Source organism: Cibotium barometz, chromosome 31, assembly GCF_041138505.1.
Source record: "Cibotium barometz isolate CiBa-2024 chromosome 31, ASM4113850v1, whole genome shotgun sequence".
In the NCBI taxonomy this organism is placed as follows: Eukaryota; Viridiplantae; Streptophyta; class Polypodiopsida; order Cyatheales; family Cibotiaceae; genus Cibotium; species Cibotium barometz.
The window spans coordinates 18,541,986-18,614,074 of record NC_141076.1 but is presented as its reverse complement, the minus strand read 5'-3'; the positions used below and the strand labels follow the sequence as shown (position 1 = coordinate 18,614,074).

Sequence of the window (72,089 nt, the reverse complement as noted above, 5' to 3'; positions counted from 1 at the left end):
CTTTGCGAGATGAGGACATCTCGCGTTTTTCAATTGGGAGAGGATGTAAGATTCCTCCTCAGCCTAAATAATGAATAAGCTTTTACCTTAATCCCCTGTAATCATTCCCTATTTCTGAATGCAAGAAAATATTATTTTTCCTTGTTTTGCCTAGAGAGAAGAAAAATTCTAGAGAGAAGTAATTCAATACTGAGATATTTTCGGATATAAAAAAATCTCCTAATGTCAAATCTAATTCCTTGAAGTAGAAATTCAAAATAAATTCTCTAATGTGCATTAGGAATCAATTAAAAATATGTATTAAAGACCTTAGCCTAAGGGTCCAAATTTTTAGAAATTTTTGGATTATGGTCCAATTAAGGTTCCTATGGGCCAATAGGATTAATCCAAGTGTTGGGATGAGATAAATCCAAAGAATAAAAGAAAATACCCAAAAATGATTAAATGCTCACATAAGATGAAGAGTTGACTGAGTACAAGGTTTATTAGTTAAAAATTAAGAGTTATTAGTTAAAACATGAGATATTTAGAGGTATTTTTGACACCTCGATAAGGAGATAATGCCACATCAAGGAGGCACCTTTTCTTCATGATTACTTGAGTTTTTTAATCCAAAAAATGGGATATTTCTCTCTCTCCTCTCTCCTGGACCAAACTAGATCAAAAAGGGAGCCAAACTGCTCCAAATCTTGTCCAAATTGAGTCAAACTAAAGCTGGAAAGCTCTAGAACCCAATTGGACTTGGCTAGAGGCCTCCCTCACCTATAAATATACCCTCATTCCTTTGTACTCTCATCCTTGAACTATACCATACCAATATTATATTAAAATAATCATATTTTCTATTATCCCTTAATTTTCCTCTACTTTTGGGGAGCTTGGAGCTTCTCTCCCTCAACAAATCTTGGAGTTCTCTTCTCCTCTTGCTATGATTGGTTGGGGGCTTCACTAAGAAAGAATCAAGCCAATCTTAGAGGTAAGATGGATTTTATGGTTTTTTTTTCAATTTCCTCAAATAATTTCTTCTTCTCAGTCCCTCTCAAGCTTGAGAAGCTTTCTAAATGATTGTTTTAATTCAAATCAAGCTTTCCCTAAGAGTCTTAATGTTTAATTAAGAGAAAGTCAATCTTTATGCTTATGTATAATGCTTTCTTTAAGTAAATGTCTCTCAAAAAGAATAGTCATCTCTATGGCTAATTCTTTAACAAAAGAATGTTTCTCAAAGCTAATCTCTTATTTCAAAACTAAACTCTAGGCTTGATGAGCTAGAGATTAAGAAAATGATATTTTCATGATTTTGTGCTATTAAAATAATGGTTAATTCTTTTAGATTGTTTATGAGTAGTTAAAAAATTACTTTAACTCATTCTAAATGAGAAACGGATTACCCTAATAAATTAGAAAAAGAGAAATGTTAAAATTAGCTTAATCTAGTGGGATAATCATAATTATGTTTATAATTATGATTTACATTCATAGTTTAAAATTAAGCTTAAAAGTAGAACTTTTATCATATTTTCATTACAAGCTTTTATTCTTTTAGGAAATTTAAAAATTATCATTAATAGCAACAGCGAAGCTATGGTAAATTTTTTAGAAAAAAATACATATCTTATTTTTATGCATAATACTAAAAGAGGGACTCCTACCATATTGTAGGTTTAGAAATTTTAAGTAAAAAGAATGATTTTGACCATATTCATGAAAGAATACTTTTTGTATTTATACAAAATTATTTAATTAAGAAAAAAGAGAAATTTATGATAAATTTATTTTATGCATAAGAATTTTTAAATGATAAAAGAGGAATTCCCATGACATTTGAAATTCAATCATTTAAATGCAAAAAGAGGAATTTTTGGCATATTGAAAAATAATGGATATTTTTATCTAATTTAAAAAGAGAAATTTTTTATAAATTTATTTTATGCATAAGAATTTTTAAATGATAAAAGAGGAATTCCCATGACATTTGAAATTCAATCATTTAAATGCAAAAAGAGTAATTTTTGGCATATTCAAAAAATGGATATTTGTATTTAATTAAAAAGAGAAATTTTCATGGTATTTTAAGTAGAAAAAGGGTTTAAATTAATTTTGATGACAAAAGAGGAATTTTCACCATAATTCCACCTAGAAAATTAAGGTATATTAATGATTAAATTGGTGGAAAGCATATTCTTAAATATTTTTATGTGGATAAATCAACAAATTGTTATATACCCAAAATTGGATTAGTGGAAGACGAGTATTTTTATAAAATCCGGATATTCTCGTATAGAACTATTTCTTAATCTATTGTGGTTAGGAAGGAATGAGATTCATAAAGTTAGAATTTTCCTTACGATTAGAAGTTTAGTAGATTTTTATCTAAAGAAAATCCTTAGGAATCAAAGTTAGAAGTAAACCGAATAATTTTGGTTAGACCACGACTGTGAGAATGGCGGCTAGTAAACTACTTGCCCATCTCTCGAATCTGAATAAAGCAAAAACCTCGAGACCAATTCCAAATCTTGACACAAAGAATAGACTACCATTGAATTAGCGTAGTTTTTCCTTAACCGAAATCACCAAGAATCAAGTTGAAAATTCAGTCAAATGATGGGTAGATTACCCGATGAGGGATCAATGATTCTCATGAAGAAAATCTGGAATATGGAAAAAAGGGTTTTGTGGAATCAAACTCAAACCGGGAATTCTACTTGCATAGAACCTCTATTTTCTTTTAAAGGACTGTTTTACGCCAGAATGCTGGAGGAAGCATTTGGTATGTGATTAACTAAGGAGAGACTCATTGTTGCAACAGCTGGCAGGGAGTCGTCGAGGGACATCACTCACGACAAAGCCTGCCAAGGTCTTAACTAGCCTCAGTATGGTTAAAATGGTGCGCTTCCGGTACGATGGGTGAGGACCGACAAAGCGGTCCTCCCTGAGTGAAGTGCTAGGACTAAGTAGGATCCTAGAGGGTTCTAACCAGGTGACGCACGGGCTCGCGGTTGCTAGGACACCCATCCGTATGTCGAGGAAGATATAGATGAATTGGAAAGAATTACTTTTGTGAACTAAATTTTGATATTGAATCTCGTTGGTTGACCAACTGGTCTTCAACGGAGAGTCCGGATGATATATTTTTGTAAAATAATGGACTCAATATTTTGAAGATTATGATCAGTAATACTATGGTTTCATTGAAATATTGTTTTAAAGACAGTCGAATCTGTTAAAATGGCAATTTCTTATTGGGTGTGTAAGTGGTATGACTACTTTAAATTTTGCTTGAAGCGCCGGCTAGGGGGCCTGGGAACTCTTTTCATCAGTACCGGGCAAAACATAACCAAATTTTTATAAAGGAATCCCCCCAATACAGTGGTTGGGCGGTTGGCTAACCCATGGGCCGGTTGGGGTTAGGCTGAATCGAGAGATTCCTGCGATACAAATAGTTTACGATTAAGTTACGTTAATTAGATTAAGTCTTAGGAAGACCTTGTTCTGTGGGAGGGAATCAGCGGTTGTGCCTCACAAAAGGGGGGGGAAGCGGTGATTCTATGAACCAAGTGCAAGTCTCTTCCTTGATCTGATCATGTGACTTTCGGGTTCAGTCAGATCAGTTTGGTTAGCTAAGACTTTGACTCATTAGATCAATTCTCCCGTTATATAAATTTTCCTGGCGGAATCGCCCGTGCCTTCCGGGCAAGGGAAGTTTTTCCAGGTTCGGTTTCGGGGGAACCACCGGGCTAGTCTCTTGTCCAGACATCCGTTGGGCGAGGCCCCGAGTGTGGATCTCTGCCCCGCGCGAGAGACTGACGCTGCTTCCACCGCCAACATCCTTGGAGGGGGCACTGTGGACAGGGTGGGGGTCTCACAACTGTTGTGCTAACCCCACTAAAAATGCTAACCCACCCCACGTACAACTTTGACCCTGAGGCACACAATGTAAGAACCCTCACACCTGGGTGCCCAAGGCTATTATGAAGGCGCTACAGCTCTGTGGATTCCCCAACAATCCACTTCCCAAACTCACACCCCGAAAAAACCAACTCCTCGTCGCGCGAATGACCCCCAATTCAACAACCACAAGCCCATAAAGTACAGGAGAACCTCCAACAAAAACCTTCCACAAGGCCAAACCATCATCAACAAAAACCTCGGCCTCAACCCACAACTACTTAGAGGTGGATCCCTAAGCCTCTCCTACAAGCTCAACATTTCTATGAAGGTAATTGAAAAATTTGGGTCCCGCGACAACCAAGGTACACCATCCCTACTCCTGTTATTCTAGAAGTTCTTCACACCTCTCTACCATATGAAGGCATTGGGGAGACCTGAATCTCCAATTCTTCTATGGGGTCAAGGTTTTCAAACTCAAACATTATCCTAAATAGTTTGGGTCCATACTTGGAGCTGGTGAGTTTTCTTTTTCCTCCAAGATGACACTAGGAATATCTAATGGTTTGTGTGCCTCCATAGACCAGAGATTATCTGGGTGTAGCGTGTTTGATATTCTTACATGTCTTGGTTTTGGATCTAACTCTTGTGTGTTGGGTCTTAACAACCAAACCTCTGAGTTCATGCACTTGCTCAACTTCTTTTATATCGGGTTAGTGTAAGATCCAAATTTTCCCTTAGTCAATGTTTCCTTTGATGATACTTTTTTTGGAATCTCTTTTTTGGGTCTCATTACACTTCAGAGGAATTTCTTGATGTTGTTTGGAATCAACTCATGTGCCAATTGAATCAGAGTCTTCATCTATTTCATTTATGTAAGTTGGTTCTTCAACTATTCCCAAGTTTTCTCGTTTAGTCGCGAGACTTATCCCCCTTCACAGATTTCTTCCTTCTATGGCCCTTCTTCTTCTTAGATTCTCCCATTGAAGTAGTTGGAGTCTATATTTTTCTTTCCAAAATTGGCTGGTTTTTAGCCATAAGTCTGGTAATGGCATTAATAGGAAGAACTACTGAGTTTTCTTTTGACTTGTCACTTACACCAATCGTACTGAGTGGTGTGAGGTTGGACCATTCTGCAGATTAGTTACCACATGTTTCATGAGGCAATCCTTAATCTTATTATCTATGCCACAATGACTACAAGTGGAAGATAGTGGTGTAAAAGATGCACCTTAAGTGGTTTATGGTTGTGATACTTAAGAGGACATTCAGAGATTCTGTTTGGTCCTTGGCAGTGACAACATTGAAGAGGCATTCTTCTAGCAGAGGAATTAATATCATGACCTCTTCCTGCAAGCAACAAGTTGGTACATAGGTTTGACTCCCCCTTTAGCAACTACATAGTACTCAAGAGAGAGTTCTGTGGAGTCTTCTGCAAAATGTGAGGTAGCATCAAAGTCCACCTCATACCCTAGTAATCCATAGGTTCCTCTAAACCTATCTAATTAAAAGTGGTGTGATCTTGGGAGGGAGTGGTTGGGTTCCTAGTATGGATGCTAGCAGCAGAGGTACATTTGCAGCATTGTAAATGCGCTTTGAGATCGGTTGCTATGTCAAGTGGTCAATGATGTGATGAGTTATTATGGCCGGAATGATAGCTTGTTACTCTCGTGGAGCTGGTAAAGCTAGATGTGCTTTGGGAGAATTAGCAATGGCTTCCAAACACGTTCGTCGACACTATGAGATGCCATGACCATAGCGATCGTAGAAACTGTAATTTCCTTGGTACTGTGCACTCAAGATTGGACACTCACTTGTTGTATGTATTTGTCAACTTATAGAACACCAATGCAACTCTCTCCTTACATATGTACATTCTCACAAGATCTTGCAGTGTTTTCATTAAGCCCGTGAAATTCATTTTTGCCAAAGTGTTACCTTTAGTAGCCAAGGGTTTAGCTGTTGGCAACAATTTTTCGTCTGATGTTCTGGCTCCCTTAATCATTAGATTATCCTCTAGTTGGATGGCATTAGTAGTGACTTCATCCCATGTGATGATACCTCTAATGACTAAGCCATTATAGATATCCTCATGTTTAATCCCATGGATGAATCTATCAAGCAGCTAGTTATTAGTAAAACGTTCATACAAAACACAATGAGAGTTTAAATGCTTGAGTCAGCTAATGAACTCCCTAATTGACTCTCCCTCTTCTCTCTCTACCTTATGCAGTTGTGAGCTACACTTCACAATGCTCCCTCATGCACAAATTGCTCCAAGAACAATCTCCTAAGCGCTTCAAAGTTTAAGTGCTCCTTAACCTTGGGAGTTCTAAACCAATCCCCTACCTTCCCATCTAGGGTTAGGCTGAAACCATTGGTTCTAGCAATCTTGTTGCATTCCCCAAGGGCCTCGCAAACTTGATCAAACACTTCCATATGTCACCTAGAATCTCCTTCTCCCTTAAACTTGTGGGTTAACTTTGCTATTTGGGTAGCCTTCCCTAAATTTCATCAACCACTATCTCTAATAACTGGTGTGATATTCTCAGCTACCACTCTTCCTAAGGCTTGAGTAAAGGCACATGAGTCTGTTGGTAGAACTAGTGCTAGAATTATTAGTGCTGGTGCAACAACAGGTCCAGGTATAACATGTGGCATGTAGGGTGCTTTATGTGAATGCAATGCTCTAAATCTTGGGGGGACTATGACTGGAGCATGCGGCGCATATCTAGATGGTATTCAAATAAGAGTTGTCAGCCCTCATAGCATGTGTTAGAGCAATGGGCCCAATAGTTCCTCTCACTCTCGACATTAGATAAGGAAAATGCGCACTGGGGTGAGATGTGACAAAAGGAGTGGGGATGTGAAGAGGATGCTCCTTCCATAGCACCCATAGTTGGAACAGTTATGCCAGTTGTGCTTGGATCAAGAAAGGTATGTGCAGTGGTAGAAGGCATGTGTTGTGGCACTGGTGGGTGAGCTGTAGTTGTTACCATACAACCGTGGACATATAGCTTTGTGGGGCAATGGTGTGTTGTCGGTCAAAGGTGTTGTGGTGGTTGCCATGCTACTAATCATTGGAGCATGGAATGTGCTATTAGCTCTTGGCACAAGGAATGCAAAGTCGTGCTGGCAGGGTCTTGTGGAATAGTAGATGCATTCGAGTCTATAGTGTAGCCGGGTGACACTACGAAAGTAGGATCAATTGGGCTCACGGGCAGTGTAACGTCGCTCATAACAGGAGCTCTTGCCTTTAATGTGCCAACCTGCATAATAGGTGCCTTAGAGGGTACCATGAACCCTTGTTGGAGGTCAATTTAGATCCTACAGATGCACCTTCAAACTTGTATAGGAGGCAAGTTTTAGAGGACAGTGGATTCATAACAAAGTGAGAAAAATACCCCCAAAAAATCCAACTCATACAAAATATAAAAAGGCAATCACTGGCAAAAAACCCCACCCCCCACCCCATTAGGGAATTCCGCTAATTTCTAACCTTTTCATTTACTAACTAGCTCTTCTTATTACTTCCAAAGGAAGAAAGACCATTAAACATCACTCAACATCCAAGCCATCGACAAAGCTTGTCAATTCTCCCCACACACAGGTCTTCAACGCGATCACGAGGACGCGATCGACATCAAGAAGGTAGGAATATTAACCCTTTCCTAGGGTTAACAAGAGCTACTACCATTATCTTATATCAAGGAGTCAATCTAGATACACTAAAAGGTCATACATTCAAGATATGAAGCAATGGTGTCCAAATCTACAACTTGGACGAGCACCTGTAATGGTCCAACGGAATATCTATAGCAATTCCCACTTCAAGAGCGTTTGGTAGTAAGTTAGGATAAAGTCCCAAGTGATGTATTTCATGAATATATTATGAGAGTAGTCATTGTAATAGCATTAGGCCTCTTATGAGCCTAAAATGCCCGGCCAGCAATAGTTTAAGTGAGTGTGAACACTTATGGCCATGTATATAAGTGAATATCTCTCATAATACAAAGAACTCTCCCATTGTGCAATAGAGTCTTGATCTTGCTAATCCTACTACTAATCTCTCTCTCTAATGCATGCTAGTGAGTGTGTGAGTGAAGTGAGGTGAGAGGAGGGACGAGTACACATAGTGCAACGTGGCGGTGTGACAACGCTCTCGCGGGAGACGTAGTGGAATTGCTTCTCAAGGAGTTGTAGAGCTTGGAGACCTCAAGGGTTATGAGCTCGACCAATGGAAAGATCCTCACAACAGTTACGGTTCACCAAGTAATCTCTTGTTGGATGTGTTTCAAGGGGGATTAGGGTGAGCCATAACAGTGCATAAATAAAAATTAACTATTCCACTATAATCCACACTTAATAGATATTAATGCTTATGTTTTTGGAGTGGATTCCACTCTTAATCTCATTAGGTAAGCTATTTTTGGATTTAATGGAATGACATATAAGCCTTTTGGGCTCCAAAATTATGCAAATAAAACCATGATTTTTCTCTTCTAAGATATGACCATAGAATGCCCTAATGAAAATAAACTTCAAAACAAAATAAAAACCACCATCTAAGGCTCCAAAACTATATGTTTTTTAGAGTGTGACCTCTTAATCAACACTAGGCAATTTAAGGTGATCATAATAGCTTGGAACGGTCGGGATGAATAGAGCTAAGCCCTAGGCCTAGTCCTCCTCGATGGCGCCAAATATGTTCAAGTCAAGAGCTTACCTTAGCCTTGCCAAATCATGTCTTGTTGGGCCTTACCTTAAAGCCACAATTGCAACTTCCTGAAGTGGGTGCCCTATCTCATCCATCATGTCCACACTCTTTTTTTATCACAACGGAATTCTCCTTTGCCAATAGGGTGAAGGAAGATGTCTATTTGCCTACATGGAGGCAAATAGAGATTATCATTCAGTGGTGGTTCCTTCTCTCACACAAAAGAAAGGGGAAGAAGAAGAAGCTAATGCATAGGCAATCCCACAAGAAAACCTATTCAAGCAAGCATCCATCTAGCATGCATGAATCCAATAGCATAGAAGCAAGAGAAGAACTCGCAAATATTTAATTATAAGAGTAAAGAGGAGAAGAGCTTGTAAGTCTTCTATTACGAGGGAGTGATGATTGTCTATTGCTTAGTTTCAAAAATGATTTATACACAAGTGACTAGTTTTCACACTAGGCTGAGTAAACTTTAAAATGATCCGACCTCTATTGTTAGGTCTTAAGTATGTACACAAAGTCAGACTTTTCCTGTTTGATAGTAAGCACAAGGTCAAGCTGCTTTATATGTTCCAACACCGTCTTACAAAAGATAAGTACATGTTCAAGTGGGTAAGATGACAAAGCATCTTATGGTAGGTTGGGGGTGACACCATGTTAACCTATGGAGTGGTGGTAATGATAGATCCTTTACTAGCCTTAAAGCCTATCCTCAAAAAAAAATTCTAGCACTTGCACACCTTCCACATGGCTTCTTCTAATCAACTCATCTCCTCTTAAGTAGGATTAGGCTATTCTCCCATCCATTAACAATTTTTTGTTGACCCTATTTTTTAGTGTTAGCAGCTTTAGCCTCGCACACCTTCTTCATGGCTTCTTCTAATCAACTCATTTCCTCTTATGTAGGATTAGGCTATTCTCCCATTCTAGTAACAATTTTTGGTTGACCCTCTTTTTGAGTATGAGTAGTTTTAGCCTAGCCACAGTCTGCTTAAGCTGCTTAAATTTTTCCACTATATGGTCTTTCTCAGAAGGAGGAGTGGAGGAGATGGTTGCAACCTCTTCATATAATCCACTTTGAACAAGGACCCTTCCATCACCTTTAACAGCATTCTTCACTCTTCTTCTCCTCAATGTTTGAGTTATCTCACCATATTGTGAGGCGTCAATCCTACTTGCTTTTCTTGCATCCTGGTAAGGGCATGCAAAGGTATGGCAAGCACTTTTTCTTTTTTGACATTAAGCACAATTACTATGGAAAGTGGTTTTATTAAACTCAAAATAGGTCCTTTCAACAAACAATATTTAAATAAATGTTTCAACACCGCACTTGTCACAAGTTGGAGGGGCTATTACTAGCTATGAAATTGCTAAATTTTTGTGAGCTTGCAGCTAGAGAATCCTAGGTTAGTGATATCAACCTCTGGGCATTAAATAAAATGGTAACATAGGTAGAAAGTGTGTAGTTTTGTGTGCTAGAGGAGTTGATAGGTTAGTACATGTTGACCTCCTTGCATTAAATAAAATGGTAACGTAGGTAGAAAGGGTGTAGTTTAAGGAGCCACACTTCCTCCTAGGGTCACAAAACTAGGTTTTCCTATTGTAGACACATTGGTTATATTGGAACATTCTCACTATTGGTCTAAGTCCCATTGTTGTTTTGGTAACATAGGGATAGAATACTAAATTATGCATTGGTTATTGTCTCTATCACTCTTGGAATCTGTCTTACTTCTATTGTGATTGTTATTCTTAGATTTAATGTTTTTGTAGCTCTCCCCACAACCGTCTTCATCACTCACCCACTCCACGGTAACATTTCATTTCTTTAATAAAATATACACTATTTTCACTATCTAACTCATACATAATTATCCAAAATGTATCAACATAGAATATTGTAGATCTCTGTAAAAAAAGCCACCAGAATATCTCCTCGATTCCACGACCATGATCCTCATACCAAGAAAGTGTAGGCTACTAATTCAAAACACTCTCGGACCATTGTGCTGACCAAAAAATCCCTATAAGTGTCACATCCAACTCTAACACTCGTGAAAAAAATCCAAAGGAGCCACTTCTAATAGCCACACCACTCCCAAAACCAAGAACACTCCATGCATCAACATCAGGATCCACATATGTCTAACATGTACATCCAAGCCACCAGACCTCCTCTGCCTGATGCACATCAAAGTTGCTTCATGTCCCTCACACTAACCTGTCAAGAGTACACCCATGTTCGACCGAGATGGGTCAAGGTCTTGGGTGACCGTCTTTGTGATGCGACCCACCACTCGGATGACATCTGAAAATGATATAGCACGTACCTATGTGGTACCTTCATAGGCTTCCACAAAAACAATATCCTAAATGAATACAATGTTAAACAATATAAGATATGATTTAGGCAATCATACATCACACATGAAACCGAGACTATATAAACCATTGTAAGTCTAACGAGACTATATAAACCATTGTAAGTCTAACGAGACATTCTCTGCTCTCCAATCGTCACTTCAATTGAAATCTTATAGCCATATGATTATGGTGAGGTGTCCACAATATCACGAGCTAATTCTCGTTCTTGGGGTTTATCCCAACTTTCTCAATCCTTCATGAGGCTTCTAACGTATAATTACTAAGATCCTCTCTAAGGGAATGTCCTTTATTATAAATCTCTCTAAGGTCATAATCAAATTAAGGATCTAAATTAGTAGCTAAAGTTAAAAGGGTATCCTATACCTCTATAAGGGTCTAAGATTTGACACATCCAAACATTTATCCTTGATTCTTACTAAAGTCATTCTAAGATCTTATATGTATTTCAATAATTGATTCTTTGACTTCTAAAAAGGGAATATTCTTAATAATTCACACTTCTTTAATTTTGATTCCTAAATCTCAAAATAAGATTTGTGCCTTCAATTCTTGAATTTCTAGAGAGAATTTCTCATCTTTCTCTCTCTAAAACTATACTCCAAAATTCATTGAATTTATTCTTTCAAGGTTTCCTAAACTTGTATCGCAGATACAACCCAACTTTTTTAAATAAGACATTCTAAACCTCTTGATTAGAGGTTAACTAGGATTTTCTCTCTCTAAAATTATATCTTCTTTGAGAGAATTTTAGGTTTAATCTAAATATAACAGAAATAATCTAAAATTAATTTCAGAGATTTAATCTATCCTTGACCTAAACTTTACTTGATTAGTAGATCATTTTCTTTTCTCTCACTAGAATTTCTCATTCTCTCTGTAGAATTCTTCTTGTTTTCTTCTTCTCTCTCTAAGAATTGCTTCCTAAAGTGATTTCTTTTACTTGGGCAATCCTACTTTTCTTGATAGCCGTGATATCTCTATTTATTTATTTCTACATGTATTTAGAATTTCTTACCACATATTCTCCTTCTAAATTAGTGCAATTTATCCATTCTCTTTCTAGAATTATACTACTTTCACTTGGGCAATCCTACTTTTTTTGATTTCTAGCGTTGATATCTCTATCTATTTATTTCTACATACGTTTAGAATCTCTTACCATATATTATCCCTCTAAATTAGTATAATTTATCTATTCTCTCTCTATAATTATAAATAATGGCTACCCTAAAATTCAAACAAGTTTAGGTATTCGTCGATGATTAAGCCTAAGAAATTCTATTTATGATTCTACTTACCGTTATATATGCAAACTACTTATTTATTAGCTCTCTCTCTCTCTCTCTCTCTCTCTCTCTCTCTCTCTCTCTCTCTCTCTCTCTCTCTCTCTCTCTCTCTCTCTCATCTAAGTTTAATCCCTATTTATGATTATACTTAATGTTATGTATGTAAACTATTTATTTATTAGCACTCTCTCTCTCTCTCTCTCTCTCTCTCTCTCTCTCTCTCTCTCTCTCTCTCTCTCTCTCTAGAATTCGGGTTTAATCCCTATTTCTCTCTTTAGGATTTTTTTCAAATATATATCTAAACCTGATTACACCTATTTCCATCATAATTTTGAAATCCTAGATTTTTCTAAGGTCAAACTATACGATAACTATTTTAATTTATGTCTAAATATATTTTCTCTCTCTAAAACTAAGGTCAAACTATACCATAACTAATTTAATTTATGTATAAATATATTTTATCTCTCTAAAATATAATTAACTAATATTCTAAACATTATTGGAACTTATCCTAGTTCAAGTATCAATCCAATTCCTTGGCAAAAAATAATAATAATCTACATCCAAATGCTCATTAAAAATCAAATTGGAAAGATAAGCTAAGGTCTATGCATGAATTAATTCACTAACGGTGAAAAAGAACCTAAGGTTAATTTTTGTTCTTAAAAATTGTGCAAAGGGAATAAATTCAAATAAAAATTTACAAAGGTTTGAAGCAATACAAATAAATTCAATTTTTAGATAAGAAATTAAAATAAATGATAAATTTAAATATTGACATGATGTACCTTTGAATGTTTCACTTGGGGGAAGTGTAGGGGGTTGGATTTAAATGTTACAGGTCTCCTCCTCTTCAAAAAAAGCTCACGCCTAGAGATGTCCTCTCCCCAAGGTGCAGAAAGCACCCTCTGTAATATGCAAGTGCAAGTCTATAGCCTAGGTATGGGACCAAGGACTCTTACACAAGGTATGTCACTAAATTTTATGTAGTTTTGGACTTACTATCTCTCAAGATGCACATGTGTAGAAAAAGAGGCCCCCTCCCTCCCTATTTATTGAAAAATGTGATGATTTCGAAGTCTATATTAAATTGGGGTTATATTGATTGGCCTCCATTGCTTTTTCCTTGATTTTGGCTTATTTTTATAATTCTTCATGCTCTCCACTCTTTTACCCATTATTTTAGCTATTCTCGTGCAACCATCCCTTTTTCTAATTTTATGGGCTAGGATGTGCACAACACCACCCTATTTTACATATTAACCATGGACAACCAAGGCACAAGGAGAGGAGAGAAAAAAGAAATCCTAGATTTCTAAAAAAATAAGAAGAAGACATCCCTTCGATTGACCCTTTGTATTTTGATTGACCCTTTGTATTCCGGCTTATATTCCTATCTTTCGCTTCTTAATGTCTTTTACATACCCGCAGCAACGCGCGGGTTGAGTACTAGTATAAATTTAATCTTCATTTGTTTTAGACCATTCAACCATCTAACGTTATAAAAATAAGTATGTATCTTATAAAAGCATAGTTAATCATTTTTTTGACTTGGGCACCATCTACATATGTTTCAATATTATTTCTCATGTTCCCTTACTATTTTTAATGCAATTTTATTATTTTTTCAAATTATTAGGCCATGTTTTAACTCTACCCCCATTAATAAAATTGTGTGCAATATGTGCATGTGCTCACTTTAAGCTCATTAGGGAACTTTTATCTTGGCAAGATTTAACCTCATCACACATGACAGAGATAGAAATGAATAGGTACTCCTGGAATCAATAAGAAGGGTAAATGGGGTACCTTGATAAGATCCTTCAACTTCTATTCCTGAACTTTTCTTGTTCTAGCCTCTAACTTTGACAACAGCATGAATTTGACCTTGTTCATCTACTTCATCCAAAAGGAGAGGAGAGGCTTCATTAGAGGAGAGGAGAGGCGTCATTAGAAAAGAATCTGATTTTCAATACAAATTTCTTGGTAGAATCGGTTGTTGATGGCAAAGCTGCCTTAGATGATTACATTTAGGGGCTTATAGAGCAAGTTCCCTTGATGACTTTAGGTTAAGGCTTTCATAGATAAAATCCATATTTTGGTGTCAACCACTTCGTATGGTTAGGTTTGGAAAACAATAGTTGATGAAATTAGGCCCTTGTCATGAATGGTTTTATATTATGAAGGTAAGGTGATTGGAAAGTGTTTTTTGAGGTTGGGGTTAAAACGAAGGATCCTCCTTGGCACAAAGTGGTACTATGATTTTCTTGCATTGGATCAGAAAGGTGGCTGCTCTTCAAACCAGCACATAGTACATTGGGTTTCTTCAATCCATTTACAACCTAGGATTACATCTTCCTGTAAATCAACCATATCATCCCAATACATACATTCTGCATTGCACACAATTAGTTCTCACATATCTAGTTTGACCAAAATAGCCAACACATGGCAGTGTAGCATCCCCCGCAAAAGAAATCTTAATGTATTGGTTTCATTTCAAGATGTCCAAATGCTTTACAAGCATCTTATTATGTATTGATTTCAATTCAAGATGTTCAAATGACTTCCAAGCATCAAATTCCATTATATTCAACTCATGATTTGGATACATGGGAATTTGTCTTTCTTACTTATGGGTTGGAAACCCTATACATATCTTTGGCGGTTGTCTTTTCAACACATGCAAGTCACAAACCTCATTCAACAGATCTTCACTAACACTTAAGATGTTGACCACAATCGTGGGATTCAAGCCTTCCTAAAATGAAATGTCACTGAAGTGATCATAAATCCCAAGCACATTGGTAGAGGAATGTAATTCAAGAGCAGGATCAAGCTCCGAGTACTTGGTTCCTACTTTGGGCATGACATCAAGCACATGCATCCAATTTTCACAAAAGTCAAGCTCAAGAAGTGACGCACACACAATGGATTTGTCAATGACCTCTTTTCTTTGATGGCACGTGATTTATCATATTGGAATCTTCTCCAAACAATCTACCACCTAAGATGATGTACTTTCAATGTTTGAATATCCTTCTAATTTATCGTATTGGAATCTTCTCCAAACAATCAACCACCCATGGGAGCATGCCACACAATCTACCACCCATGGGAGGACGTACTTTCCATGTTCTTAAGTCAGCCTTCAATGTTTGACTATCCTTCCTGAGATAAATATAGTCTGTAAACCAATCATGGAAAAATCTCCTCATTAAAGGTCTTCACAGGCTCTTTGAGGAAGTTCATCAGCACGCATGTATGTCCGAATGGGAGGGCCATATCCATTGGCCTTGTAGCCATTCAATAAAAGTTGACAATCAAGTTTGTGTGTTCTAGAGGTGGTATGCCCCATTTCTCTCAATAATGCTTAGTTACAACCATTGACAATCAGATGTGTGTGTTCTGGAGGTGGTATGCCAGATTAGTTACAATTGTAACACCGACACCGTCGTCTAAGGATCAATGTGGCTTCCCATCCTTAACACACCGCTGGTCAAGTTCCATTTGAATCATCCTACTTGTAGAGTGACAAAAAGCTAAATGAGCACATCAAGCATGAAGCATTGAGTGGAACACTTGGGGATCACCTCATATGCAAGTCTTAAAAACATTGCAATCTACCTTGCATTCTATTGTGTGTATGTGTGTGGGTGTGCGTGTGTGTTGTGTGTGTGTGTGTGTGTGTGTGTGTGTGAGAGAGAGAGAGAGAGAGAGAGAGTAGATCACGGTCACACGTGCTAGTACGAAAGTTTAGGACAGTATATACATCAAAACTTATCCCTAAACTCAATTCAAATACGTCTCCTAAGAAGGAGAGCAAAAAAAACATAGCTTTGGAAAGGGTTGAGACAGAAAGAGCTTATATCTTGTGCAGGAGGATAGTATCTACATTTGAATTTAAAGCTTTATCAATGTTACTATTTCTATTTGAACATAAATAAGTACCAACAATCAAGATGAATCAAACTTGATGTTTAAGCTAAGCACAGTAATAAAGATTAAACAAGCTTGTTTAAGATTACTTGAAATCTTATCAAAAAGGAGTTCTCGGTTAGAATTGAGTTCTCGTAGCTACACATTGCACATTGATTAGTTCTAGTTTTGAAGGCATTCATTTGATAGCTTACTGAGGAAAAAAACAATTCATTTCATGACATATTGTTGCCTTAATGGGTCAATGACTTAACGATTTCATTACATAGGGAGAATCTTGAAAGGTAACCTTATGTTGGCCCTCCCTTGAACAGAAAAAAAAAAGTACAAATTTGAAAGAGACCTTCTTAAGAAAAAGGATACTCTACTTGCAAAAATAAGCACGGGTACTGTTTTTTGCATCATTTTGAAGGACTAGTAACAATGAGGGGCTTATCATTGCTCCAAAAAAGAAAAAAAACCAAGTACAATGTGTAATTGCACTTCAAAATGATGTGTTAAACATCCTTAAAACCCAGTTATGAGCATTTCTCCTGTTTTTCCTGTTCCCACAGGCAAGCCACCAACACAGAAAATCTCAAGAGACATGATCGTAGTTGTTTCTATGCAAATGCATTGTAGAAACTGTTCAGTATTTTTTTAGCATTCGGAAATAACTATATGAACTCATTTTATCCTTGATAAATTTACTGCCAAACTCAAGATAAAGCGTGTAGGGCTATTCACATAGATAACACACGGCATCTCTACCCTCATTGGCAATCCTGGTAGGTGCACATTGTGCTTGCACCATCATGCTCAGTGTATTATTGCATGTCAGTTCTCACTTCTCAAAGGAATAGCACTACAAAAACAAGCCATTTTCTCTTGCTTCGCATAAACAAAACTAGTGGTTATCCGCACCCCGCAACACCACACAACTAACGATCAAAGCTTTCTAAGGGCTTGATTTCTCTTTAATGAATCAAACAGCACGTTGTCTCTAAAATGAACAAGATTAGGAAAATATCGCTGGACGAAATGGATAATATGATAGTTTGTGAGAACAACAGATAGGAGATATGAATGCTTTATCCAATGCAATTACTCAGTTAGCTCTGGGTATCAAAATTAAGGGTGCTCATAGCTTAACATTATTACATGGTGTGGTCAAGTATACAGATGAGTTGTGAGAAACAGAGCAGAAGACCATGTTTCAGTGGCCACATTAGAGAATGAAAAGTTGAAACGCCTCAACCACCGCAGGCGTCAAAAAAAAGGACAACCCATTGCATATTTGCTAACAGGCTTTTGGTATCTCAGCACGAAGACATTGTGGGTGATTCCCAATCAGCTAAACATGTTACAAATCCACATAGCACTCACAAAAGCGTTTGAATTCAGTCATGGGCTCATAACTTTGCAAGACACAAACATCCAAAATAAGGAGGGCTGGGATACTCTTGTGAGTAATTCATCCATAACAGACTCTGTGGCACAGGGTGAAGAATGCTATTGCATCACATACTTGTCTGACTGTTCTTGGAGTAGCTTGGCCGATGCTCTAGCATCTAAGAAAACTTCGGTGATATCCTCCAGGTCACTCTGCAATCGAACCCCAAAAGAAAAACATGATGTCAAATATTGAGGCAGCACGATTCCATGAAATAAAACCTTGCTGCAAGGTAAAATGTGAATACAAAAACCAACCTTGACAATTTCATCTCTGCCATTTGTGCGGGCTACGATGCTTGCAGGAGTAAGGAGCTGGACTGCATGCCTGCCATAACACAACAGAGCACTCAGCTTTTATCACAATTTTTTAACTGCAAAACATCATTAAGAAGATTTTCTAGAACCCTCCTAAGTCCAATGGGGGGCAATTCTTCTGAGTAAACTATGAGTCTTCCAGATTTAGTTTTATGGGAAATATACTTCTGATCTTGATACTGTCGTGTACGGGCCAGAGGTACCAACTGGAAGAGGCTGCAACTGTGGCATACAAGCCAGAGGTATCACCAGGAAGAGGCTGCTGCAGGTGTTGATGTGGTACAACCCCAAAGGATAAGTGGGTATACCAGTATGGCTTCATGCCTATCAGACAGCATTCCTTCTTGAATTTTAAATGGATAGCCTGCTCTTTTGCAACAGGCTTGCTCTTAACTGGGATTGAATGCCTCTTGAGAGTATTAGAGGTAGTTACCTCTGATGTTGGGTTTCTTTTTCTCGGGGGAAAACTTGTTTTAAATGTGAATGGTTTTTTTTTTGTAGTGGCTCTCCATCTGATTGTACATATATCCAAAATACTCTGGTGTCTAGCTGCCAACTTTCTGGGCTGGGGTCTTCAAGTAGGTTGGTTCCTAACTTCAAACTATCTTGTTGGCTCATGGGATTACAATGGTTCTGTTTAAATGTTAATGTTTGTATATTTTGTGGAAGACTTATTGGAGGAGACGGCCCTCATGCTGTGTAGGCAGGAACTGAACTAATATATAAAACCACCTTAAATAAAGGTATAGCCTTGTAAAGAGCCTTAGACACTATCATATTCTGCAGAGAAGAACTCAATATGCTGAATGGTAGGTGGCACATGAAAACTTCATGAGATGGACAGCCAATGGTTTCTCAATAAGGTGATTCGCTCACATCCTCACCATCGAGGTTTAATTAAAATGTGCACACAGATGGGCATGCGGGCGAGCACATATGTTTAAAGAGGAAAGATACAAGGCTATCGAGCATATAAGAAAGTCTACCTTAAGGATGTGCGCTCTCCGATCTCTCCAAGATAAGCAAGACTATCTTGGTCTACCACCAGACCCTCAACCTGTGCACGAATAGCTAAAATCTGCGGAAAAAGAAGGTCAATGGCATCTCATGCAAAGAAAACAGAAGCTACCCATCCTTAAGTGACATTGCCACAACTTTTTGCCTTCTTACTTGGACTATCTCTGTAAAAGTATATGGAAGAGTGCGAATGATAACGACACGATCCAAAAGATCTACAGGTATCCCATGTGGGCTAGCTATGTCTGTTCCCCTGCATAAAATCAACAAAAAACAAAAGAAATGATCCTCTCTCTCTCTCTCTCTCTCTCTCTCTCTCTGCTCATGCTAGCTTTCCTTATACAACCTGCTCACCGCCCAACCCTCCACAGGATCACAGACAAAATGGGTGGTATGATGACAACTGCAAGAATACACGCTTCAGCTCCTGCAAGAAAGAGAACATAGGTTGATCTCGGCACTTGAAATGCAGAGAATCTTATGTTGTTTGACCCACATGAAGAAGCCTGCATTCTTAGCCAAATGCAAACAGGAGTTGTACTAGCTCTTTTTGAGCAAGGACAACTCCGACGCATTGGAGGAAAAGAAAACCCCAACACACATCACCGATCCTCTCCTTTGGGAAGCCTATGTACAACAGCTTTATGATGTCACTAAGATCAGCACACAGCTCATACGTCACACATCCCATGCCCCACATCATCTATCCTCTTCAACACTGTCAATGTCAAAAGGATCTATTAAAGCTGCATAATGGCAGGGCGAAAGATCATGAAGATCTACATGTGGAGCATTTGGGGCACACCAACATCATATATCAGCCCCCATTCTTGCAAAAATATTTAATAGAGCCCCTATCAAGGCTTACCCCCCCCCCTCCAAACCCACAAACACTATCGTTCCCATCCATAAAACAGAAGACCCCAGGGATCCAAATAATTACAGGACTACCATGATTGGCCATACAATGGCCAAAACTTATGGGGAACTACTAGTGTCCGAGATCAGCTGAGGCTTGGTCACAAAGCATGGGGGCAGGCAGGCTTCACTCCACACTACTTTGTGGATTTCCACAAAGCCTTTGACTCAGTGCCTTGGTCCCCTTTGTTGGGACGATGCAAGAGCTCCAAGAACGGGGACCATGGGGGCTCTCTAGTGATATATGTAGCACTATTGGGGTCAAACAGGGCTGCCCGCACTATTTGGCTTGTACATTGATGAGATCTCAGTCTTTGTTGACAGATTTGGGAGTACTAGTGCCTGCAGATGGCATTTTTCTGATCTCAGCCTCTTGTTGGGAAAGTCAATGTAAAAGGAGTTCTGTATAAGTGTGTGTGAACTAGGCCTTAAATAAAGCAGTTCCTGTGTGTGAACCACTAAGTGTGTTAGGGTTACTTGTACATGGGAACACCCTCTTCAGGACTTATGTAAGCAATGATGTGTAAAGGTGACACCTCAGTGGACATTTGGCAACCCATCTTGACACGTGGCATATGTGGTGGCAGCCTATGGCCACACCTTGTAAGGGGGATCTCTGCTATTTAAAGGACCATCATTATAATGTAAATACATACTTGCAAAGATGTAGTCTCTTGTGCATCCCCGTTTAGCTTAGGTTTAATCATTGTTTAAGCTTTCACGTTTCCTGTACTTACCTCCCACCATAGCCCAATCCTGTACCAACACCTCTGCAGAAGGACTACAGAGAGACATTTGGATGCACTTCAGCTGTTTTGTGTCAAGAGTGACTTCACAATGAATCTCAACAAAACCAAAGTCATGGTCTTCAATATATCATATCTGGTTACATCTAGCATATCTTTCTCATGCAAGGGAGCCCAGGTGGAGATAGTTTCATCTTTTGTGCAATGTGTACCTTGGGGCTACTTTAACAAGCATGACCTTTTCCATGAGACCAGCTGCGAATGCACGTTTGACGAGAGGTTATGCATCCTTAGCCCAAAAAGAGAGGCACTGTTTCTAGGCCCATTTCCGAGAACCCCACGCCAAATGTTGGCTATCTGTTACCTTGTTGCGCCCAGAAGCGATGTATGCGGCCCCTTTGTGGTGAGTTGTGACCAGATCTCAATGAGGCAAGCTAGAAGAGCATATAGACACTCCAGGCGATGATGCTCTCACGTATGATCAGGAGTAAACCATCTGTGAACATGAGATTGTGTTATCAAAGTTCAGATCTGAGAGATCCTCTCGAGATAGTTTCATCTTTTGTGCAATGTGTACCTTGGGGCTACTTTAACAAGCATGACCTTTTCCATGAGACCAGCTGCGAATGCACGTTTGACGAGAGGTTATGCATCCTTAGCCCAAAAAGAGAGGCACTGTTTCTAGGCCCATTTCCGAGAACCCCATGCCAAATGTTGGCTATCTGTTACCTTGTTGCGCCCAGAAGCGATGTATGCGGCCCCTTGTAGTGAGTTGTGACCAGATCTCAATGAGGCAAGCTAGAAGAGCATATAGACACTCCGGGCGATGATGCTCTCACGTATGATCTGATAGAATGTGCAGCGGAAGAAGGGAAAGTGGAAACACATGAGAGAGAGTGAGAGAGAAAGATGGAGAGGAAACACAGGTGAGAACCTGCTCTCAATATCATCATCAAAAGGAATACATGTCCCGAGCAAGAGGGGAGAACCTCGTAAGTGAGGGACTGCAGCTAGACATGCTAGGCAAGCAATGCAAGCAGTAAAATATGAGGGAGGCGTGCCGGCTATATATACCTCTACAAGAAGGCAGCCGACTAGGGATAAATACCTCCACGACTGGGGAAAATCCCAAGACCATAAAATGGGGAATAAATATGGGTAAAATATGAGTGAGGGGTGACCAGCTCCTCTGACTAACATGGTCAGCCCTAGAGGCTAAAATAGGACACCAAATAGGAAGCCAGCAAGTAGGGGATGATGTCTAACACCCCCTCTCAGCACCGGATGCTCAGCAAACTCCAAGAAGCCAGAGACGTCGTCCTCGATCAAAGATGAAAGACTGCAGAAACAGGTACCAAGAAAGCTCCACAAGCAATCTCCTCAGCAACTCAGCTACAAAAGCAACAGAACAAGCTGCCAGGTACACCGTTCCTCTGGAAGAAAACAACCATATAGGTTGCGACGTGCTGCTCCAAATAATGGTTCCAAACCCAAGTGTAAGAACACTCCCCGAAGTCGAATGTCGTGTATCCAGCCTGGAGAAAGTATGAAAAACCTCATAACCAACCAAGATCAGATCCTGTATATAACCAATCTTGGGAGAAGCAAACTACTCCTCACTGGAACCCTCAAAAGAAATAGAGTCAATCTGCTCCAACTCTGTACCAAGAGTAGCCAAATGCTGTATAAAAGCATCCTCTGAAAAGGTCGGCATCGCAAGATGTAAAGACTCTGTAGAAAATATGGGGTCCATCTGCTCAAACTCCATAACATGAGTTGCCCAATGCTGTACATAAGTACACGCCATTGAGGTGGGCACCGCAAGATGAAAGGACTCCACATCTCCCTCTGAAAAATGATATTGTCGGACTGGTACAAGCCCAACCTGATTCTGATCCAAATCCAAAAAACTCTGGAAGTACCACTGTGCCCCAGGCACGGTTAGCAACCACAGATCCAAAGCATCCCACCGGGTCCAAAAAACCATCCTCCAAAACAACAAGCCACCTCAGAACTGGCAGGGGGAGGGGCATCCTCAGAAGCATCACAAAGAGAGGCAGAGGTAGACTCCTCACAATGAGGAAGGAAAGCAGGAATATAAACTGCAGTGGCAACAAAGTCCTCAAAAGCGTCACAGATAGCAGAAGACTGTTCCAGAAGTAGAACCAAATCCCAAGAATCAACAACAGATAAAAGATCCATGTGAAAGGATCACACCGCAAAAGGGAAAAACACCCTCCTTGTTCTGCAAATACTGCAAAGAACACAAGCTCGGACAAAATAAACTCTGCTCAGGATCTTTGAAAAGATCACTGCTCTCCTCCAAATAACTGTAAACTCCTGTCAAAGAAGAATGTCTCCACAGATACAACACAGCTCCCGAAACTGATCCTCAAGTGAAGTAGCTGGAGAAAGGCCCCCTCTGAGTGTAGAAAACTCCTGTGGGAAGCAAAACGCAGCCAAAACACTGCTATCCAGCAAAAAATAGCACTCCACCGCCAACAAAAGGCAAGGAACATGTAGAAACCGGGAAACTGTGTAGGCCAGGAACAAAACACAGGTATAGATGCTCCAAAATCAGCAAAACGCTGACCGAAATCTGAAATTCAAAATCCTCCTCAAGTACCAAACTGCCTCCAAAGCCACAATCCAATCAAGAAACCCCCTCTGCAAGTGATCTGTGTCCACTGGAGAAGAAAACGCAGCCAAACAAGGGCTACAAACCTGAAAATTCAGGCCAACCGGTGTCCACACCTCCTATGAGGAAAAACGCTGAAGAGAAGGTACCTTCGGGTCCAACAGATGAAGCCCAAGTGAAGGTAGAGCTACCAGCAAGATCGGTTCAGAAAAAACGCAGCAACCATGGCTGCAAATCTGAAAACGCAGAGGTATAAGGGGCTGAATATGGAAATGCTGAAGAAATAGGTACATCCAAGCCTCAGATCAGCAAATCAGCATCAGAAACCTGTAGAAGAAAAAAACGCAGCAAATATGCTGCTGTTGGCCTGTACAAAACAGGCGACCAGCACTACAGGGGGGGGGGGTATGAATGCCGAGAACTGCTGAAAACTGCTGTAGACAGCCACCTGAAGAAAAACGCAGCAACCTATGTGCTGCTGCCCTTGCTGAAAACGCAAAAACGCAGGTCTGTCCAGGGGCCAAAAAAACGCAGATATGAAGAGGTATAGGAGGGAGCATCCAACGCTGAAAATCACCGGCGCTCTGATACCATGATAGAATGTGCAGCGGAAGAAGGGAAAGTGGAAACACATGAGAGAGAGTGAGAGAGAAAGATGGAAAGGAAACACAGGTGAGAACCTGCTCTCAATATCATCATCAAAAGGAATACATGTCCCGAGCAAGAGGGGAGAACCTCGTAAGTGAGGGACTGCAGCTAGACATGCTAGGCAAGCAATGCAAGCAGTAAAATATGAGGGAGGCATGCCGGCTATATATACCTCTACAAGAAGGCAGCCGACTAGGGATAAATACCTCCACGACTGGGGAAAATCCCAAGACCATAAAATGGGGAATAAATATGGGTAAAATATGAGTGAGGGGTGACCAGCCCCTCTGACTAACATGGTCAGCCCTAGAGGCTAAAATAGGACACCAAATAGGAAGCCAGCAAGTAGGGGATGATGTCTAACATGATCAGGAGTAAACCATCTGTGAACATGAGATTGTGTTATCAAAGTTCAGATCTGAGAGATCCTCTCGAGATACACAAGTGCCCCCTTCCTTAGGCAATGGATCTCCCTACCTCTACATGTATCATTGTAGCATTGTACCACAAGCACTTATAGGGATGTTCTTTTCTTTCAGCTCTAGTTGGGTTTTTCATTATGATTTTTCCATGACTTTGTCACTTCTTCATGGACACATTGTAACCCTTTTGGCCTCATAGGACCTTTTGATAAAGTTGCACAATGCGGAAGTAAAACATGGGAGAGAGGGAGAGAGAGAGAGTGAGACATCAGACAATGAACATCTTTATTATGTAGCAAGAGGCTTTACAATGGCAATACCAGCCAGCAGATGGGTGTAGAGCATATGCTTGTGAATTGGAATGGATACAAGTGATGAGGGGAAGAGGTCCTTATATAGGAAGGAATGTAGCTAGCCGACTGCCCCCATGGAGCTAGCCGACAAGCCCACAACTTGTATAAATCCCCACGACTAGGCAAACATGAGAAAAATACTTGTGAGTCAAATAAAAGACCAGATCCCACAACCCATGTGTCACCATTTGGTCCCTTCACCAGTGTTTCACACACTAAGCGGAACCAAGGTGTGAACGGGGATTTTCCACAGAAGATAGCTAGAGCATTTTACTGGCATGGTTTAGCCTGAAAGATGGCCATACAAGATGAGCAGCATGGGATTTTATTCATCAAAGTGACTTGTAATATTTATAACTAGGTGTGTTCACATATCATTAATGATGGGCTGGACATATTATTATTTTTGGGCATGGACAGGTGGACAAAAGGAGGCGGCTAGATGAAACTTGGGCTTCAAGCAAGGAAAAGCACAAAAGTTGATATTTTTGCGCTAAAACTTGGAGTACAAGCCAAGGAAAGCATAAAGTTGATATTTTTGGGCTAAAACTTGGATTGCAAGCCAAGGAAAGCATAAAGTTGATATTTTTGGGCAAGCTCAGCTATTTGGGGCAAAAAGGGAAAAGTGCTGCAAATATAGCTACTCGACTCTATTAAAGCAAGGTAAAGGACTGTTTTTGGCAAGTCGACTTCCTTCATAGCTCCCACATGGCTGGTTGACTTCCTCCATGGCTCTTGCAGGGCTGGCCGACTTGCACCAAAGATGCTACAGGGCTGGTCGACTACCTCCATAGAAGCTGACAGGGCTGACCGAGCAGTCTTCTCTCTCTTCTCTCTTGCGCTAGCAGTAAAGCAGCTTCTGGTGCTGGTTTTTCTTGCGCTGGCCGTTCAGAGGCAGTTCTAAGCTGGTGTTTTTGCTCTCAAATCTGGCCGTACAGTGGGCTGAGATTGAGGCTTTTTCGTGGACTGTTTTGGGTGAATCTAGGACAGTTTTGAAACTCTTTGGGACTGAATTGTGGCTCACTTTTGGGGCTGATTTGGCACAGAATTCAGGGCTGTTTTGGGCTTCGTACCGGGCTGTTTTATGGACAGTTTATGGGCAGTTTATGGGCTGAATTTTGGGACTGTTTTGAGACAGTTTTTGGATATCCTTTGGTGCTGTGTTTTGTCTTGGCTTTGGATAGATATCCGGGTAAGAGATTTGTGTTGATGCTTTGTGGAAAATCCGGTGTTGTATGCACCCACACCTTGGTATCTTGTAATAAAAGCTTCTCTATCAATAAAGTTCCTATGGGGGGCCAGCCGTTCCGGCTGAGTGTGGTGTGTTTATATTGTATATTGTTCTTCCGCTGTGTCTTCGTGCTTTGTGTTTGGTACCTAAAGTGTTGGTCTATTGTTATTTTTCATACGGGGTCTCCTCCTTGTGACACTGGTATCAGAGCAAAGGCTTTCTCAGAAGCAAGAGCCTTCCTTCCAACAATGAGAAAGAGAAAGGATCTGAAGTGGGGACTACACTGACCAACAATTTTGCTATTGAGCTTACGGAAGCAGTCATGAGCATGAGCAGTAGACAGCTTGGTCTAAGGATTTATGGAGTCAGATTTTATCCTTAGAATATGGAGTTGGCTTTATGTGACCCTGTTCAGCACTTTTTCCATATGGATTATAATCATGCTTATCAGCAAGCTATATGGAGCTATATCTCAAGATATCTTATGCATATGCTGAGGAGATATTTCTTTTGGCTTCATGACGAACTTGGGGAGAAAAGCTAAGTATACTTTGAGCTTTGCAAAGTTGTTGCTTTTTGAAATTTGTTGTAAGTGTTTTTGGACACTTAACCCTTGTATGCCTGTACAAGGAGAATTGTGTGTTGTTTGTTTGCCTTGAATTGTTTCAGGTAAACAATATTTATGGTTGAAAAGCCTGGTTTATATGGTTTTTCTTTTACGGATATGTCCAAGGACTATGGACTAAGTTTTGGTTCGGATGGAGTATGTTTTTGGCTCCCTTTATTTGGGATGCAGTGGATTTCTTGAATTTATGGATATCTTATCGATTGAGGATTTATCTATGGATTTCTTTTATCGGCCAAAATGCCTGGAAAAATATCTCCCATACATGTTTATGGAGAACCAGGATATTTATGCCTGTGACTTATTCTCATCTTATCTTCTACACTTGAGTCCACCTCTCCTTCCAGGTCTGTGATCAGGATAGCACTACGGAGTGCACATGGTAGAGTGAACTTGAGCCCACCTCTCCTCTAAGGTGTGAGGTCGGAGTACCAACACGGAATGCATGTGGTAGAGTGAACTTGAGCCCAACTCTCCTCCAAAGTGTATGTTCTCGGTACCGGCATGGAGTTTATGTGTGAACTCATGGAAGGAAAGTTGTCCTGGTGAGTAAAGCCTCGTGGAAGGAAAAACCCTGGCGAGCATGTATGGTTTCATGGAAGTGTTGTTGCCGTGGTGAACCATATGGCTTGGGCATGCGTATAGATCATAGGGTGGTGCCCTTATGCAGTCCAATGGCATGGCAAGATGTTTTGTGGCTATGTATGCTCCTCCTTTATTTTTGCAGGTACTTAAAGCTACTTCTGAATTTATGGATATTTGAGACACAGTTGGCTCTTGTGACGTCTGGAATTATGGATTTTTGGGAGACAGTTGGCTCTTGTGCCTGTGTCTGCTTATTATCACAGTTGTTGACTCAAGATATGGATTAAGTTTCTTTCTTGATACGGTTGGCTTTTGTGCCCGTATCTAGTGTCGAATCGAGGATCTGAATTTATGGCTTTACTGCCGAAATTATAAAATATCATGGATTGGCAGTGCATCTGCTATACTTGAAGAATATCTCAATGGTATCAGGTTTATACAGTTGCAAACAACCACTTTATAAGACGGAGAGGATGTCACCATTTGGTCCCTTCACCAGTCTTGACCAGTGTTTCATACATTGAGCGAAACCAAGGTGTGAGCGGGGATTTTCCACAGAAGATAGCTAGAGCATTTTACTGGCATGGTTTGGCCTGAAAGATGGCCATACATCATGAGCAGCATGGGATTTTATTCATCAAAGTGACTTATAATATTTATAAGTCGATGTGTTCACATATCATTAATGATGGATTGGACATATTATTATTTTTGGGCATGAATAAGTGGACAAAAGGAGGCCTAGATGAAACTTCAAGCAAGGAAAATCACAAAACTTGATATTTTTGGGCTAAAACTTGGAGTACAAGCCAAGGAAAGCATAAAGTTGATATTTTTGAGCAAGCTCAGCTATTTTGGGCAAAAAGAAAAAAGTGCTGCAAATATAGCTACTCGACTCTATTAAAGCAAGGTAGAGGACTGTTTTTGGTAAGTCGACTTCCTTCATAGCTCCCACATGGCTGGTCGACTTCCTCCATGGCTCCTACAGGAGCTGGCCAACTTGCTCCAAAGATGCTATAGGGCTGGTTGACTACCTCCATAGAAGCTGACAGGGCTGACCGACTGCAGTCTTCTCTCTCTTCTCTCTTGCACTGGCCGTATAGCAGCTTTTGTTGCTGTTTTTTTTGCGCTGGCTATACAGAGGCAATTCTCAGCTGTTGTTTTTGCTCTCAAATCTGGCCATACAGTGGGCTGAGATTGAGGCTTTTTTGTGGACTGTTTTGGATGAATCCGGGACAGTTTTGAAGCCCTTTTGGGGCTGAATTGTGGCTCGGTTTGGGGCTGATTTGGCACGGAATTCGGGGCTGTTTTGGGCTCTGTACCAGGTTGTTTTATGGACAGTTTATGGGCTGAATTTTGGGACTGTTTTGAGGCAGTTTTGGGATGGCCTTTGGTGCTGTGTTTTGTCTTGGTTTTGGATAGATGTCCAGTCGAGATTTGTGCTGATGCTTTGTGGAAAATCCAGTGTTGTATGCACTCGCAGCTTGGTATCTTGTAAAAGATTCTCTATCAATAAAGAAGTTCCTATGGGGGGCTGGCCGTTCCGGCACAGTGTGGTGTGTTTATATTGTATATTGTTCTTCCGTTGTGTCTTCATGCTCTGTGTTTGGTACCTAAAGTGTTGGTCTATTGTTATTTTTCGTACAAGGTCTCCTCCTTGTGACAACATGAGATGCACAAATTCTAACACCCCCTCTGCAGCTCATAGTGTGCAAAAAAGTCTAAAGAAGATAAGTTGATAAAGATGCAATCATGGACACCGCAGTACTGCAAATACCAAATACACCTAGGAAAGAGCACCTGCCACCCTGACTCAAAATGCCACCCTGAACAACAAAGAAACCTGCTTGGCTCCGGGTATAGAACTATGAGTTTGCGAGAAACACCACGCCATCATCCCCCAACAGTAGACCGTGAACACATCATATCTCAAAAGACCTCGAACAATGAACTTGGAACACATCCAGTCCATAGCTCCAGCTACCAAAATGAACTTGTCTCGCCAAATATTTTACTTGCTTGGAACTCCGACACATTGTCCCATGCACCAAAAGTCAGGGCTTGTGACAACGCCCTCTCCCGCCCACAAGCCTCCTCTGGGTTGGAAGCACACAGAGGAAAACTATCTGTATAACTATAGAAGCTAACCATCTAGGTCCTCCCTAGCTTTTGTAGCCTTGGGGACACTAGAAGTATCAAAGTCATCATCCTTTATATGATCATTGCCCTCCTTTGAAAACTTGTCCTGGACTGAGCTTTGCTATTGGTCATGCAATCCTTGGCCAAATGACCCTTCTTTCCACAAGAGTAGCAGCAACACCGTCTTGTCTTTTGTACTGTAGCAATGCATGATCATGTCCACTAGGAGGGAACCTTACCGTCTCCGTAGAAACAAGGACATATTCCTCCTCCAAGAGGGAACCCATATCCACGGCAATAGGAAACCTCCAAAAGCAAGCCTTTGTGCCACTCATGATCTCAGCACTCCACCAATCTCCAAAACTTCTCAAGCAGCAGGAACCACAAGGACCAATCAACCCCCTCAAAAATCTGAGATAGAGAGTGGCTCGATAGCAGTAAAACAGTCCACAAAAAATCTCTAGAAACACCCACTAGGAGCGGAGGGAAGGAGAAGATGAATGGCAAGACCCACTTGTCGAGCTGCACCACAAGCAAGAAACGTACCTCCGGCTGCAATCCAAGCTGTAATAACAGCCCACCAATCACCAATGCAGCCCCCCTCTAGATTGCACCTTGAACTCTGTGAGGAAAACACAAGGCAGGAGACCAAAAGAGAAAACGCTGATGAAGAAGGACTGCAGAAAACGCTGATCCAGCAGTGAAGAAAATGCAGCCACTCCAGAAAAGAAGCACCACGAGGTAGAAAAACACACATATGGGCAGCCAGGTACGTAGTCAACAGATACCAGCCACAAAGAGGAAAGCACCCGGAAAAAAAAATGATGAAAGAGGAGGCCCTGCACTCACAAAAACACTGCTGTGAACACAGCAACCAGCCACCTCGCCTGTTCAAAACTCAACCAGAAAATGCAGATGCAAAAGCTGAGTGTTGGACCGCCACTGGGAGCCACTAGAGAAGGGCAATTTGCAGAAAACGCAGATGGAGGAGCGAGGACAGCAACAAAATGCAAGGAGGGCCGGATCAGCAGGAAACCTCGGCGATGATACCATGATAAAGTTGCACAATGCGGAAGCAAAACATAGGAGAGAGAGAGAGAGAGAGAGAGAGAGAGAGAGAGACATCAGACTATGAACATCACTAGGCAAACATGAGAAAAATACATGTGTCAAATAAAAGGCCAGATCCCACAACACATGAGATGCAGAAACTCTTAACACCTTTGGCCTTTTGTAGACATTAATCTCTCTCTCTCTCTCTCTCTCTCTCTCTCTCTCTCTCTCTCTCTCTCTCGCACACAAGAATATGCATGCACACATGTACGTAAATATGTATGTATGCAAGTATGCATGTACCTAAATGCATATGTATGCATGCATGTACATATGTACGTATGTGTGCAACACCTAGGCTACTTGTGTGTGCTTGTGTTTTGAGTCCCGCTGCACTCTTCTCCCTCTATCTCTACAAACCCTAGTGGGCACAAGTACTTTACGGTTGATATAAGAGTTAAGCTTGGTTAAGCTAGATTTTCGCCATAGTGGTTGTGGAGTGCACGCAGGGTATACTTTAGACGGTGAGCTCACCGCCAAGCTTCGCTCGGTAGGATATGTGGACACTCTACAGTTGTGCACCGCTGTCAAGTTTAGCTTGAGAGCTTACAACTAGCCTATGGAACCTGTAAATATAAAATTCTAGCACCTGTGTGCGTTGACTGCTAGGGTAGAGTCTAGATTCAAGAATGCACAACGTCGGGTTTGGAGAAAGTTTCCTTTAAGTTCTCTTACAGATCATTCAATACAAACATAGCAGCCTTGATTACCCACTTGGAGAGAAATCAAGTGGATGATCTAGACGCTTGCATGGAAGCAAAACAGGCGTCTTTCTATGGCAGCTGGACGCCTCCTTCCATGCGATGGGCGAAGCCATATGAACCTTCAGCAGCTCCAAATTTGGCATCTACAATAGGAGAACGATGTCTCTAAGCATGAGGTGGAGCAACCGAATAAAGATGTCAACTTCTCCCATGATGCTCATTGAGCGACCAGATGCATCCATCCGGTCCTACAGCCATCACTCAAGACATTCCTCTAGTCAGCACGGGAGACACCAATCGAGTCACCGATGATTCACCTTCATGGACTCTCCAAATAGTTCCTGCTCTCTCTCACTACCTCGGCATTGCAGGCGTATTGGTTTAGGTTCTTTCTCCATGCCTCATGAGGAATGAACTAGGCTTTTGAAGCCTCCCAAATTCAGCTTAAAAATTGACAATGAAGTTGTCACCAATAGGACCCACAAGATGGCTGCCATGTTAGCAATGCGCTGCAGGTGGTTCAGATGTTTTTCAGCTTCATCTGGTTCATATGAGCATTGACTCGTGCCACTTTCTTGTGGTAGGAAGACCACCTAAGGCACCATGCCGTCACTTGCTAAGAAGATTGCCGTAAGGCAATTTTGAAGCAGTTTCTCTCTATATACTATTAGTGGGAGTTGAAGAGACAATGGGAGCCCTTTTCCCAAAAGCAAGGTGAGCAAGTAGTCAACTACCTGGCCCGATTCTAGAATCTTTTTCTCATGCTCCGGAGGACCATCTAGCAGTCAATGCAGATTGAGCAACTTGTGGATGGTTTGAAACTGTCCTTGTGCACAGATGTTTGTGAACATCAACCCCGTGATCTCTCAGACAAGCTACGACCCTCAAAACACAAGAAAGTTCCAAGTTTGGACTCTGGAACTACAACAACAAAAGGACAAGAAAATTCCAAAAGACAATTGTTGAGGCATGGAGGATAAGAGCAATTCTAGTGGGGGAGGTGGGCATATCCTGAGGGATTGTTCAAGGACATCAAAGGAGCAGTCCACGGAGAAGGCTTCTTCAAACCCACAAGATAATTGTGGAGGAGGCGCTTGTGCAAGTATCTCTTTTCATTTCTCTAATTTGTTACATACCAAGGGTGCATAATTGCATTAGGACATCAACACCGAAGGAGGAAGTTTCCAACCAGATATATGAGGGAGAGTAGTCACAGTTGCCAGTTCCATTAGGTGGCTTCCATGATGATTTCTTTAGTTTTTGGACTCATACAAGAGGACTCTTCACAACTGCGATTGCATTTGGTGAGTGTCCTCAGTTTTTGATGTCATGGCCACACCACAGAGAAGGGCATGTTAGTGGATGTGCCTTCACTACAAAAGCAAATGCTAGTGGATGTGCCTTCACTACAAGAGGGCATGTCATTGGATGTGTCTTCGTCTTACAAGGATGTGTCAATTGGTATGTCTTCATAGGAGGTGTCTTCGTCTTACAAGGATGTGTCTTCGTCTTACAGAGGATATGTCAGTTGGTGTGTCTTAACAAGAAACATATTTCTTTAATGCTCCACACAATGACCGGATTTGTTTCTTCGGTGTATTGCAAGGTGTATTACTTGGAGTATGTCCCACCATGAGGTGTCCATTGGGAGAACCAAGCATCGGCACCCTGCAGACAAGAATATGTTCGTTTGAGCATACATGCTCCGAGTGGTTCTGGTGCATAGTAACATGAAACGTTTCGTCCATTTCGTCGTTTCCAAGGTTTCGTTTCATCTGTTTTGGACGAAACGCAAAGGTTTTGAAATGACACTTCTTATACACATACCAAATTTATAACATAGCCAACAGAAATATGAAGATGCATTTTTTGGGACTAGTGGGTATGAAATTCATGATTTTGGGAGTAGGTTTTTTGGCATTTTTGAAATTTGGGCAAGAAAAGGAGAAAAAGAGAGGAGGAAAGAAACAAGTTGGAAGAGAAGAGGGAGGTGAGAAGAAAAGGAGAGAAAGTTGGAAGACAAGAAAAGGAGAAAGAGGAGGAGGATAGAGGAGGGAAGAGGAGAGGTGGACCGTGGAGGAGAAGAGAGAAAGAGGAAAGGGAGGAGGAAGAGGAGGCGTGGAGGAAAAGAAGTGAAGGAGTGAAAAGGAGGAGTGGACGAGGAGAAGAGGCGGAACAACAGGTTGCAGCCGAGAAGAAGCGTCAAATGCGTGAAGTGGCAAATGGGCAGCAAACAAGAACGGAAACGACAACAAAAATCGCATTTGCAAAAAAAAATCCCCCGCCCGTTTTTTTGACCTCACTTTACATTTGGGCGAAACACTATTTTGATGGGCAGGTTTCGTTTTGTTTCGAAACGTTTCGTGCCAGAAACGTTTCATGCCGTTTCGAGAGGGCAAAACGGGTTTTTCTGTTACTAAGTTCTAGTGGATACAAGTTTGGTCCAATAGTTCTAAGGAGTTGTTTCTGGTTTTTAAGTTCTTCAACCAGGGTGCATTGGAATTGCAACAAGGTCTTGTCACCAATCTTAGCCAATGCATAAGTGGATAGAGTTATGGCGATGGAATACTGCCACGTAGTTCTCAGGAGTGTTCTCGACACGTGCTACAGGAGGATGCAAATTGGCGGTCAGAGTTTGATTCAGAGATAGTCGGTCATGGCAATTTTCCTTGCAAATCATTTTACTGCTAATGAGGCAAGGACGGAAAGTTAGCCTCAAAAGTGGACATGAGAAGGTTGCACACGGCTCGATTGGATGATTCTGTCTTTCGATCTTTTCCTTTAATGGGAGGACAACACGTCAAACAGAGGGCTCAACCAAGTCAAGTAGCCTAGGCAAGTCGGGCAGCTTGGGCAGGTCTGGTAGCAGGCCTAGACAGGTCGGGCAGCAGTCGGCTGGCCCACACATGTGGAACACCCCTTTTAGCAAGTCATGCAGTATGCCAAGGCAACAAGCTGACCAGCACTTAAACCCCCCACATATAAACAACAGATCAATATTCGGTCCATATTTTGCATTCTTGGGAGCACATCAGTCAAAGAGCGACTCTCTGAAGACCCTGCATTGGAAAACGATCTGCAGCTAGGGGCTGAGATCAAAAAACCACATTCAGCATTTGACTTTGTACTTGAGAAACAGTTGTAATACATTTTCTTGTACATAAATAGATAGTAGAATTCAGGGCTACTTGTGTGTGCTTGTGCTTGAGTTCCACTGCACTCTTCTTTCTCTATCTCTGCGACCCCTAGCACATAGGCACACGCAGTCTACACTATGTATGTATGGATGGATATATGTATGTATAAATGTATGTATGTACATATGGATGTATGTATCTAAGTACATACATATGTATGTGTATGCATATATGGATAAATATAAAAAAGCTTTGCCCAGTCAATATAAATGTATGTATGTACATATGGATGGATGTATGTAAGTACATACGTGAGTATGTGTATGTATATATGGATAAATATAAAAATCTTTGCCCAATCACGATCCCTACGAGAATAATAGGCTTGAAAACGCGATCTCTGCTTACCTAATATTACAAATACCACGGTTTGTCGCAAAAATAACAATTGGTGACAGCGAACTTTCGAGTGCCCGATTCAAGTATGTGAAACACTCCATGTCAAGCATATGCACCTGCATTTCAAGGATCAGCTCACTTCAGAAATTTACAAGGCCTTAAAATTCAAACACCCTGCTTGCATGTAAAGGGTCAAAGATTTAAAAAGGTTAAGGGCATACTAGAACAAAGTATAAAACCAAAGAAAGCACCACAAGAATACCTCATCAATGAATAATACACCTGGTACTAACTCTGCTACTCCTTGATTGATGTAACGGTTCACAACCTGCACAAGTAAAACACGTTTTGGAAGGAAGTTTTCAACTTGTTTCCTAGCATACTGGGCTGCACATACTCCATAGAAGGAAAGGAAGACAGCATGAGATGCAATAGGGGCTTACACAGGCACGACATGAACATACAGAGCCAAAGATTGTAGACGATGACGATGTTAGAAAAATGTCAAGAGAAAGAAGCACGAGGAATACTTCACATTTGGAATCTTGTACACACAGCAGAAATATATTGGTGTGACACAAGACTCTACTCTCTTTTCAATATACCATTATAACTATTTCTCTCACTTCTTTTAAAGCGAAGAGGAGAATCATCCCTGATAAAGGCTAGCACTGACACAATACGCAATGCACAGAATAGCCGGCACTATCAGCATTGGCAAGTGAGACAAGGGCAAAAGCGATAGCATGGCAAGTAAAGCTCGCCAAGGACACATAGGATATGCACCTGTGAGGGAATGACACTACGCATCATATATTTCTGAAGTCCTCAGTTGTTGCTACTATGCATACATCCCTTAAATCCTTAAGCAATACACTTGAAGACCAGTTGTCCAAAGGAGAGCATTATAAAGTGGCATGGAGGTTCATGCCATCACTCGCAAGCTCATGGGAGTGAACATCGCGATCATCTATGTAACTATTTGGCCCTCCAAGCTCTTTTCACATGATGGAACTCATGCCCGCACACATGGACAGGTTGATGGATACACATGAACAGGGTTCCTAAAGCTGACACTGGACAAAGCACCAAGTGTTGGTCAAAAAGCAGGAAATCAAAAAGTCAAACTATGTTGACCAAAAGCTGAGGGCACCATTGGAAAGACGACATCGAATTGGATCAAAAAGCTAAAAGCCACTTTTGCAAAACCAACTCCAAAGCCAGAAAGCAAGGCCCTGAAGCTGTAAAAGCACAAATCAAGAACTTTGGCTATTATTAATAATATTTAAAAGAAAAAAAAACAAAATCGAGAAGATAAAGCAAAAGCAAAGCATGGCAAATGCAGGGACCCAATCAAGTATATAAGAAGCTTGCACCCTCTTGGAGATTCATAAAAGAACTTGTGGAGATTTTGAAGAAGAGCCACCTTGGAGATTTATCATCATCATCTTTTCCCCTATCTCCTAGCCATGGCACCAAAGAAACGCCTTTCTTTCGAAAAGAAACGCACGGGACGTTTCTTACAATAAGAAACATTTCTTTCATAAAAAACACGAGGTAAGTTTTTTTTTTCATTGACTTTAGCCTTAGAAAAAGTTTTAACGTTTTGACATTTTCAAGCAATTTGAGGCTCCTTTTGGAGGTGACAACTACTCCGAAAAGTCAAAACTTCGCATGGTTCGTATACATTTGAACGATGACGCCTTGAATTGGTGGCTAAAAGTAGCACAAGAAGGGACCGAGCCGAAGACGTGGACCGACTTCAAGACCTTGTTCAACAAGAAGTTTCTATCCGCAAACTTTGAAGCTAATGAGTAGAAGGAATGGGATGAGGTAAAGCAAAAAGTTGGTGAGAATGTGGCATCTTACCTTAACAATTTTTCAACAGTTTCTTTTAAGTTCACTTCATATACTCCAATTCCACTACTAATTGAGATGCGAAAGTTTGTAAATAGATTGCAACCTAAGCTTATGCAAGCAATTTATATGGCTAGACCGAAAACGTTGGAAGAAGCCCAAGACAAGGCTTTACAAGCCGAGGCCTTGTACATGCCTTTGATGCACGGCAAGACAAAGCACGACAATTGGAATTCATCTCAAAGGAAGAAGTTTAAAGACCGATCCCCATCAAGAGCCAGGTCCCAAGAAAAGAAGGATGGAAGTAGGGACAAACCCCCACTCTTTCGAAGAAGATTGTCCCTCAAGCAACTTGAGGAATATGCCAAAGAAGAAAAGTGTTTCCAATGTGGAAAGAAGGGACACTTTGCTGCAAATTGTCCCAACCTGCCAGAGCAAGAAGCTAACAAGGCCAGAAGATCATCAGATTGGCATCTTGCCAAGAAGTTTGTCAAAAGCAGATTGCATTGGAGCAGTCTTGTACCATGAGGGCCATGTTGTGGCCTATGAAAGTCTTAGATGACGATTTCTAGAATTGTATTGGAAAATATTTTAGAATGAAAATTTTGTGACTTTCTTTTGTCATTAAGAAAGATTCTTTTATTAAGTAAACCCGTTTATGTGTAACAAAGGACTCAAAGACCAAAAGTGTCTACAACTCAAGCTTGGGAGAACCTATTACTATTGACCTAGCAGAAAGAAAATTAAGATTTATGTTCGAGAATGTTTTGTCAGAAGGTCAAAGTTTGATCGACAAACACCAACAAGATTATTGCACCCATTGAATGTTCTATGGGAGAGTATTGCTATGGATTTTATCTTTGGATTGCCAAAGTCACGGAATGATGGTATATGAACCTCTTCAGGATACCAAGAAGATCAACCATGTGTATGCTTTCAGTTGGAACTTTTAGATTACTAGAGGAAATATAATGCCTTCCATGACAGTTTATGGAAACCATGTACAGGGTTACACCTAGAGGAGCCTATATTATTCCCTATTGGATGCGAAATGGATGCCATAAAAGTACTACAAGGATTATCCAAAAATACTTCGAGCTTATGAGGAAGTGGTTGGTTCAGAAATATTTGAAGTACAGGTATATCAACGTCTTGCGATCAAGACAAATTCAAGAGCGAGGGATTGTGCCTCTAGCCCTCTTTATTATTATTATTATTGGACTCGAATTGATCATTATTCTTATAATGGTTATTTGGACATGCTCTAGTTTAGGTGGCAACCATGCCCGACAGCCCAAGGAGCAAGACTTGTAATGGGAGGCAACGATGCCAAATGACCCATTGGATGACAACGATGCCAGGTATCTTGGATTTCGCAGTCGGGCGGTCATTGCGACCAGATGGGCCAGCTGATTGTATTGGATTTCGCAATTGGGCCGCCATTGCGACCAGATGGCCCAGATGACTATATTGGATCTCATAGTCAGGCGGTCAATGCCACCAGATGGCCCAGATGAATATGGAGAATTATCAGGCCTCAGTGGCCAAATGGCTTAGCACCGTTTCGATGAAACCAAACAGGACAATCCATGAACAGGAGGATCATTACTTGTGCACTACATACTAATGTATGTTTGAATTTATTTGACTTTGTGTGATGTTTCTCATGTGTGGACAATGCTTGGATGGTATAGCATGTGATAGTCCACTAGGCTCCAGACTACCTGGCCAGTACCTAGAATACCCAGTAGAAGCGAATGATGCATACTTCTTTGTTGACAACTTGTGTCTAGTTTTTGCAATATTATATCTAACACATGTGACAGGTTATGAAGAACATGTTCCATAAAAAACAAGGACATCGGCCAAAGAAAAGACGTAAAGATGTTGCCAGATGAGCAGAAGGCACCACATAAACGAGGAAAGACCATATACACAAGAGCACCAGATGGGGCTAGTACCACGATCATATGGAATATTTGTACCCCACAGTTGAGGACAACTGTGATATAAGGAGGAGGGAATGTAACTATTTGGGCCTCCAAGCTCTTTTCACATAATGGAACTCATGCCCGGACACATGGACAGGTTGATAGATACATAGGAACAGGGTTCCTAAAGCTAACATTGGACAAAGCACCAAGTCATGATCAAAAAGCAAGAACTCATGCCCAGACACATGGACAAGTTGATAGATACATAGAAACAGGGTTCCTAAAGCTAACATTGGACAAAGCACCAAGTCATGATCAAAAAGCAAGAAAGCAAAAAATCAAACTATGTTGACCAAAAGCTGAGGGCACCATTGGAAAAAGGACATCGAACTGGATCAAAAAGCTAAACACCACTTTTCCAAAAAGCAGCTCCAAGTAAAAGCGCAAAATCAAGAAATTTGGCTATTATTAATAATATTTAAAAGAAAAAAACAAAAGCAAGAAGATAAAGCAAGAGCAAAGCATGGCAAAAGCAAGCACCCCATCAAGTATATGAGAAGCTTGCACCCTCTTGGAGATTCATAAAAGATTTTGTGGAGATTTTGAAGAAGAGCCACCTTGGAGATTTATCATCATCATCTTTTCCCCTATCTCCTAGCACACTCTCCTCCACCGTTGTTCCATCGGCAGCCGCCCCTACAGCGCCCTCCTCCGCCATTGCAGAACCACCGCCACCTCTACCCGCGTTTTCCAGAGCCCAGCTCCACCGCCTGTTTCCCTGTTTGCGCCACCGCCTCAGAGCACCTTCACCGCCACCTATCAGCACCCGTTATTGCCTCTCTTTTCTCTTAGTTGTGCGCCGCCCACCAGCAATGCAGCTCAGCCAGCAGCACTAGCCACGCCAGTAGCAAGCACCGCCTACTGCCCCTGTGCAGAACCTCCAGCACTGCCTGCGCCGCCATCAAGAAAATCACCGCCAGCTCCTCCAGTAGCACCATCTATCCCACCTCAGGGCACAGCCGCTTTCGAAGCTCCATCGCCATCCGCCACCATCTTGGTGGGTACCTTTTGGGATTCTCTTTGTCCGGTTTTGGTGCAGAGACACTTGTGGGTATCCAAGAGCATCAAACTTGATTCAAGTATTGGATATTGGTACTAGCCCGGTGCGAGACACTTGTGGGTCATCCTCGGGGTGAGCTCAGCACCAGAGATCTTGTGCCTTGACCCCGACTTCAACCTGACCTCGACTTCGGCACTCCTGTTTGATATGTATTCATTTGTTGTATTGGTCCTGGCTTGGAAGAGCCCGTGGATTGTTCCTGAAATAAATTCATGAAAAGGGGGTGGGGCCTGTTCCTGCTCAGCATGGTGTACTATGTGAAACCCCTATACCCATCTCCCTCTCTCCCCCTTCTCTCTATTTATATCTCTTGGACACGGGGTTGAATCTGTCACTGCACGCTTCGTTGGGCTTACAATCTGTCTGAGGACGAGTGCCTGAAGGGTGGCAGAGGTTTCAACAAGTCGCTATATGACACACCTGCAGGCTAGCTGAGCCGCGGCCAGGTAACCCGGTTGCGCCAGCACAGTACAGGCTGGGTGCCAGTAGTTTGGGCAGCCAGGACGGATAGGACAGGTTGGGCTGTGTGTGGACTTGGGCAGAAGGCAGGAGGACGGGCCACAGGTGCATGGAATAAAACGTTGCGCAGCAGTGGGCAGACAATAGATTTGGGCTGGGAAACCATAGGCAGACCTTACTTATGTGAGTAATGGAGCCAGCCAGCAGGACCTTCCACTCCGCAGTTCTCATCATCGCACTCTCCTTAACCTCTGCAAAGTGCTCTACAGGTGACCTTGTAGACAAAGAACACGGATCTGGCGAGCATTTGAATCTGGAGAGCGGTTTTCCCCTGCAACTTGAGCTGAGAACAGAGTGCTGATCACCTTTTGTATTTAGTTGCACATTCTTCTGCTGTACATAATACAAGTTTAGCATAGATTTGCTTGTGTGTGATTGTGTTTGCAAGACTTCCGCTATACTCCTCCATTATCCTAGCAAAAAAATAAATTATTCCCAAGGTTAAGTTGTGTGTTGATGGCATGGCTAGGGAAGCCACCCGTACAGTAAGGAGAGCACACCCATGTTTGGAGAAATTCAGATTTGAGTTAGTAGAAGCCTACGATATCTGCAAATTTTTCTTTTCCAACAACCCTCATGTGTTGTCTGCCTGATTAGGGAGGAGCATGTGAAGAGGCATGCTTCTCTATCTGTATTTTGCAGTGGCCTTATTGTGCATGGTGGATTGCTCCAAGGTAGCTGCATGACTAATCCAGTACCCAGATAAACTCTTTAAACGAGTGACTTGAACCCCGTAGACTCATCAAGTCAATCCTTCCACGCTCCCTTTCTCCCCTTATCCAGAGGGAGAAAATGGAAGACAGAACTTTGAAAATATCCAAAACAAAGAGCGTTCTATTATCTCGACAAAGAAAAGCAACATAAATGAGACCTTATTTATTTCTTGCCGAAGCCTTTCAGTTATTTCAGTTTTTCTGGGCTTCATCATTTGGCCCATCAATGAAAGAATATCCTGTCCTCCTTGTGGCCGGGCATTCGCCGCATCCAAATCATGCAAAGTAACATCCTGCAAAAGACCGACTAAATGTGAGAATAATTAATGTACACTAACATGGAAAATAGGAGCATATTAACTTTGAACTGCCTTTTTTGCACTTAATTTAGCTGCTCTCAAGTACCTGTACAATCTCTTTCTTCTTGTGTACATCCCCTTTTGGAAGAGGGACGTATTCTTCTGCTTCTAGATCAAACTCCGTGGCAAATGCATCACTCCGACCGACCCTTTTCACAGCGCCGCTGTTTGCTTCTATGTAGATTACATCTCCTACTGTCACCTGCAAACGTAGCAAAGAGAAATATGTGTACAATTAGCACACAAAATAACTCTTGATGTGATTACAAATTATTATAAAAAACTTGCCTTCTCCTTTATCAAGGCGTCATAGATTGTTGGATCGAGTTTCAACTGCTTGGTTCCCTTTACAGTTTTCAGTCCAATTATCACATGACTGATACTCTTCCCATATCCCCCTGTCGTACTTTCAGTCTCCTCCGGTGTCAACTCTGTAACCTGCAAAATCACACCAATGTATCAGTCTCCACACCCAACACTCAAACCTTGAACCTGCTTCTTGGCATCAAACACACCCAATACATACCCTAATACATGCATGCATGTATGTACGTACGTGCATGTATGCATGCATGTATGTACGTACGTGTGTACACATGTATATGCATGCATCTGTATGTATGCATGCATGCCTACATGTACGTACGTACATACACAGAGAAGAAAATCTGACAACCAAGCATGCATGCACGACATACAAACACACATATTGAGCGACAAGAAAATCCAACACATTCCAGATCAAATGGACACCATGTATGCATAGAGTCACCCTGACCACAATACACTGCAATAATTTGAGAGGTTTTTTTAACAAAAGTGTAAATAATAATTACATATACATGTACTTGCAGCCTCAACAATTTGGGGGGAAACTAATCAGCCTGAAAGAGCTTACTTCACCCTCGTAAACTTCCTTATTCTCTTTAATGCGAAGTCCTATGGCACGGCGGAAGTTCTCCATTAAAACTTCAGTCTTCTTGACCTCTGACGAGTAAACTTCTGAGCCCACCATGGGACAAAAAGGTACCTGCAGATTTTTTTTCATCCTTGAGCCCTCTCTCTCTCTCTCTCTCTCTCTCTCTCTCTCTCTCTCTATGTAGAGATGGTTAGAAACGTTAGGTAAGGCGCGTTATGGACGATTATGCAATATATATATACACCTAGATGAATCCAAGAACGTAGGTACATTAAGTAGGTTCATGGTTCAAAATAGGTACATTAAGTAGGTTCATGTTTTAGGTAAATGATAAAATTGGAAAATGTGAAAAATCAGGGGATTTCATAGAAATGGAGAAATTGCAAGAAATTTGGAGAATTATATAATTTTGGGGGAATTGGAGAAATTTAGGGGAAATTGCACACACTGAGAAAAATTTGAGGGCACTGGGGATTTGGAAATTAGGGAGACTTGAGGAAATTGAGGCATGTCTGCAAAAAGTGTACAGGCTGGGTTGCACGTGGCAGCATAGAGGCCTTGGTAATGCACCCCACAAGGTGTAATCACGTATTGGGCACCGTATCTATTCGACGGGGGAGTAGATACTCTGCGCGCACGCGCACACAGTCGTATCAAGCTGAGAGAGAGAGAGAGAGATGAAGTGATAGCTGGATGTACTCAATAATGATATGAATGTGTACAATACAAAGTACTAATACTCCTAGGGCTAAAGTGCCCAACACACTAGTGTGTTCACATGGGAAAAAAAGCCCTACTAGCATAGGGTAAAAAGTGCCCATGTGTAAGACTGTTCATACCGGGACCCCCCGAGACCAAAGGCTAACAAACCTCCCCCTAAAGTGAATGTGTGAACATGTGCAGGGTGTAGCAAACTACCCTAGTAGAGGTAATACGTTTAAAGCTTTGCCGAAAGCTTTAAACTTCTCTCTCGAAAGAGACCATCTGCCACATTGGCCTGTGTAGGCACATAAGTCAAGGCTATCTCTCGTGCATGGAGCCTCTCCCTGACATAATGATAATGCACCTCAATGTGCTTTGTCTGCGCATGAAAAACAGGATTCCACACCACTGCCAATGCACTCTAGCTATCAATGAAAATGGTGGTAGAAGACAACTGTCTAATACCAAGATCTACCAATAGACGGCGGAGCCATACACACTCCACACTAGCTGTGAATGCTGCCTTGTACTCAACCTGACAACTAGAAGTGGCCACTATTGGCAGCTTCTTGCTGAGCCATGAAATGCATGAACTTCCAAGAAGGAAACAATTACCACTGGTTGACACCCTAGTGTCATAACATCCTGCCCAGTCACTATCAATGTAGGCAATCAAGCATAAAGAAGATGCATTGCTATAAAACAATGCAAAGTCCTAAGTGCCTTTAAGGTAACGAAAGACATACTTCACTACTTGCCATTGCCTAGTGTCAGGGCAATGCATAAATCTCCTCAACTGTGACACTACATACTGAATATCAAGGTATAGATAAATAAGGCATCCCACAACCTGCGATAAGTGGCAACATCAAATCGCTCGAAAGAGTCCTCAAGTGATAGTCGTAAGCCTGGTTCCATAGGAGTAGAAACACGTTTGCAATCTGTCATTTGGAACCTTTCTAAGAGTTGCTCAATGTATCGTCTATGAGATAGCATGATGCCCCCCTCATCTCGTATAAACTGAATACCCAAATAGTAATGCAAAGGCCCCATATCTATAACATCAAATGAATGCTATAATTCAGGGTACTCTCAATAGGACTATTCTAAAAAATATGAGAAAGCAAGTACGCATGAATCTTTTGATACCAAGCATGAGGAGCCTATTTAAGGCCATGAAGTGCTTTACACAATTTGCATACTTTATGCTCTGCACCTTTTTGAACAGATCTGGGAGGTTGTCATACATAAACCTCTTCCTGCAAATCACCATTCAGAAAAGCAGTTTTGGCATCCAATTGATGCACATTCCAACCTTTATGCGCAACCAATGCAAGAATAGTGCTTATGGTAGTTATACGTGAAGTAGGCGCAAAAGTCTCCTCATAGTCAATGACCTCTCGCTGGGCATACCCTTTGGCGACTAAACGAGCCTTATAGCGATCAATCGAGCCATCGGGCTAGCGTTTCAATTTATACACCCACTTTGTGCCTATGGCATGCTTGCCATCAGGCAAGTCACATAACTCCCATGCAGCATTCTTTTCAATGGAGGCCAACTCCGAACGCATGGCTATAACCCAATTATCACTCTCGAGTCTCCAATGCATCAAAATGAGAAAGTGGCTCCTCTCTACATGCGGTAGCAACAAGGGCTCTGTCACAACAAAATGAGATGTATGTCGAGAGGCAGCACGTGTATGACCTGGCACAAGTGTAGGCAGCTTGCTATCACGCAAGGTGTCAACGAGCCAACGGGGAACTCTCTGTGAGTCATGAATGGCTGCATACTCTTCAACCAATGCATCCTTGATCAAAGTGTGGCAAATCTGGAGCAATGAGGGAAATGTTAGGCTCCTAATTTTCAGCAACAACAGGAGGCTAATTTGGAGCCAAATTAGGCTCAACAAGTACAGCACCTGTTGTACCAAATAATGGCAACAATGTATCAAGGACATCCGGGGCATCAATTGATGGCTGTAACCTACATGAAAGCATGGGTTGAGATGCATATTCATCAAAGATGACATCTCTGGACACAATAATATTCCTAGTGGAAGGTACCTACGGCCTATATCCCTTGCTCTCATTGTTGTACCCCACAAAAATACATTTCAATGCCTTTGTTTCAAGAAAGTCCATGGCCAATCATACTTCCCCACTCAGGGATGGAAGCATGTCCAATCATACTTCCCCGCTTAGGAATGGAAGCATGTCCATTCATGGGTTCCTCCGGAATAAGAACTCATGTCTAATCATGAAGCCTGTCGTGCTAGGTCAAACAACATGTCCAAGTTATATTTATCTTCAAGATTATTCCATGTACGTGGTTAGGGTTTCTCACAAACACACGTGGGTGACACAAACCATTGAGAACTGTAGAGACAAGTGAACTGTCAAGTATCACCTTATCAATATTGATTAACAGCTCTCGCAAATCCTTAACACGGGGATCTAATCTAAAGAGGCAAGTATATCCCATGCACTTTTAGAAGAAGTACATGAATGGATATGAGGTATGACTTGCCGTTTACGCGAGAGAGCAATCAAGGCATGAGCCTGCGCATCTTTAGCATCCCATCTCATTCGTTCTTGTGTAGAAGGAACAGGTGCATGCGGTGCACTGCCACTAGAACCAAAATCACTCGCTCCCAGTGTATCCCCACAACGTGCTAGCTACAAATGCGGGACCCATGTGCTTCACATGGTTGATCACTTGTGGTGTGCAATTGAGGAATATAAACGACCGGACCCTGGCGTTGACACGGTCCCACATGTGTGCCTGTGCCTCGCGGTCCTTCCTCGTCGATAATAACTCCCCTTCCTCAGCTTCCGGCCGTGGCACCCCTATGATAATAAAATCAGCAAGATCATATGACTCCATCATGACCTTCCAGATGCCGTAATTGGACCCGTCCAACTGCCGATCCACTGGGAACGTGGGGAGAGTCGGAATCTTCACGTGCTTCTCAGCCATCTCTAATAAATCTGCCATCTCGGAGAGTAACCTGAAAGGGTGGGTGGGTGGGAAAAAATCTGAAAATCAGAAAATATGCAAGTGGCTGTCCAGCCCCTTTGCCCGCCTTCCTCTTGCACCTTCTCTTCCCGTTCAGCCTGAAACAGTCCACCGATCAGCAACCTGTTGCTCCCCCTCTTGCTCAGAAAAACGCCCAAGATCTCCTAGAGCCTAGGGCTCTGATACCATGTCAGAATATGCCGCGGAAATGACAACCAAACTTGGGTAGACAAGAGCAAGTAGACTGCATAAAATAATCAGCACAAGAAACACAGAGAGATAGGTGTGTAAACTCTTCTCTATACACAAGATCCCGAAAACTGAATGAGAAAGTGGTGGGGGCTGAGGGGCAATATATACGTCTCCATGTGAGCAGTCGGCCAGCTGCAAATGGTGCCCACGGCTGAGAAAAATGCCCACGACTGCTGAAAATAGCAGTCGGCCAGCTACAAATGCCTACGCCTGGTCAGAACAAGTCGGCCAGCAGCCCAGATGCACACGACTGAAGAAAGTCCAGTCGGCCAGCATTGGGGTGCTCCTGGCATCACCTGGCAGCCCTCCAGCCACTAGGAAAAAATGGGAAAAATAGGAAAAAAATACGGGGAGTGTGGAAAAATGATATACGGGCGGGCACACCCACAACAGAGGCCCTGGTGTATACAAATAGACAGGAGATGACTTCTAACATTGCTTGGTACATCCTATCACAGGCAGCGGAATTGTACAAGGAGGCCCGGTTATGGGTGTGTAGATGTCTGTACACACATGCACACACACGTATGTATGCATGTATATACACACATATACATATATGAACGTACACAGTAAGAATTGTGTGCACTTACACAGTAAGTGTGTGAGCCGGCCCCCAACAATGGCTGCCTGTTGGTCATGGACAGTGCAACCTTGTCTGCCCAACTCTACACCCGTCCCATGAGCAAGTGATATGCCTCTAAGTTCCTAAGTTGCTAAATGATTTTTTTTCTATACAGAGCACAGCTACCAAATAAACGTAGACTGCAACAAAACAAAGTTTCAGGGCAGTGTGAAGAACTGCAAAAAAGCCGGGAGTCCTACTACAAAGCCCAAAAGCTAATTCAAGCTAAAAGTTAATGATGTCCATACCTTGCTTCCAAGCTCCTGGGAGATGCCCAATGCCAGGGCAGTCTTGCCGGTGCCGGGGGCGCCGGCAAGCAGCAATGCACGGCCGGCCATCTTCTTCTGCCGGATCATGTCAACAACAAGTCCAGCTGCCTCTCTAGCCTGCTCTTGCCCAACAAAGCCAGAGCCGATACCCAAGGCTGTTCCATCCTCCTGACATCCAAAACAGCAAAGCTCAAACACAGACTTTTTTTTTTTTTTTTAAAGCAAGAAGCGTAGGTATGTTATGGAAAGCTCGAGCTTTGAAGAGTACCTTCAAGCCAAGACCCTTGATGTGGGTGTGAGAAGCCACACGCTGTTTTTTTGTGGTGGACTGCACCTCTTCTACCTTCATGCCTGCAAAGCCTAGAAAAAAACTCTTCGCTTGAATAGACAGGAAAAGAGCTCGTTTTGCTTCGCCCCGCTTCTCTCTCTCTCTCTCTCTCTCTCTCTCTCTCTCTCGTACGTAGTTCTCCTAGTAGTTAGTTATTACGTCCTCGCCCTAAAACAACCCTTTAAACCTATTTTTAAGTTTAAAATCAATGATAAAATGTAATATCCCTAGTTTAAAATCAAGCTTCATCTGGAGTAATCTAACTTCTAGTTCTAAGTCTTTCAAATAGTGAACACAATCTATATGGACCAAAGACATCATCCAAGGCATTCAAGAGTCATCGAGTCTTGAGACGACATTGATTACAACCACCACATTATCTCCAAGATCTAAAGGTTGGTCTTCTTTTCACGCATTATCTTTACTTGTGAATTCTATGACTACTTGCACAAGACATGAAATCGTTGGCATACTAAGCATGAAGCTTAATAATGTATTTATTCAAAGAACACTGCCTACATTATAGACTAAGGATAGAAAAAGATATGAGATTTATAGCAGTATCTTGAAAACTTCACAGCATTTCAAATCACATTATTGTTTATTGTTATGTACAGAATATGGCGCCACTTGGTCAACCTGAAAAAAGCAAAAAACAAAAAACCCTTGAGCAATCTCTTGGGCTTCATGGTCTAGTTACTAATGTAACAAGTGATCAACGTAATGCTGCCACTTCTAGTCAAGTTGTGGCTGCACAAGAAGCCACAAAAGAGAAAAAAAAGTATGAGCGGATTTTCTTGGAAAGTTGGAAAATTCTGCATACATGGGTTTTCCCTATTGATGGGCCTGATGGAAAAGAGAGGCTCAAATGCAGGTGGTGTACCTATGCACACAAAAGGAATCCTTATGCTCAACCTCAAGGTGCTACAACTAAACAAAGGAGTGCCTTAGATGAGCATAGTCTCTCTAAAGAGCATATACAGGCAAAGGCTATGTGGGAAGAACATGAGAGACGCTCAACACTTCCCATTGAGAAGCATATTGCGATTATGACAGATGATGAGAAGGACAGGATTGTCACGGTCATGCAAAGCATGTGGTATGTACTCAAAAGAAATTTACCTCTTGAAGAGTTTCCACACCAATGCAACTTTCAAAGATTTTTGCGCACACCTAATATGCCAATTACTAGTGATTGAGTACTCTGCGTACACTAGTAAAGATGCAGGAAAGGAATTTGCCAAGGCAATCAAACATGTATATTGGAATAAATTAAAGAAGGACATTGTTGAGAGTCCTTTTTACTCTATTCAAATCGATGAGAGTACTAATATTAGTACAAAACAATACATGATTGTTTACATCACGTACATGCAAAATTGTGGAAATGGCCCAATATGTATATGCTTTGTGGAACTCTTGCCAATCGAAAATGGTGATGCAGAGGCCTTAAGTAAAACTTTGCTTGACTTTTTGGCCAAAATGGAGTTGCCTTTGCACAAGATGATTGGTATTGCTACCGATGGTGCAAGTGTCATGACAAGCTCAGCAAATGGTGTGGTTGCAAGGTTGAAGCAAAATATTCCACATCTTTTGAGCTTTCATTGTGTTGCTCATAGGGAGTCACTTGCAGCTGGAGATGCATTTAAAAGTTACCATGAGATGATGATTGTACGATCTTCTGTGTTAGTACCATAAATTTATAACTTTTTCTTATATAGATAAATATGGATATGCTTTTAAATGTCAATAAGTATTATGCAATTGATAACTGATAACGATCTTAAAATAAAATCTTGTAAACACAATACAAAATGCTTTGTATCTATTTGTACATGACTCAAGCATCACGATGATCTTTTGATAGGAAAATTTTTTATTCATCTGTCATTAGACGGGCATTGTAGAAATTTGTTCTTCTTGAAAGAAGGGCAAAATTTTTAGGTGTCTGTCATATGAAAGATTTGGGTGCCCTTCAAATCCTATCGTTGGAGTGTGCGTGTGAGAGACTCATAGGGAAAGAGAGGTGGGACCGAGAGAAAGCTCATGTGTTGTGGAGAGAGAGGTTCAAATACTTTCATTTGAAAGTGTCTACAATTCTCAAGGCTTCCGGTAGGAAGCTCTGCTTTAGTTCACAAATAAAGAAAGCTTCACCTGCACCTTTTTCTCATCAACCAATCATGGTCTTTGTTGCAAATATTTGGAACAATTAGAGAGGCTCACTAAAAAAAGTAAGTTGAGGTGGTAGCCTATTAAGGTCGAAAGCTTTTTTGGTTGAAAGGTTTCTGCTCTATAGGACATATTTTGAGGAGCGAATGGTGAAGTGGGGCTTGGGTTGTGCTAGGGTTTTCCTTCTTCTTCTTCTTTTGTGGGGGGGTTTGTTGGGTGGTCGATTACAATCACAATTTTGCCAAAGATGAACTATTGGTGTCTAAGAGTCTATGATATCAAGGGTTACGAGGTAAAGCAAGGAGCTATTGGTTTCCCCTATTAGTTGTCGTACCACTTGTGGAAGGTAATTTTCTCCTTCCTTGCAATGGCATGCCACTTGAATTAAACTTGCCACTCCTTATAATCTACTTCAATTTATTATAGATAGAGTGATTCCCATTTGTGTATATATGTGACGTGATAATTGAGTAAGATGTGTAGGAAAGCCTTCATTAGGATTGAGCACTGGTAAATTGTATGCCCCGCCCTTGGAGTGTGATAAGAGTGTCCAAATTAGTGGGACCTACACATGCATCTACATAGGCAAATCCTTTGGAGATCTTTTGAACCTCCACTTCATCTTATCCATGTCCTTCACTCTTTTTCTAGTCTCATAGGGCATGTGACAGGATCAAGTGTACATTTTATTGTTAAGCATCCACCACCTTTGTGTGATGTTTCTCAAACTAATCAGGTGAGGTACTTTGTGTTTTTCAAACTAATCATGTGAGGTGCTTTGTGTGGTGTTTCTCAAACTAATCATGTGAGGTGCTTCGTGTGATGTTTTCTCAAACTAATTAGGTGAGGTGCTTTTAAACTAGATAAATAAGTTTAGGGTTGAATCTAACATCCAAACCCAAGTTGCTTCCTTTTCTATTTGCTAATCTCTTCAATTCCACCTCTGATTTAGCAAAAGTGTTAATCTCTATGTGTGTTTTTATGAATAACAAAGGTACAATCACATATCTTAAAAGATATACAACAAAAAGTATGGAGCTAACCTTCATGACGAGAATATGCACTCGATATTTTTTTAAAGTATCTAGCATGGCCTCAATCTTTTTTTACAATATCTAGGATGGCCCCAATCTTCTATGCATTTTTTACAAACTAAAATGCCTATTTCTTGTTCTTTACCGCAAGGTACTTGTAAAATCTTTCTCTGATAGGAAATATACTCATGTGTGCATACTTGAAAAGCTCACTTCCCTTTCAAAGATCCTAAATATGTGTGCTATAAGTCCAACTATTAGATAAAATTAGTTTTATCGCTGAGGTATATTACCTAGTCCTTTGTATGAGAAGTTTATATTATTCAAAGTAGATGTGCCAAAGACTACTCACGCTCGATATACATGGCCATAAGTGTTCACACTCACTTAAACTGTGGCTGCCGAGGCTCATAAGAGGCCTAATGCTATTACAATGACTACTCTCATAATATATCCATGAAGTACATCACTTAGGACTTCATCCTTACTTGCTACCACATGCTCTTGACGTAGGAATTGCCATAAATACTCTGTATCACACCATTAAGATGGATGTGCAAAGAGGAAAGGCTCTTTTTAAGTCACTAATTAAGGGATAACGAGTAAAAAAAGAAAAGAAAAACATTATTATGACTAAATAGACACATAAAAACATCTATAAAACTATATAGTAAAGACATCTATATGACTAAATTGACACATAAAAACATCTATAAGACTATATAGTAAAGACAATTAAAAATATCTATAATACAATGTTATTATAGACACTTAAAAATATCTATTAAACTATATAGCTATAATATCTTATTTTAAGGAATATGAGAAGAGTAAATATAGCTTATCTTAAGGAACGTAAAAAGAGTAAATATGGCTTATCTTTAAGAAGGAGCATTTGTAAGTGTTGAGGAAACTACATGTAATGGGAGGAAACAAAAATAATTAGATACATATATATATATATATATATATATATATATATATATATATATATATATATATATATATATAGATGTATGTATGTATGTATGTATGTATGTATATATATATATATATATATATCAATACATACATACATACATACATACATAAATACATATTTATATATATATATACATACATAGGTATATATATATATATATATGTATATATACATAGGTATATATAGGTATATATATACCTATATATATATACATACATATATATATACATACATACATACATATATATATATATATATATATATATATATATATATATATATATACCTATATATACCTATATATATATACATACATATATATATATATATATATATATATACATACATACATATATATATATATATATATATATACCTATATATATATACATACATATACATATATATATATATATACATACATATATACATATATACATATATACATATATATACATATACATACACATATACATATATATATATATACATATATATACATACATATATACATATATATATATATATATATATACATATACATATATATAAAGAAATTCATAGTTATTTATAGTGCCAACAAACTTGATAGCTACACTGGTATTATCTCACGAAAAATAATTGTGGCTTATTGTTCAAGTCAAGAGCTTGCCTTAGCCTTGCTAAATTATGTGGCATTGGGTCTTGCCTTAATTGTAACTTCTCGATGTGGTGTGCTAGATCATCCATCGTGTCCTCGCTCCTTTGTCACATCGGAATGCTACTATGCCAATAGAGTGAAGGATCATAGCTCTCTTTGCTTACATGGAGGCAAATAGAGATTTGTATTCACAATGGTTCTCTCTTATAAAAGGTGGGGGAAGAAGAAGAAGCTAATGCCAAAGGAAAACAAACCTATCTAGCATGCATCTATCAAGCAAGCAAAGTTCAATAGCATACATGCAAGCAAAGTTCAATAGAGAAGAAGTTACAAGTATTCTATTATAAGGGAATGAATGTCCATTACTTTACATCAAAATAACTTATATACAAGTGACATGTTTTTACACTAGGCCAGCCAAACTTAAAAAATGATCCAACATGTCTTAAGCAAGTATGTACATAAAACGGTACATACTTGTTCCTACTCTTAACCAAGTATATACAAAAAGCTTTGAGACTTTCCCTACTTGACATTAATCTCAAGGTAAGGCTGCTTTATATGTTCTAGCGTTGTCTTACGAGAGGTTGGGCGCTGAAGCCATGTTAACCTACAAAGTGGTTAGCATGCCCCACTTCCTAATGGTAAATCGCATCCTTGTATTACCCAAGTCAGTGGGTGGATGAAGCTGCTACCATGATGGAAAGGCGTGGATGGTCCATGATATGCCATGAAGTTGGCATTTGAGGTTAAGTGGTATTGTTCGGGACCAATCCTGAATCTAGGGCATGATGGTAATAAGATTTGGGTACCCCTGGGGGTAGGTAACTTATCGAGGGCGGCATGAAAGGTATAGCTAATGTAGAAGTTCTTCATGCGAGGCCTCCTTATGTTGTGGAAATGACTTGCACCCTTCAACATTAGGTGGTGTGGTAGAAGTGGTTTGCACCTTTTGATTGGTAGAATGAGCGACAGGACCACCATGGAATGATTTGCATGGGTAGATGATGGCACTTTTGGCGCAACATGATATTCCCGTCTCACATTGTGATGAATACATTGGCCAAGGTGATGATTGGGCTTCTTTGTCCCCGAATACTTTGGTCAAGGTGAGGTTAGGTGTTTAGAAATGAAGTCAAGGGCAATATGTGTGGAAGCTTTTAGAGGTACCTACAAAATCGAGGGTTTATAAGTAATGGATCATACCAGGGGGCCAACCATGGGCTACCATGGTCCCCCCCCATCCAAGGATGTACCTGGAGGGTTGGCACTGGTGACGTTAGTTAAAAGTGCATGTCTTTGTGTGTGCCATAAGATGGAAGATGTGGAAAAAAATGTGATTCTTGTAGTGAAATATATGAGTTACATGCATAGGTACCTAGAATGAAAGCTTTTAGAGGTACCTACAAATAGGCAATGGATCGCACCATGGGTAGTACCATGGGCTTCCATGGTCCCTCCCACTCAGGGATGTACTTGGAGGGTTGACAATTATGAGGTTAGTTGCAAGTGCATGTGTTTGAGAGTGCCGTGAGGTGTGAGATGCAAAAAAAATGTGATGCTTGTAGTGAAATATACGGGTGACGTAATGGGCGAAAGGTGTGCCCCTGTGTGTGTACTCCTTTAACTCAAAGATTTATCCAACTCAATTGATTTCTTCCACTCACTTTATTGCTTTCTTTGATATTTTTTTGGCATCCCTTCTTTTGGGATATCAATGAATGGAAATGGGCTTTTCCCATAGTTGCAATGGAGTTGGGTGGCCTATGTAGCTACATGGATTCGGCATTAGGCAAGCACTAGGGATAGAGGCAAGGTGGATTTGGCATTAGGTGAGCACTAGGGATAGAGGCAAAGTGGATAAAGATCTAGCATAAAATTATCTATATACATTAACAATAATTATCATTAAATAGAGGCAATGTGGATCAAGATCTAGCATGAAACTATCTATATACATTAACAATAATTATCATTAAATAGAGGCAATGTGGATCAAGATCTAGCATGAAACTATCTATATACATTAATAATAATTTTCACAAATAGATCCTAATGTCAAGTTTAGTGTCGAGTTTGGATGTAGCAATTACGAGTGTTAAAATATCATGTGTAAACATACATAACATATGTAAACAATCTTCTCATGGAAGTCATCATGTTAATCATCTAGTGTAAGAATGTAATGGAATGCAAGTCATATGTTTGGTTTATTAGTAGATATATGGTTAGGTCGGTCTCTTACCTTAGGTTAGTGAAGATACGTTTAGCTCCTCTCTCAAAGCACCTGGATGGTCCCTCTGCTAATTTGAGGAGGATCCAAGTCTTTCCTTTTCCATTGGTGCTTGGGCACCTCCTTAATAATGAGGATGATGAGCTAGAAGAATTAACATGTGGGCTACTATAGTAGCATGGATGGGATAGTAGTAGGGTCGTTAAGGACCTTGGTGTAGTAGAGGTCATTAAAGTTCTTCTCATTCGTAATTGTGTCCCCATGGTGAGTGGTGTGATGCCATTAATGTATGTGAAGTTAGAGGGGTCCATATGCAAGAGCTTGCACCAATACCACCTTCTTTTAATTGGCAATGCCTGGGTCAATGTATGGGCTGGGGTTGTCTTCAACTCCTCTGCATTTGCTTTATTGCCCAAATTGGCCTAAATTGTTAGAAGAGTGTGCCTCATTGGCTTGTTGAGATTCTTCTCTAAAAAGGTTGGTGCTCACACTTTTTTCCTTTTGAGGAATCTTTAAGGTCATCCTCTTCGATCTGTTGCGGTTTAGAAAAAGACATAAGCCTCCTATGCCTTCACACCGGTGCCAATTGAGATGTCATGGGGGTAAGCCATAGAGATAGTATGAATGGTGGCATCTTTGATGGGCGAGGGCTTGCTTGAGGTAAGTGTAGACTATGTGATATAGTCAAAGGATGCCATATGGGATGTATCGGTTGTTGGGCATGTGACAAAATTCGGCATTAGGTGGACTTCACTACTTGGTTATGAACGAGGGTCTTCATGGCTAGCATGGCTCAGTGAAGTAAATCTTCATGGATGGGGAAATTGAGGTCGCGGGTGATGATGTGAGGTCGAGGTAGTGATCTTCCTAATAAAGAGTAGAATTCATGTGAACAGGTGGCATCGTGTGGTGAGGTTGACACAAGTGGATGGGATTCAATAGAGTATAGAGTTGTGGTGTCTAAGAGGGATATGGCTTTGTCAAAGAAGGAAAGGGTGGCGGGTTGGTTATCACACTGTGTTGATGCGAGCTAAGATGGTGTGAAAGGTGGGGGTTGGCATAGGGTCTAATAAATAGATATTTAATCGAAGTAAGTAAAAGGGGGCTTCTATGCGATATGGCTTTGTCAAAGAAGGAAAGAGTGGTGGGTTGGTTATCAGTATCACACTGTTGATGCGGGCTAAGATGGTGTGAAAGGTGGGGGTTGGCATAGGGTCTAATAAATAGATATTAAATCGAAATAAGTAAAAGGGGGCTTCTATGTGATGAGGATTTTGGCATGTGCGATAAGGGCTTCTATGTGGTGGAGGAGTTCTTGGTAGGTTGCTTCTCAAGCGACCCATTGGTCATGTCTTGGTTATACACCTAATAGAAGTTGGAGTGGCCTTTGGTTGCCTTGTCGGTTGTTGCTAGGGTAGCATCACACTCCTTTGCAAATTCGTTAGCTACATGGATAGCTTGGGCTTCTTTAGTTTTGTTTGAGCTCATCTAGGAGTTGGTCATCTTGGGCTTTATTTTCCTAGGCTGTCTCATGATCTTGGACTTCTCTAATGCTCGGTATTATAGCCAAAGGGAATCCATGTCTTGCTTCAATGTGGGTGGCTTTGGTTGCCATACGAGCTCATTTTAAAGCCTAGCATTTTGCTCTTTTAAGCTTAGCTTCTAGTTTGGCATTCTTCTAATGTGTAACTTGAAGCAATTGTTGGGAGTGGTTAAGCTTTACGATGCTCTTCTTAAAGATACTCATCCCAACGCTTGAGCTCGTGTTGCGGGAGGATGTTACACTTGAGCAATTGTTGGGAGTGGTTAAGCTTTACGATGCTCTTCATGGAGAGACTCATCCTAGCACTTGAGCACATGTTGTTACCAGAGGATGTCACACTTGGATGTATGGCCGTCGATAAGCTAGCCCCCACCACTGGCAGTTTTCAAAGTGATAGGGGGAGCTAAAGTCATTATGGGCCAGTATCATGGGATGAGATGGTCCATGAGAGACTAATGTCTATGGCTTCCTTAACTGTTTTTGCGGAGGTGAGTATGGGATGGTCTTAAAGGCAAAAGGATGACCAAAGTGTGGATATGCTAGAGGAGGTTGGGATGAAGTAGGAGTGGGTGAAGAATTTGGAGGGTGGGGGAAGCTACTTATGGGTCACTTGATGACTCTCTTGATGGTGGGCAACTTGGCTTAGGCTCCAAGAGCCCCCCTCGAATGTGTGGATCATGTGTGAGGAAGTCATGCGACTCAAACATATCGCATGCAGCCGATAGGATCTTCCTCCTGAGTGTATTGGGGAATGGGGATTATAGCTTCTAGAGGCAACAGTTGTGGTTGGGATTGTGGTAGAGGTTTATGGGTGGTTGAAGGTTGTTCCCTTCGTAGGAAATGATGGGTTTTGGGATGTTTCTCGTTTGTGCCTCTTTGAGGGAGGTTGGACCATGGGTTGTCAAAGAGATGCTACATCATAAGATGGGAAAGGGTTGGGTGAGGCACAGGGGGTGGAAGCTATTTTTCAATAGCATGAAAAGGACCTTTATAAGCATGTGGACACAATATGTACCTTGCCCACATGAGATTTGGAGTTCATTTGGTAAAGGCTTCAAACTCAAAACTAAAAAGTTAAAGACTTCATAAAATACTACAAAATGTAACTCAATGATGGACTTTCAAAAATGAGTGAAAGAGGGTTAAATTGACCCTCCAAAATAATAAAAATGCTGTTTTTTGTAGAAAATTGACAAAAAACAACAAATGCTCATTTTGACTCTAGTAAAAATTAGTTGGGTTTTTCTCACAAGGTTTTTTAATAACTTTTTAAGAGCTAAAACTTAAAAAAATCCAAATTTTGAATGAACATAAAGTTACAAAGCTTTGAAATAGGGCTGTCAGGAAGGTCTCATAATGAAAAACTTATCTAAATTTAGAAGTGCAACTTTACTACATAGTGATAGTTATAATAGGAGATTGTGATTATGAGTGTCTAATAGAGAACATAAGAGATGAAAATAAATAACATCAATCAAATATTTACATTTAAAAAGAGGACCAGAGCGAAATTGTATTACAAAAAATAGCTTATTTGGTAGTTCCCAAAAGTGTCTTGCCATGCCGCTTCTTTAGTCACAATATGTAAAAGTGATGCATCCTCTTTTTATACAATATCTCTCTAAAATATTGATTAAAAGCTCAAGGGAAGTTGAAAAATTAGTATGCTAATCAAGATTGAATTGTGGAGATAATTTTTATAGGCAATTTTTGCATGAAATTAAAGAAGCTGTTTCTCTCTCATATGACGTCAGAATTCAACAAAGAAGAGTCGTTCTTAGAATTTTCAGGTATGGGGAATCTAAATCTAGCATTAGATCTTTCTAATTATGATTTAAAACTAATTTTCAAGTAAAAACAAAAATCACGCATAAGAAAATCAGCATCTCGTTTCTTCCTCTAGGGGTTTTTAGGGGCGAGAAATCAGATTTTGAGAGCAAAATTCTCTAATTATTCTTTTAAAACAAAATTTTAGAGCACATAAAAATGAAATTATTGAAAGAAAACCTAATTAAGAAAAGGGGTGTATTATTTTGGTGGCATTTTTTAGCGAGCACTTTTTTGGTGTTTAGGCGAGCGATTTCTATCTCTACACTTCTCTCCCTCTATTATCACACACATTGTGACTCATGGTGACAGTAGAGGAGAGGAGTAGATAGATACTAGAGCACTACACACATTGCAACTCGTTTACAACTATCAAATGTAACTCGTTTACAACTATCATTGCAACGCGTTTACAAAGTCACTATATTATGATCTTAAACTTCCATTATATTCCCTAGCAAACTTACAAGGCCATAATATTATGACATGACATTATCATTTGTACTTCTTCACACAAAGACACCATAGGAAAGCATTTTGTGCCTCAACTATCATCTTGACCTTTTCCATCTACCCTAACTTGCGAATGAAGGTGGCAACTTCAACTCTAAGAGGATCCTTCTTTGCCTCCTCAATGATGCCAAAAGTTGTCCATATCCTAATGGATGTTGTTGCTTTCACCTTTAGTATGTTCTTGTCTGCAAGGTCTACCTCTTGGCATGTTTTGAGCTTCTTGTAGAGCTCATGCACTTCAGACATTGTTGTCCATGCTTCTATAACGGCATCCGATCTAGGTTCCTTTCCTTTGAGGTGCATGAAAGATTGAAGAGCTTTACTTAAGATGGTTGCAAACGTAGTAGTATTAAAGGGATTGTTTGATGAAGCCACGACAAAGGATTTTACAAAGAGCCTATTGCAATATGAAGATATAAGGGGAGGGTGGTGTGGGATGTATCTAGAAGAAGAGTATTGGAACATGGCAATCTCTACTGTTTTTATAACTTTCAAAAGGAATAAAAAATACTTTTTTGAGCACTAGAATTCTCACTTTAAGCATAAGAATAACTACTTTAAGTATAATTGTTATTATTTTAATGTCTTGGTCAAACACTCTTTCTTTATTTCTCTCTCTCTCTCTCTCTCTCTCTCTCTCTCTCTCTCTCTCTCGTGTTGAGATCTCACACCACTTGCTCCCCTCTCTCAAAAAAAAATCCATGGAAGAAGCAAAAAACAATGCCATTGACATAATATGAGTGAACAACAATTATGTTTAAAACCAATATATTTATTTCATTACAAGTTAGTGAAATACATCAGTACGACGGATGCCACACGTGCCGGTTGAAGAAGGAAGGTGGTATGGAGTAGGGAGCTTTATCAAATGGTGCACGTGCATGTGGGAATAGTGGCCTCACAAGATTAGGCCGTGGTGCCCATGAGGGACCTGCAAAAGAACCTACGAGAGATGTATGTGGCATGACATGTCGATATTGGGGCTCCATTGGAACACTAGGTGGCCATGACGAGGCACTAGACTGTGTTGGGCTCATGGGTACTAGGAGGAGTGGAGGAGGATATGGTGTCCCCACGTCCATCTGCTGCTTCTGTCGAGCATACTCACTGACCTCACCACTGAAAAATTGATTACCCAAATCATCGTGCACAGAGGCAAGTGGTCGACATAAACTAAGGCACACCTCGTCTCTCTCCACACTAATGCAATGTCGTTGCAGTGTCCTGCATGCTCTAGCCATGGTCCCAGTACTAGCAAAGCAATCTAGGACTATATCCCTCAGATCAGTGAACATCTCGAGTAACCACCTACCATAGTACAAGCTCACAATTGGCATATGTACAAATGGATGACAATGTTTAAGACAATGACTACATAACGATTTCACTACTCGAATTGTGTTGTAATTACCTTGCGAAAGGCTCGATACGCTCAACAATATATTAGATGGGATTCCCGTTCACATCCAACTATGGCAAGATTTTATCCTGCATAGTTCCGGGTCCAAGAAGATATCATCGCACACCTCAAAACCTGAACAATTTACAGCTATCTTGCCTCCCCGCCTGTCATACTTTGGACAACTAGAGGTACTCTCACTCGGGTACGTGAAGATAGCGATGACCAAAACAAAGGCCTGTGTGCACACACTAGTAAGTACGTTAGGGAGGAAAATGATTTAGCTTCACTTTGATAAAAACCAGATAATCTTGCACTCACCTCTTCTTGGCCATCTTTTGACATGACATACAGATATCGCGGGACGCGCAAGAACAAAGTCCTTCACAATGTGAAGTTCCAAGTTCGTGCCTCCTGTACAACAATCCCTAGGTGCTCTGCACATAGAGTGCACACCTAGTTCCATTGGCCTGTAGGAACTTTGCAACAAGCACAAAAGCCAACTCCACAAGTACCTCCCTAAAAACATTCCATTGAGGAACCACAACATCCTTACAGAGACACAGATTTGAAGGAAAATCGGCCCACACCAAGCGCAGGCCTCCAAGGCTATTTAAGGCATCCATGTGGCCCCACCTCATCAGAGATCCCATGAATCGTTTACAATATTGCAAGATTCTTGGAACAACAAAGCATGTAAGGGGACTGCAAACACTATAATGACGATGAATGGAGAGAGTCACTAGCACGCCCGAGAGATCGTACCTATGTTTTTTGCTTTCCCAAAAATGCAAGATGGAGGTGATCAATTTTGGAGCTTAAAACTAAGTGCAGAGGGTCCACCACAACGGGATGGTGGTCTTCATTTAGACAATACCAACAAATACATGTTATTACTATTGATGAATAAATGAACTAAAGAATGTTCAAACGTATTAAGTTCACTTACTAGACCCCAAGAGGTCTGCCTCGTCATCTTTTAAACTCTCTGACCCCTGCCCTTTGCTCTCACCATGTGAAGGGGTCATGGGTAGCTCTGATATCCTTCTTAATAGTAGACAACATTTGATGATCCATCTTATCTAAAATTTGCTTAGATATTTTCATGAATATTTTGACTATAATCATTGTGCATACCAATTTAATGGTTTGAGATAGTTATGCCCATATAATGTCTCAAATGGATCATCCCAATGCTACAATGATATGATGCATTATAGGTTCATCTAGATGCAAGTAACTCATCCATCTTTGGGGTTTTATGCTATGATATGATTGAAAAATATATTCAATCACTTGATTTACTCTTTTAGTCTGGCCGTCCATCTCTGGATGATAAGTAGTAATTAGGTCCAAAGATGTACTTGCTCTACTGCTTCAAAAAGCATTGTCTAGAATCTTATCATCTCCAACCCTCTTGGGTACGAAGACTCTAGCAATATCAAAAGTAGTATATGTCTTCTTCATCACTGGAATCAATCCAAAATAAAATCGTATCCCTCTTAGACTGATGTGATGAAGTCCATGCTTATGCATTTCCATTTCATCACTTCCCTAGCATTTTAACCCTATCAGAATCTTTTGGTATGACAAACACTATTTAACATAATGCAATACATCTCTTGTAGGCCCAGAATATTAGAAATTCTTCTTAATAGACATATATGTCTTTATATATCCAATATTCCCTGCTATAGGGCTATCATGAGCTTCTTTTTATATTATCCTCCTCATTTCATCGTTATTTGGAACACATAGCCAGTTGTTAAAGTTAAAAAAACCACCCTCTATCTTGTACTCTTGTACTTTATTAATCTCTTGAAGACTTTTTATTTGCTCTGCAAGAGTAAGGTGATCATAGGCTTGAAGAAGTTATATCATAAGAGATCATGTCTCTAACTTTTACTAACTAGGGATTTGTAAGCAAGGATACTTCTCTACTGAGTGCATCAGTAATAACTACATTCTCCTTTCCTGGCCTATACTTAATTTCAAATCAAATTCTTGTAGTGTTTGCATCCACCTTCTCTATTTGCATATTCAATTACATTCTCCTTTCCTGGCCTATACTTAATTTCAAATCAAATTCTTGTAGAGTTTGTCTCCACCTTCTCTATTGCATATTCAACTCATCTTAGGTTAATATCCATTTTATACTTTTATAATATGTGACCAGAGTAAACCTATGTCTAGAAGATCGTGTCTCCATAAACTTATGTCCTAGAAGATAGTGTCTCCATAACCTCAAGACATATACTACTACACGCAGCTCCAAGTCATGGGCGGTATAAATCCTCTCATGCACTCTGAGCTTGTGGGATTCATAAGCCACATAACATACTTCTTGCATAATAACTCCATCAATTACAAATCCACTAGCACCAACAATGACATCAAAGTGTTTGCCAAACTCTAGTAGCTTTAGGATAGGGTTTGTTACCATGCAAACTTTTAATTTATCAAAAGCACTTTGGCACACGGGGGTCCACTAAAATGTAATGTCCTTCTTCGATAGTGTCATCAAAGGAGAGGCTATTCTTACATACATGGGTATGAAGATCCAATACCATCACGTTAATAGCTATAAGAATCCTATGACTTCCTTCAATATCTTAGGATTGGGCTAATCTATGCTTGACCTCACTTGCACATATCCCTAACCCTATGCTAGAGCCAATCAGAGAAACCTCAGAGTGCACCAAAAGGCCTTAAACAAACCCATAACCATTCTCAAGTGGGCCAAAAAGTATCAGTTTTGGAATCTCCGCCCACTAGAACTAATCAAACTAGACCCCACATAGCCAAATGCAGTGAAGGTGAAAGTTAACCTTCTATGGGTCATCATAGTCACCACATAACATTTTCTCTGAGGTGATTGGTGATGAATTTATTTTATCCCCTTTAGAGGCACCACCTCTTAGGGAAGGATTGGTGCTCATCCCTTACACATTGTGGCAAGTCCAAGATCACCCTTCAAGCCATGACAGTGGCTAAGAAAGGTGATAGGGATCCCATGAGCTTTAAGCAAGCCAAGTTTTACAAAGCCACCAACAACTGATGCAAGCTCAAAAAAGTGGACCCCTATATTTGGGTTCCAAGATCAAAGAAAACCATACCTTGGGCCTTTGCAAAACATAATCTCAAATGTTAAATCGAAGTGGTATGGAGACCCAAGTCCATGCCTGTGATGCCACCCCTAAAGTTTAAGTGGGAGTGAGAGTAGTGACAACATCCCCTACTTGCATCTCCTACTTGTGTGTGCCGAACCCACCCAACAAAGAAGTTAGAAAAAAATGTGGACATTTCATTAAGTCCATGCATGGAGATTGCAACCCCATCACAAATCAAATTTGAGATCCATCTTGGGTGCTAAGTGATCCACATAGATATATACTTACTCCCTTGACACCCTTAGATGCTTCTTAGATCCAAAGGGATCACCACGGTCCCATAACACCCATGCCACAACATTAACTCGTTGGAATGCCAAAGTTTAGACAAGCGCACCAGCAAAGCCTCGATGTGACGGTGGCGTCCAAGCTCTCATCTCGTGGATGGGCTCCACCTTTGCTCACTAAGCGCACAAGGTAAGCCATAAACCATGAACCCACATTGTACATATGTAATGTAATACCCCACTCAAGTGTACAATCACATCTACTAAGAGAATGATTAAAAACCTAAAAACCCAAACAAAACTATAAATGATAAAGAACTAAAAACACGCACATACACACCCCTACACTCATGTTCACAATACATGCTCATACATGTACACATCACATATACACACCCATGCCTATATAGGCACACTCTCTACACACACACACACACGTGTGTATGAAATATAATCACCCATACGTGCACCCATGCTTCCATGCACCTCTCCACTCACCAAGTACCCATATGTGCACTCATGCACATGCAAAATCACTGCACACCTTGCACACGTGCACACCCCATGAATGTGCACACTCCGTATTTACATGTACACTCGCACACATGCAAAATCATTACACACCTTACACATGAGCACACCCCACGCACATGCACACTCACACTCTATATTTACATGTGCACTCACACACATGCAAAATCACTACACACCTTGCACATGTGTGCACTCACACACATGCAAAATCACTGCACACCTTGCACATGTGCACACCCCATGCACATGCACACTCCTTTAAAAAATAAAACCTTTGCGTGTGCATACCTCCTAAAATTGCACAACACATCCATACACTTGTGTACGCACACATGTACGCCCGTACATGCATGCATGATTTCTCAAAAACCCCCTCCCCCCATTATGGCTTGCACCACCCATTGTAAGATTGCTCAAATATCAAGCCATGCTTAACTTGTGTACGCACACATCCATACACTTATGTACGCACACATCCATACACTTATGTACGCACATATGTGTACGCCCGTACATGCATGCATGATTTCTCAAAACCACCCTCGCCCCATTAAGGCTTGCACCACCCTTTTGTAAGATTGCTCACATATCAAGCCATGCTTAACTTATCGTGGGGATTCATGAGCTCATATCTCTTAAAGACTCCAAGCTCCACTAGTTGGTGATAGCTTCTTCCCCTCCAAATCCCACTCCTTGTTGTCACCGTAAGAAGCTTTGCATATACCTCTAGACACCTCCAAGGGCTCTCACTTCTCTCACTCTTGCTCACTTTTACACAATGAACAAGAGCTGTATGCACCAAGAATCATGTACACTACTCAACTCTCTCTCTCGTACAAGACTAGAACACAAGAAAGGAAAAGGGGATTCTCCCCTTGATTATGAGAAAAAGTTACTTATATACATTTGGCCCTTATTCACACTTGGGCACCCAAAAACTTATAGTGATGTTGGTCCATTAGCTAGCTTTTCTCATAATACAACATTTCATAGTGTCGTTCATGACACTTAAGCCATCTCTCACATGTAGAGAAGAGACGTTTAATTGACCCAAAACGGGGTTAACATCCCCCTACATACTTGAAGATTTCATCCTCAGAATCATTATTTTTTAAAGGCATCTGATAAGGTAGGTTTTATCTCTAGATCTTCTAGTTTGTAGTTTTCATAGGGTGCACCGAGAAGGGCATCTAGAATCCTATGTCAATCATCCTTTAAAGGTTGTATGCATGTAGGAGTGCATGCATAGGGTGCACCTTAGGTAATAGAAGGGCATCTAGAATCCTGTGTCGATCATGTCTTCAAAGGTTGTATGTATGTAGGAAGGCATACATCAGAGTTTTTGGTAGTAGAACATGACGTCTTCTTATGGGCATTTGTTAAGATCAAACTTTAATCGTTCCCTATTGAATGTGTACACATAATCATCATGTTGATCAATCAAGATAATGAGAAACTTGAAAAACTTGATTGTGGGCTACCATTGCTAGATCTGGAATATTTCACCAAGCTTTTACTCTTATCATGGTTAGCGTGCACTAGCATTGCTAGTTTAAGGTAGTAAAGTTATTATGGTTGAAGATGGGAAAATTGAAGCAAAAATGGGAGTCCCTTTCTTTGTGAGCTCTACATTTTGCTTCAGTTAAACTTCTTTATGGTAGAAAAATTATTATGCTTGAAGATTGGAAAATTGAAGTAATAATGGGAGTCCCTTTCTTTATGAGCTATGGATTCTACTACTTAAGTTAACCTTCTTCTTATTGGCATATACAGTGGGTTCATTCTAAGGACCCATGGTGATCTTCTATAGATATCTACCAATTCTAATACCTATATCCGTGCTAGCTAGATGTTTAATACCTCCAATAAGGGTGATCTCCATGCTGGCTAGATGTCATAATAATATGTAGTGTAAGTGCCATCAGCATTTGGTTGTATCTCTTGATATCCTCCTCTTTATTATGCAATGTACTTGATTTACCATCTCTTGTAGCAGTAATTGATCATGTAGACCATAATTATAGTTTCTAATAGATTTGCTAAGTTTGGATTTACAAGCTAGCCACTACCATTGGCATTAATTCCTACATATCTGGCCTTGGAGCTCTAACAGGGTAAGGTAATCACGGTTTCATGTTTGTGATTACATTAACTTTAGGCAAGATTGGCATGGTTCGATCAATGGTGTGACAGACTTGCTAAGTTTGGATTTGAAAAGATGCAGGGGGGAAGAGAGCTTGAGCTCTTGCAAGCACACATACACACTCACAAAACCCAAATAGAGAACACACAAGGTGAGAGGCTGAAATCTTCTTCTTCTCTACTCAACACTCAACACACCATATACAAGATAAGAGTACACATAATATGAAAGGTACTCAACCAATACATACACGGGTTCTCTATAGTGTGAACCCGACTAAATGAGCTGGCGTCACACAGCCTGTCATCCCACTGGCCGCATATCTCCCATGATCTCACCAACCATGCCAGTGGTGTAAGTGTGGGGCCTATCCCCTAGGCGGGTCATCAGTGTCCACCGCCTCACTAGACGAGCTCGATATCTCAACACTCCCCCTCGAGCTCAACTCCATCTCATGTACACCAAGCGAAGCCTTGAATCTACGGAGCTTCTCTGTACCCAATGCTTTGGTGAAGATGTCAGCTACCTGATCCTCTGTGCTGACATAAACAAGGTCAAGGTCTCCTGCCAAGACCTTCTCTCTGACAAAGTGGTAGTGGACCTCTATATGCTTCGTACGAGCATGAAATACTGGGTTCCTGGCCAACTGTATACTGCTAATGTTGTCACAGAAAATGACAACTTGTCTATCCACTGATAGACCCAAATCTCCAAGTAGCTTCCTCAACCAAGCTACCTCACATGCTGCCATAGCAGCTCCTTTGTACTCGGCCTCTATACTCGATAGAGCAACTGTAGGCTGCTTCTTGCTGCTCCAAGTCACAGCAGCACTCCCCAAAGAAAACATGAATCCACTGGTAGATCTTCTATCTGAGATACTACCAGCCCAATCAGCATCTGTGTACCCATGTACACATATCTTTGTACCGGTCTCATAGAATAGTCCACAATGCAAAGTAGACCTCACATACCTCAGTATGCGTCTCACTGCATCCAAATGCGGTTTCCGTGGAACCTGCATAAACTGACTCACCAACCCAACAGCATAGCTCAAATCTGGTCTGGTGATCGTCATGTAGATCAAACTTCCTACTATGCGCCTATACATAGTAGGATCCTCCAAGATCTCTCCTGAATCTGCACTCAACTTGCCATTCTGATCCAATGGCACAGAAATAGGCTTACAGCCTGTCATACTATACTTGGACAACATGTCCAAGCCATACTGTCTCTGCAGTAATCCAATACCATGTGGTGACCTAATCACCTCAATGCCCAAGAAATATCTGAGCTCCCCCAGATCCTTCATCTCAAACTTTTGTCTTAGCAAGATCTTTACATCAAAGATCTCTGCATCATGGTCCCCCGTAATGATCAAGTCATCTACATAGATGACAACAAGCACAACCCCTCTATCACCATGTCTCACATACAGCGAGAAATCTGCATTGGCTACATGAAAGCCAATAGTGACAAGATATTTAGAAATCTTGTCAGCCATGCTCTTGGTGCTTACTTTAAGCCATACAAGGCTTTCTTTAACCTGCAAACATGCTCGAGGTGACTCACATCCTCATAACCAGGTGGCTGCAACATATACACCTCTTCTTGCAAATCCCCATGCAAGAATGCATTCTTTACATCCATCTGATGTAAAGACCATTGCTTTGACGGAGCCACTGCTATCACAACTCTCACTGTTGCCATCTTGGCAACTGGGCTGAAAGTTTCCTCATAATCAATGCCATATGTCTACTCATATCCTTTGGCTACTAATCTAGCCTTGTACCTATTTATGCTTCCATCACTGTTATGTTTTACTTTGTACACCCACTTGCATCCAATGGCTTTCTTGCCTTCAGGCAATTGCACTAAATCCCAAGTCTCATTTCCATATAGTGCATCCATCTCCTCTTCCATAGCTTTCTCCCAACACACATTTCCAATAGCCTCATCAATGCATGTGGGCTCAACAACCTGCACAACCTTTGCCATATATGCATAGTGATGTGCCACATAACCATCATAGGTAAATCTCTGCACAGGATTTTTCACTCTCCCAGATCTTCGTAGCTTTTCGTTCATGGCTTCCATAGCCTTCTTTACACCAGGTGTTCTCATAGCTGGGATCCCAAGCTCCTCATCAAGGCTCATATCTAAGCCACTAGACTCTCCATCAACATGAGAATGCCCTGCAGAAATGTCAGGCATACCAAGGGGCTCAACCACTTTCTCTTTTCCTTTACGAGATGTACTAATCACATTTGCAGGACTGGTATTATGACGCAGCCTGCCACCCCAATAGACCCACTAGACCCACTAGATGAGGACTCTCCTGGTCCACTCAAAGACTGTGATTGCTGACCTGCATTCTGTGCAACCACACTTCCACTCACATCAGCCCCAACAGCTTCTTTTTCAGCAGCATACCAGCTGCTCATCTCATCAAAGACAACATCCCTGCTTACCCTCAACTCACGTGTAGCAGGGTTATAACACCTGTATCCCTTTTGCTCAAGGGAATATCCAATAAACACACATTTTTCAGCTTTCGGATCCAGCTTAGTTCTCAGCTCATCTAGCACATGCACATATGCAATGCATCCAAAGACTTTCAGATGAGACAAATCTGGTTTTCTGCCAGTAAACCTCTCCTCTGGAGTTACATCATATATGGCTGTAGTTGGAGTCCTGTTCATGATGTATACTGCTGTAGAAACGACCTCAGCCCAATAGCTATGCGGCATATTCTTCTCTTCCATCAATGCTCGCGCAATCTCAGCAATGTGCCTGTTTTTCCGCTCAGCAACTCCATTTTGCTGCGGAGTGTATCTGCATGAATACCATTCTTCTTCAAAAAATCAGAGAACTCATTGGAGAAGTACTCTCCCCCTCATGTTCACCTTATATGTAGTCCCAATAGCCCTTTCCCATCAGGAAATTCGTCAACCTGAACCTCCAAGCATGGAAGTTATTCTTATCTTACTTCTTAGCCACAATCTGAGTTATCCCATCATTTGACATCTTGCCAAACACACAATTTTACCAGAAACTGCACTCTGGTTTTTCTGCACAAACTGATGTATTTTCTGCACAGCGGTACTGTAGTACTCTCAAACGTCACAACCAGTGACTTCAATGTGCATACATATACCCAATGGCAACTGTAGACCTCTTTGCAGCACCCACAGTGTCTGCACAGTCAATCTGTCTTCCTGTAGTTCTTAAAACAGAGTTCTGCAGAGAATCGATGACTTACTCGTAGTGCTCGAAATCGCTTGCTTTTTGAAAAACGGAGATTCAGACGCGCCCGAAACGCGTTTTCGGCCCAGAAATTTCGTCCGATAGGACAGTATAGTTGCCCTATAGCTTTACTCCCGCGAAAAAAGCTCCTCAATCAGAGATCGTTGCTAGTGCCTCCCGTAGAGCTCCCGACAAGGGTGTAGTCACCAACACAAATAGGAAAGAGTAGTTGCAGCTCTTACCCTCGTACCGCTTCCTGTGGTTCTCTTGCTTGCAGCTCAGCCCTTAGCACGAACCAGGCTCTGATACCATGAAAAGATGCAGGGGGGAAGAGAGCTTGAGCTCTTGCAAGCACACACACACACTCACAAAACCCAAATAGAGAACACACAAGGTGAGAGGCTGAAATCTTCTTCTTCTCTACTCAACACTCAACACACCATATACAAGATAAGAGTACACATAATATGAAAGGTACTCAACCAATATATACACGGGTTCTCTATAGTGTGAACCCGACTAAATGAGCTGGCGCTATAACTATGCCAGTCTGTAGAATGAGAATGGCTGTCACACAGCCTGTCATCCCACTGGCCGCATATCTCCCATGATCTCACCAACCATGCCAGTGGTGTAAGTGTGGGGCCTATCCCCCAGGCGGGTCATCAGTGTCCACCGCCTCACTAGACGAGCTTGATATCTCAACAGGATTTACAAGCTAGGCACTGTCATTGGCATTAGTTCGTGCCATGTCTGGCCTTGGAGCTCTAACAGGGTAATATAATCACAGTTGTGTGTTTGTGGTTGCATAAGATTTTAGCAAGATTGGCATAGTCAGATCAATGGTGTGATTTTTGGTAATGCTTTCATCATGAGCTTGAGTTGTAGAGCAGCAAGTTATTGGTTCTGATCAATTCATATTCATTGGCAGAAATATCTAGGATGACATCTGTACTATTAGAGACAGTTCTTGGTTCTTCAGGAGGAGCTTCTTATTAAGAAGCTTCTAATAGTGTAAATGTTAAGGAGATTAGATGTGCAATAATAATTTCATATAACGTAAGAATACCATAGGGATGATACATTGTACTATTGTACATTAAAAGATGGTGGTTGGGTATCCCATGCTTCAAACCATCCATCTTCTTACATCCATTCTATACTCCTTTTATTTTTGGGAGCGGAGCTATGGAGGGTTTCATTAAGTCCAAAAGCTCTTCCCCTTCTTGAAAGTTAGTAGAATGTGATAAGACTCAACACCATGATTTGAAATTTAGCACTATTAGACGGAGGGAGTAGTGATAGATAGCCTCTGGATCCCTCAACTTATCGGATAGGTCATTGGTCTCTATGGGAGTTATGGGTTGAGTTGTTTTTAAAAGGCTTTGGCAGAGCTATATTGAGAGAGCTTCCTTTTATTTTAAAGCTTGGGTAATCTATTCCTCTCTCATTGTCTAGGGTCTCTTAGTTTCCAACTCATACGTTTCCTTGGTGAGAGCCTCGACTATGTCTTCTAGTTTTCAGATGTCAGTCTTGGCATTTGTGATTTGTTTGTTTAAATGTGTTTCTATAATCTAAACTTATTTTGAATCCTTTTGTGTTTTTAGAATGGGATACACAACGACATAGATATCCCTTGATCAAGTGTTGCATGGTCAAGTTTGAGAAATGGGAGGAAGGCAAAATTTCTAATGATTCTGACATCATTGAATAAGTAATATGTTTTATTTTTGTAATGTATGGGTTTTGCTTAGCATCTCTGCAAAGATGTAATAATCTCTTTCTTGTGCATAACTTAGAGTTACACGAGTTCATGTTCTACAAACATTGGGCCATGCAATCTTCTTGATGCAATGTTTTGGATTAGCCAATCCTTGCTCTTTATTGGAAAAATTATATCCGAAGGAGAGAAACTGAATAGACACTACTCTAACACATGAGAAGTGAAGGTCAAAACGTGGTATCGGCTACCAATGAGTCTATTGGTGCAGTTTGTTTTCCATAAGTAACTATAATTTGGACATTAGTAATTATGATTCTTGAGGTGAGGTGGGGATTTGGCATTTGATAGGCTTTCTTCGTGCATAAAAAATTCAATAAAATGTACAAGGACACTACCATCTAAAGAAGATTGAAAAGATGATGAGAAGCACCTCTATAAAGACATAGTGGCTGAGGCCAGAGGATTATTTTAGAAAGAGTGGTTACAAGATGTCGGCTGTTTTTGCAACCGTGCAAATGGCAAGGAGTTTTTTGGCACAATTTTTAAATGTTAGGACTAGGGGATATAAAAGGCCAATCTCTCATGTTAGACAAGCTTCAAAATATAGGGACAATAGGCATGCCAATAGAGCAGTACATATGTTTCTTTTTTGCTTGATCCATGATGCATATACATGATGCATACAATGTTCCAATTAACTATGATTTCAAGAATGCATAAAAACACACTTTGTGAAGCCTTTTTCATTGGGAAATGAAAAAGTAAAAGCTGCAAATGTTTCCGACAAGGATAGCCCTTTTCGAAACTACTCGGCAAAGTTCTTTATTGGGATTAGTTGATTAAAATGGCTCTCAACGTGATGAGGAAGATTCAAGACGAAGATCGAGAGATTATTGAGTGAGGTAGAGGGATATAGAGAGATAAGTCCTAGAGACAGAGTAAAAGGGGACCCAGAAAGAGAATGAGACATTGTGGCTTTAGGAAATTGCTTGCTAAAAAAATATCCCTTGAGGGTAGTAATCACATGTAGGAAATCGCTCGCCAAAAAATATCCCTTGAGAGTAGTAATCACATGTGTAGGAAATCACTCACCAAAAAATATCCCTTGAGAGTAGTAATCACATGTGTTTAGTGTACCTAGAGAGCACTGCATCTATTGTTAGACCTTGGTCATGAAGGTTGAGGTAGAATGTAAGGAATTCTGACACATCTGTTGTTGGTAGTACTACAAGTGCTAGAAATGTAGTAGGTTCACATGTATCATGAAAGGGAAAAGAGACGGTGCATCGGCCTTTCCTAATGCCTCATGTTTCTGCAGGCCATTGATTTTGTTGATGGGGATATTCGTGCACAATAGAGCCTTGATGAGGAGTTTCTATTGTTACACCAAGTGTACAGCTAAAGCATTTTTGAGAACACCTGGTAGTGATCTACATGTACTCAAGTCTACGAGG

The 72,089-nt window shown here is 40.8% G+C and overlaps 1 protein-coding gene and 1 pseudogene across 1 annotated transcript; one reads left to right on the top strand and one right to left on the bottom strand.

Annotated features, from left to right (window-relative positions):
• Positions 1 to 17,301: 17,301 nt before the first annotated feature.
• LOC147620572 (ruvB-like protein 1) lies at positions 17,302 to 47,406 on the bottom strand. Its single transcript, XM_086824811.1, has 12 exons — positions 47,196 to 47,406; positions 46,907 to 47,095; positions 42,043 to 42,174; positions 41,433 to 41,582; positions 41,191 to 41,346; positions 40,944 to 41,078; positions 34,905 to 34,970; positions 34,652 to 34,758; positions 19,138 to 19,237; positions 18,954 to 19,045; positions 17,908 to 17,977; positions 17,302 to 17,802 (listed from the first exon to the last, which is right to left on the bottom strand). Exons 1-12 carry the CDS (start codon positions 47,274 to 47,276, stop codon positions 17,710 to 17,712), a joined length of 1,371 nt encoding a protein of 456 aa, XP_086680937.1. The 5' UTR covers positions 47,277 to 47,406; the 3' UTR covers positions 17,302 to 17,709.
• A 469-nt stretch (positions 47,407 to 47,875) lies between these two features.
• Positions 47,876 to 48,953, top strand: LOC147620571 (uncharacterized; annotated as a pseudogene).
• Positions 48,954 to 72,089: the final 23,136 nt, after the last annotated feature.

Excerpts from the sequence above, each read along its gene's own strand:
- LOC147620572 (XM_086824811.1), bottom strand. The coding sequence starts at position 47,276 with ATGAAGGTAGAAGAGGTGCAGTCCACCACAAAAAAACAGCGTGTGGCT. Across the intron at positions 41,583-42,042 it reads AGGAAGTTTACGAGGGTGAA|GTTACAGAGTTGACACCGGA; the intron begins GTAAGCTCTTTC and ends GTGATTTTGCAG. Across the intron at positions 19,046-19,137 it reads CTTTTACAGAGATAGTCCAA|ATTTTAGCTATTCGTGCACA; the intron begins GTAAGAAGGCAA and ends CTTTTTCCGCAG.